The 71,834-nt window shown below is 50.1% G+C and overlaps 1 protein-coding gene and 1 pseudogene across 1 annotated transcript; both read right to left on the bottom strand.

Annotated features, from left to right (window-relative positions):
• Nucleotides 1-26,383: 26,383 nt before the first annotated feature.
• LOC123152034 (UPF0481 protein At3g47200-like) lies at nt 26,384-28,133 on the bottom strand (annotated as a pseudogene).
• A 162-nt stretch (nt 28,134-28,295) lies between these two features.
• Nucleotides 28,296-33,698, bottom strand: LOC123152033 (glycine--tRNA ligase, mitochondrial 1). The gene is made up of 9 exons (XM_044571643.1): nt 33,162-33,698; nt 31,741-32,123; nt 31,539-31,656; nt 30,505-30,699; nt 30,118-30,342; nt 29,886-29,945; nt 29,578-29,658; nt 29,073-29,478; nt 28,296-28,823 (listed from the first exon to the last, which is right to left on the bottom strand). Exons 1-9 carry the CDS (start codon nt 33,681-33,683, stop codon nt 28,588-28,590), a joined length of 2,226 nt encoding a protein of 741 aa, XP_044427578.1. The 5' UTR covers nt 33,684-33,698; the 3' UTR covers nt 28,296-28,587.
• Between the last annotated feature and the right edge of the window lie 38,136 nt (nt 33,699-71,834).

Below are 71,834 nucleotides of genomic sequence, written 5' to 3'. Positions count from 1 at the left end.
ATCTCACGGGTACAGAAGGTTGCGGCGGTGGAAAAGTGGTTTCGTGGCTCTCCTGGATGTTTTTAGGGTATATGAGTGTGTGTGTGTGTGTGTGTGTATGCGAAAGAAGTACGTCGGTGGAGCTATGAGGGGCCCACGAGGGTGGGGGACGCACCTACCCCCCTAGGCGCGCCCTCCTGCCTTGTTGCGTCTCTGACTTCCACTCCAAGTCTCCTGGATTGCATTTGTTCCAAGAAAGATCCTCGCGAAGGTTTCGTTCCGTTTGGATTCCGTTTGATATTCCTTTTCTGCAAAACACTAAAATAGGCAAAAAAACAGAAACTGGCACTAGGCCTCCGGTTAATAGGTTAGTCCCAAAAATAATATAAAAGAGCATATTAAAGCCCATTAAATATCCAAAATAGATAATATAATAGCATGGAACAATCAAAAATTATAGATATGTTGAGACGTATCATGCTCCTTCGTCGACTTCATGATGATATTCTTCAGGGGCGTTAGTCCTCATTTTTCGTCCATTTTGGTCATTCAATGACAAAGGGGGAGAAATCTGAGTTAGTCTTCAAGCGGGTCTATATATGGGCATTTTTTAAGTTGCAACTCTTGTTCTTCTGAAGTTTTTGTTGGATTGAGTTGTAAACTTAAGTCCTATGGTGGTCCGATACTTTTGCTCTGTTGTTCTGCATGTTATTTCCTCAAGTATGTTAATGCATGCATGCTGAATTACATCAGACACCACATTTCATCATGCATTTCAAATTCTTCATATCATATGTTACATGCGTGTATGAATTACAAGATATAGGGGGAGATCTTGATGATTCCACTCTACAATGTGCATTTGTTACTCAATACAAATTCCTCACATATTCACATCTTCAAGGGGAGTTCTTCTATATCTTGCAATCAAATTCCCCAATATCAGTATTTACACTTCATATGTTTATCCCCATTGAAAACTTAACCTATATTGTCATCAATCACAAAAAAGGGGGAGATTGTAAGTGCATCTAGTGCTCCTTAGTGATTTTGGTGTGTTGAAGACTTATAGGTTAAGGGACTAATGAGTTTGTGAGTGTACACAGGTCTATAAGTCTATGAGGAGTTTGATATATACGATGAAAGTCGAACCCTAAAAATGAATGTCTTCAGCTGAAGACTTTGGTTTTCTTGAAGACTTTGAAAGTGAAATTGGTGTGACTGTGAAGACTTGATATTCATGCGAGGAATATAAAGCATGGAGACTTTTGTTTTCGTAGTTCCATTTTCTCTTTCTTGAGTCATAGGAAACACTGTACTGTTAAAGGGGGTCGAGGTAAAACTAAGGAAAAGTTTCCAAGTGATGCTCATCTCAAAATCCTACACCTACCAATCCTTTCGAGTGAAGCCATTGGAAATCTCATACAGTTCAGTCAATTTCTTAAGTGACAGAGACGAAGATCTTATGTTCTCTGAAGAATTTGTTCTGACTGAGGAGTTAGGAATTTGCCTGTGCGGATTGCCTACAAGTGAGGAACATGATAGCCCTGAGGAATTTGATACTCAAATTTCCGACCGTTCCTGTGCTATGCACCAGCTGTCCCAAAATATCTATCCACCTAGCGGTCATATCATTGAAGGGCATTTATGTCTTATCATGTCGGCCTGCTCCCTAGGCTATAAATAGCCGCCCCCTACAACCACTAGATGATTGGCTGCTTCGAGAGAAACTAACACTTGTCATTGAGAGCATCCCATCCTTCGAGGACTTTGAGCGAAAATCATCAAGTGAGGAAAAACCCAAACCCAAACACCTACAAACCCAAAGCGATTGAGCATCACTGAAGAGATTGTTCCTGTGTGGAACCGGCGCTTATTACCTTTGAGGATTGTGCATCCTCCAGACGGTTAGGCGTCATGGTCTAGAGCATCCAAGAGGAAATTGTGGATCATCGAGTGACCGAGTCTATGAAGGTTTGGAAGTCACCTGAAGACTTACCACGAGTGATTGGGCGAGGTCTGTGTGACCTTAGCTCAAGGAGAATATGATGAGGAATGTGTGTCCTCAGGTTTAAATACCTAGATGCTCTAACAAGACGTACGACTGTCACAATAGTTGGAACTGGTCTACCAAATCACTGTCTTCACCAAGCTACTGGTTCTATTTCCTCAACCCTTTCATTTCCTCATTTCTGTGTAGTAGTACTTGATCGTTACTGTTTGAAGACTTTGACTAAAGACTTTCTCAATTTCCTGAATCCTAATTCTTCAGTCACTTTGTCTTTAGCCTGCTTATCATGTGTTTACGCTACTTGTACTCTGCATGTTTTCATTTCATCATGATGACTGTGCTACTACTATGTTATGCCTGCATCTGGGTACTTATTCCGTTGCTAAGTAGTTCATTGCTTAGGAATTTCCTCACCCTGAAATTCCTTAGTAAAGAATTTGTAAAAATTGCCTATTCACCCCCCTTTAGTTGATATAACGCACTTTCAACATGCATTATGCATAAGTAACATTGGACACTAGAATGAGTAGGATATGAACACAATGAACATTAATATCATAGAGGACATGTTGGTTTTGATTCAACTACATGCATGAACATGTGCCAAGTCAAGCCACTTGAACATTCAGAGGAGGTTACCATATCATCATACTACATCACAATCATTTTAACGCAATGTTGATATCCAAGATAAATCATTATCCACTCCCAGCTACTTATGCATGGCATGAGAAACTATAATCTCTAATTGTCATTTCAAACATGTTTAATCATAATGGGATGAATCATGGATACTAGGTTAAACATATTTACACAAATAGAACAAGTCGAGTTCATACCCGTTTCTCTTTGCCACGGCCAGTTCATCGAATATCGTCATTATTGCCTTTCACTTGCACGACCGAACGATGTGAAAAGAATAATAGTGCAAGAGTGTCGTGGACTAAGCTGGAATCTGCAAACATTTTATTCAATAGGAGAAGACAAGGTAAAATGGGCTCTTTATTAGATCAACAGTTATTCATATGAGAGCCACTCAACATTTTCATCGTGGTCTTCTCCTTGATACAACTCGAATAAAAAGAAAAGAAGTTCAGAGAAACACACTGAAATATTTTTGGAGTTTTTGGTTTTCTTGAACAAGCAAATAAAAGGGAAAAACAAAAGCGAGAAAAACTATTTACACGGGAAAGCTCCCAACAAGCAAAAGAAGAACAAGGAAATCTTTTTGGGTTTTCTTTTTAGTATTACAACTAAGCATGCATAGAAAGTAAACTAACTATAAGTAATTTTTTTTGTTTTTCTAAAGTTTTTCAAACACACAAGAAGAAAGCGAGAAAATAAAATTAAGCATGGATGATACAATGAAAAAGTGTGAACACTGACAAATGGAATAAGTGGACATGAATGTAATGTCGGTGAGAAACACGTACTCCCCCAAGCTTAGGCTTTTGGCCTAACTTGGTAATCTATCAGTAGTCTGGATAGTAGTTGCGGTATTGAGGAGCGGGCATCCACTAATCCCACTGCTGAGGCTCTTCCTCCTCCTCTGCAGCCTGATCGTTCCGGTACGCGATGATGTCCGCATGCATAATCCTATATCCGCCCCTGGCAACAGGATCAAACAAAGCAGGAGCAGGCAATGGAATAATATCACGAGTTTCAATGTTGAAAACCAAGTTATAAGGAATAGGGTTGTCAGGGTAATCTCGTGCAATAAAATGGTGGTGTTCCATGGCTGCACGGTCTAGGTAAACCTTGGTCAGAGGGTGATCATGAAGGAGTATCTCAACCTCGAAGTGAAACGCCAAACGAGTAGCGAAAATCCCACCATGTATTTTACCCTTGGACCTATTAATGTGGAGGCGACGTTCCACAATAGCTCCCAAGCTATAAGTGTTGTCGCCCTCTAGTGCATGGCGTAAAACAGCAAGGTCTGGTGAACTGAGTGCACCCACCTTCTCTCTAGCAAGCAAGCATTTTCCAATGAAAAGAGCAAAGTAATGAACAGCAGGAGAATGCAAGCCAGCGGTAGTGATAGCTGACACCCCTCTCTCATCTCCCATCATTAAGGTACGATAAAAGGCCTCAAACTCTACCGGCCTAGGCTCAGCCAAGCTCCCATCAGAAGGGATCATGCATATGTTACAAAATTCAGTAAGTGGTATCTGACGGGGTTCAGCATATAAATCAAACTGCACCTCAGGAGGATTATTCCTAGGAAGGAAAGTAAAACTTTGAACAAAGATGTTTTTGAGGAGATGATACTGTTCGCATTCAGCTACGATGAAGTCGGTGAGGCCGGCATTAGCAGCATATTGTGTGAACTCCTGAAGGATTCCAGCCTCTTCCATGAATGGGGTGTGTGGCCATTCACACGGTCGTACTTCTGCCAACCTCCGGGAGTGGAGATCACTGTCAGACGACTTCCCAATAACTCCCTTGGAGTTCTTCTTGGAACCAAACTTCCTAAAGATATTCATGGTTTTCCTATGAACAAAAATTCTGAAATTTTTAGTCCACAAAATTTTCTCAACAAAACTTCACAAAAATGATACCAACTACTCATAGGGATACATAGATGCCATATCAAGCATTCAAACTACTTAGAACTCTAAGAATTCAACATGCAAGCTCATCTACAGCAGCACCAAGAGTAGCTAATTATTCAAAATATGAACCACTAAAACAAAAACTAATTGGACAAACGGTGGAGTCACATACCAAGCAACAATCCCCCGAAACAGTTTCGAAAACGGAGCTTCGAGCAAAGAGATCAAAATCCGCAGGGTTGAGAGCAAGAACACACGACAGAGAGAGAGAGAGCAATGGAGTATTTTTTTCTGGAGGTAAGTGATGATGTGGTGTGAAGGGATAAGTGAGGAGGCCCACGTAGGGACCACAACCCACCAGGGCGCCCCTGGGGGTCCTGGCGCGCCCAGGTGGGTTATGCCCACCTAGTGCACCTCCCTCTAATATTATTTGCACCGGAAATTCTTAAATATTCAGAGAAAAAATCGTATTAAATTTTCAGAGCATTCTGAGAACTTTTATTTTTGGGTCATTTTTTATTGCACGGGAAATTCAGAAAACAGACAAAACATGGCATTTTATTTTATTTAACTAATAAAAATAGAAAACAAAAAGTAGGGACAGAAGGTAGTGCTTACTAAATTCATCAAATTCATACCGCTAAAAATGATCCATTAATAAGGTTGATCAAGTCTTATTAACAACCACTTTGGATTAGCATGAAATCGAAGAACTTTTGTAAATCCCTAAGTTACCTCAATGGGGATATGAATGTCCCCAACAATAAGCATTTCATATTTCTTTTTGACAGTAGGTAGGGGTACTTGAAAACTTCCAATAGTGATTGTCGGAGATTTTTCAATAACATTAATACCATTCACTTGGAATTGTTTCTTCGGAAAGTGCACCGTATGCTCATTACCATTGATATGAAAAGTGACCTTGCTTTTATTGCAATCAATAACATCCTCTAGATTATTCAAGAAGGGTCTACCAAGGATAATCGACAAGTTTTCGTCCTCAGGCATCTCAAGTATAATAAATTCAGTCAAAAATAGTAACATTAGCAACAACAACAGGCATATCCTCACAGATACCGATAGGTATGGCGGTTGATTTATCAGCCATTTGCAAATATATTTCAGTAGGTGTGAGTTTATTAAAATCAAGTCTTTTCTATAAAGATAAAGGCATAACACTAACACCAACTCCTAAATCACACAAAGCAGTTTTCACATAATTCTTTTTGATGGAGCAAGGTATAGTTGGTATTCCCGGATCACCAAGTTTTTTAGGTACTCCATCCTTAAAAGTATAATTAGCAAGCATAGTGGAGATTTCATATTCCGGTATTTTTCTCTTATTAGTGATGATGTCTTTCATATACTTTGCATAAGGAGGCATTTTCAAGTTATCAGTCAAGCGAGTATGCAAAAAGACTGGCCTCGGCATTTCAGCAAAGCGTTCAAATTCTTCATCATCTTTCTTTTTAGTTGACTTGGGTGGAAAAGGTATAGGTTTTTGAACCCACGGTTCTCTTTATTTACCGTGTTTTCTAGCAACAAAGTCATTTTTATCATACCTTTTATTCTTAGGTTGTGGGTTATCAAGATCAACAGGTGGTTCTATCTCAACATCATTGTCTTGTTCTTTTTCATTATTAGGTTGAGAGTCTTCATGAACATCAGCATTATCTTTTTCATTGTCACTAGGTGAATGTTCATTATGAGACTGAGTTTCAGCATCAGAGATAGAAGTTTCATTATCATTATCAGGAGGTTTTTCTATTTCAAGTTCACTAGGAGCATGCAAAGTCCTATCATTTTCTTCTTATTTTTCTTTCTAGAAGGACTAGGTACACTAGTATTATTTCTTTGAGAATCTTGTTCAATTATTTTTGGGTGTCCCTCAGGATAAAGTGGTTCCTGAGTCATTTTACCTCCTCTAGTTGCAACTCTAACAGCAAAGTCATGTATATTATTATACATTTCACCAAGCAATTCTCTTTGAGATTTAGCAACTTGCTCTAACTGAGTTTGAACCATAGAAGAATGCTTTCCAACACCGCTAACATCATTTGAGATTCTAAATAACAAGTCACTCAAGCGAGCAATCATATCAGAATTGTAATTCAATTGTTTCATAACATTTGCATTGAAGTGATCTTGTTTTCTAAAGTAGTTTTCAAACTCATAAAGGCATTGGCTAGGGTCCATATTGTGAGGATTGTACTTATCACTGAATTTCATAAGAGAATTTACCTCTACCACCTAAGGAGGTGGTGGTGTATTAAGCCCATGTATTTCTTCAATAGGAGGTAAATTTTTAACATTCTCAGCTTTAATACCTTTTTCCTTCATAGATTTCTTTGCCTCTTGCATATCTTCAGGACTGAGATATAATATACCCCTCTTCTTCAGAGTGGGCTTACGCGGTGGTTCAGGAAGAGTCCAATCATCATAATTTTTCAATATATTATTCAATAATTCTTTAGCTTGACCAACAGTTCATTCCCTAAAAACATAACCAGCACAACTATCTAGGAAATCCCTAGAAGCATCGGTTAGTCCATTATAGAGGATATCAGGTATTTCATTTTTCTTAAGAGGATGATCAGGCAAAGCATTAAGTAACTGGCAAAGCCTCCCCCAAGCTTGTGGGAGACTCTCTTCTTTGGTTTGCACAAAGTTAAATATTTCCTGTAAAGCATCTTGTTTCTTATGAGCAGGGAAATAATTTTCAGAGAAGTAATAAATCATATCCTGGGGACTACGCACACAACCAAGAGCAAGAGTATTGTACCAAGCTTTAGCATCACCCTTTAATGAGAACGGAAATAATTTGAGAATAAAGTAATATCGAGTTTTCTCATCATGAGTAAAAAGGGTGGCTCTGTCATTCAACTTAGTAAGATGTGCCACAATAGTTTCAATTTCATAACCATGGAAAGGATCAGATTCAACCAAAGTAATTAACTATAGGTCGATAGAGAATTCATAATACTTATCATCAATAAAGATAGGTGAAGTAGCAAACTTAGTATCATATTGCATTCTATCATTCAGAGATTTTTCTTTATACTTGCATAATAATTTCTCTAGATCATCTCTATCCTTACAAGCGAGAATATCTCTAGTTGTCTCCTCATTCATAACATAACCTTATGGTACCTTATGCAATTCATATCTAAGAAGGCTAGTTCTAGCAGGTGTTTCAGGAGTTTCAGTTTCAAGCTCATCATCAAATTCAACAACATCATGTTGTATTACTCTAGCAATTTGTTCTTCAAGAAAGCCACCAAGTGGCACATCATCATTATCAAGCAAGGTACTAGAATCATCATAATTATCATTCATAGCAGAAGTAGCATCATCAATAACTTGCGACATATCATGATTAATAGCATGTGGTGGTGTTGCAAGTTTACTTATAATAGAAGGTGAATCTAAAGCAGAAATGGATGGCAGTTCCTTACCTCCCCTCGTCTTTGAGGGAAAAATCTTAGTCTTAGCATCCTTCAGATTCTTCATAGTGATAAATTGATAATAATCCCAAGTGACTCAACAAATATAGCTATGCTCCCCAGCAATGGCGCCAGAAAAGGGTCTCGATACCCCACGAGTATAGGGGGTCGCAACAGTTTTCGAGGGTAGAGTATTCAACCCAAATTTATAGATTCGACACAAGGGGAGCCAAAGAATATTTGAAGGTATTAGCAGCTGAGTTGTCAATTCAACCACACCTGGAGATTAATTATCTGCAGGAAAGTGATCAGTAGCAAAGTAATATGATAGTTTGATAATGGTGACAGTAGTAATAGTAACAGTAACAGTGATAGCAGTAGTTTTGTAACAAGTGCAACAGTAACAGCAGCAGTAGTAACTTAGCAAGATCAATATAAGATAAATCCGTAGGCATTGGATCGGTGACTTGTTGGATGATATTCATCATGAGACAGTTATAACCTAGGGCGATACGGCACTAGCTCCAGTTCATCAATATAATGTAGGCATGTATTCCGTAAATAGTCATACATGCTTATGGAAAGAACTTGCATGACATCTTTTTTCCTACCCTCCCATGACAGTGGGGTCCTATTGGAAACTAAGGGGTATTAAGGCCTCCTTTTAATAGAGAACATGAATAGAGCATTAACACACTGTGAATACATGAACTCCTCAAACTACGGTCATCACCGGGAGTGGTCCCGACTATTGTCACTCCAGGGTTGCCGGATCATAACACGTAGTAGGTGACTATAACTTGCAAGATCAGGTCTAGAACATGGATATAATGTTAAACGGTTCAGATCTGAAATCATGGCACCCGGGCCCAAAGTGACAAGCATTAAGCATGGCAAAGTCATAGCAACATCAATCTTAGAATATAGTGGATACTAGGGATCAGGCCCTAACAAAACTAACTCAACTACATGATGAATATCATCCAACTCCTCACCGACCAGCGAGCCTACGAAGGAATTACTCACTCCCTGTGGGAAGCATCATGGAATTGGCGGTGGAGAAGGGTTGGTGATGACGAAGAACGAAGATCCCCCTCTCCGGAGCCCTAAACGGACTCCGGATCTGGCCTCCTGATGAAGAACGTGAGGTGACGGCGGCTCTGTCTCGTGGATCACGATGATTCTTTCTCCCTGGTTTTTTCTGGAAAAATAGGATTTTATAGCGTTGGTTTCAGGGTCTGCAGGGCCTCCAGGTGGGGACAACCCACCTGGGCGCGCCAGGAGGGGCGCGCCATGGTGGGTTGTGCCCACCCAGGTGCCCCCCTCCAATGGATCTTGGCTCTAGAAATTCTTATTTATTGTATAAAAATCATCGCAAAGTTTCATTCCATTCTGAGAACTTTATTTCTGCACAAAAACAACACCATGGTAGTTCTGCTGAAAACAGCGCCAGTCTGGGGTTAGTTTCATTCAAATCATGCAAATTAGAGTCCAAACCAAGAGGAAAAGCGTTAGGAAAAGTAGATATGTTGGAGACGTATCACGGGCCTCCCCGGGTGAGCGACGGCGGCGTCCAAGGCTAAAGACGAGGTTCGGAGGCGGCGCTTCCTCCTGTTTTAACCCTGCAACATTTACTGTGCCTCGTGGAGGCGTGAGAACTTCTGCTCTGAGTTTTAAGAGACAGTATGTTTTGTAATAATTTGCTAGGATTTTGCGATTCCTCCGCGTTTGCTTTAGTGTTCTACGTCGGTAGGGCCCGGCCCCGCACATACCTCAGCCGCTGTTGGGGCGTCCGGATCACCAAGACAAGACCAAGGGGTGAGGGGCTATGCGACCAGTGAGGCCCCTAAGTCGCGATGCTCAGGGGTCCCCCTTGACGTGCGAACATCCCTCAGGAAGGAGACATGAGTGTTGTTTTAAGCATTCTGCGTCGGCAGGGCCCAGCCCCGCGCATACCTCAGTCGTCGTTGGGGCGTCCGGACCACCAGGACGAGACCAGGGGTGAGGGGCTACATGACCAATGAGGCCCCTGAGTCGCGATGCTTAGGGGTCCCCTTGATGTACGAACAGCTCTCCATACCTTTCCTCGTCGGGCTTTTGCTCGGGAGGGGCGCGAGAAGACCAGGCCCGAGGGACCTGGTGAGGTGGTATACACCAGGCGTGACCTGAGCGTAGCCCCGTGCCCAGCCCCCTCGTGCGACCTTCCTGAGGAGAAAGCGGTGCGGTGAGGCTGAGCAGCGAGCCTGGTGGCTCTCCTGAGGTTACTGTAGCCGCTAGGCTTCCCTCGGTTGTGTATTCACTAGCGCAGAGCATGGTGCTTCCGCTCTTGCACGGGCATAGCCGCTCCTTGACCGTGTCATTCGCCAGCGCGGAGCATGGGGCTTCCACTGGTTCGTGGGTGGGAACTCCCTCTAAGGGGAGACTCTGGGGCGTGTACAACCCCGTCAAGGCGGGTTGAGCCTGAATTTGGTTCGGGACATTTGCAAGGGTCCCGCGAGATGGTTAGGTAGCTTGCGCCGAGTGAATATCCTGAGGATATTGCATGAGAAGACCAAACACCAACGATCCCAGGAGGTGACGTGAACGGGGCTGGCCCGCCAGGCAGAGCTCGGCCATTGGGTTTGTCGACGCTATAGGGACGGACTCGAGCACAGACGTTGTGCTCTGTCTTCTCATGCGAAGATCCTGAAGAAAGACAACCGGTGTGCGGCTCCCGTGACGGCGAGGCACCGGGTCGTGTGCCCTAATTTACCCGCTCTTGATTAGCTCATGAGAGAACAAGGCACCAAGGACCATGGGAGGTGATGTGCACGGGAGTTGGCCCGCGAGACAGAGCTCAGCCACTTGGGTTTACCGACGCTACAGGACGGGCCCAAGCATAGATGTCGTGCCAGTCCTTCATCATGAGGCGGTCACGGGCGGGTTTGCAAGGGCGTACGACGTTCATGGCGACGAAGGACCGGACAAGCAGGTGATGACATAAAGCAACTCATGAAAGGGTAAGGCCAATTCTGATATATGCGAAAAACGATACATGCCGCGGGGATGGGCCTACGGCTTGGGGATAATGCAGCCCGAGGGGCACCCCCAACTGAACAAATCAAAAAGTGTCACCTAGCACCATTGCTGAAGAAGTGTTGGATTAGCTGAAGATGCGTGCCGCAGAAGTTGCTCCTCACGAGCCATCCAGCTCCCGAACCTCGTGAGGCTCCAAAGGCCCAAGGGGCTCCGAAGGTTCGTCACCTCCTCCGTCTGGAATGCCTCACGCCTGGCCTCGTCAGCCTCCAGGACGGCCTGCATGTGGCGCTGGTGCACGGCAGCTGATGTCTACTACACAACCTTCTTCTTGTAGACGTTGTTGGGCCTCCAAGTGCAGAGATTTGTAGACAGTAGCAAATTTCCCTTAAGTGGATGACCTAAGGTTTATCAATCCGTGGGAGGCGTAGGATGAAGACTGTCTCTCTCAAACAACCCTGCAACCAAATAACAAAGAGTCTCTTGTGTCCCCAACACACCCAATACAATGGTAAATTGTATAGGTGCGCTAGTTCGGCGAAGAGATGGTGTACAAGTGCAATATGGATGGTAGATATAGGTTTTTGTAATCTGAAAATATAAAAACAGCAAGGTAACTAATGATAAAAGTGAGCACAAACGGTATTGCAATGCTTCAGAACAAGGCCTAGAGTTCATACTTTCACTAGTGCAAGTTCTCTCAACAATAATAACATAATTGGATCATATAACTATCCCTCAACATGCAACAAAGAGTCACTCCAAAGTCACTAATAGCGGAGAACAAACGAAGAGATTATTGTAGGGTACGAAACCACCTCAAAGTTATTCTTTCTGATTGATCTATTCAAGAGTCCAGAGTAAAATAACACGAAGTTATTCTTTTCGTTCGATCTATCCTAGAGTTCGTACTAGAATAACACCTTAAGACACAAATCAAACAAAACCGTAATGTCACCTAGATACTCCAATGTCACCTCAAGTATCCATGGGTATGATTATACGATATGCATCACACAATCTCAGATTCATCTATTCAACCAACACAAAGAACTTCAAAGAGTGCCCCAAAGTTTCTACCGGAGAGTCAAGATGAAAATGTGTGCCAACCCCTATGCATAAGTTCACAAGGTCATGGAACTCGCAAGTTGATCACCAAAACATACATCAAGTAGATCACGTGAATATCCCATTGTCACCACAGATAAGCACATGCAAGACATACATCAAGTGTTCTCAAATCCTTAAAGACTCAATCCGATAAGATAATTTCAAAGGGAAAACTCAATCCATTACAAGAGAGTAGAGGGGGAGAACCATCATAAGATCCAACTATAATAGCAAAGCTCGTGATACATCAAGATCGTGCCGAATCAAGAACATGAGAGAGAGAGACAGAGAGAGAGAGAGAGAGAGAGAGAGAGAGAGAGAGAGAGAGAGATCAAACACATAGCTACTGGTACATACCCTCAGCCCCGAGGGTGAACTACTTCATCCTCGTCATGGAGAGCGCTGGGATGATGAAGATGGCCACCAGAGAGGGATTCCCCCCTCCGGCAGGATGACGGAACGGGTCTAGATTGGATTTCGGTGGCTACGGAGGCTTGCGGCGGCGGAACTCCCGATCTAGGTTTCTTTCTGGAAGTTTGGGGTCATATAAGAAGTGTTGGCATCGGGAACAAGTCAGGGGGGTCCATGAGGCGGCCACGAGATAGGGGGCGTGCCCAGGGGGGTAGGGCACGCCCCCACCCTCGTGGTGGCCTCGGGACTCTTCTGGTCCATCTCCGGTACTCTGTGGGCTTCTTATGGTCCAAAAACAATCTCAGTAAATTTTAAGGTCAATTGGACTCCGTTTGATATTCCTTTTCTGCGATACTCAAAAACAAGGAAAAAACAGAAACTGGCACTAGGCTCTAGGTTAATAGGTTAGTCCCAAAAATCATATAAAATAGCATATAAATGCATATAAAACATCCTAGATAGATAATATAATAGCATGGAACAATCAAAAAATATAGATACGTTGGAGACGTATCAGCAACCACGCTCGGCGGACCGAAAGGCATGCGAACGTAGCTGTGAGGGGGGCCCTCACACCGGCCAACGTGGGACGGCTAGAAGAGCTCCTGAGACGCGGCTCTATTGAGCCCTGGGATGTTGATGCAGGCACGCAGCTCGTTGCCCTCGCCAAGGAAGGGAGCCGCGCTGGGTGGAGCGAGGCGACGCTCACCCCGCATGGCTCTTGCTTCCTGAAGCTCCTCGATTGCCTTGGTGATGAACTCCTGAGCGCCTGGTGCCCCGCTCCCTGCACTATTTTCGCGGAAGTGCGCTTTGAAGCACGCCTCCACATGGTGCCTGCACGCCTCCCTCATGACGCTGGCCAAGTCTGAGGCCCTCCAGAGGAGAGCCCCTGAGCCCAACCTGAGAGGGGCGTTGGGCACTCCTTCCTATGCGAGAGGGGAAGGCACCCCATCGGTGGGCGCAGGGCCTGAGACACGATCGTGGTCGCCCCCTCTTCCTGAGATCCTCGGGGGAGCAGCTGCTTCTTCTTGGGAATGACCTTCGGGGGGTGGACGGCGCCTTCGTCATCCGGGTTCTCGACCGCCGCAGCTTGGTAGGCGCGCTCAAGGGAGCACACCGCATCCTTTTCGTCGCAAGCGACCATGATGATGTCGCCGCTCCCCGGCATCTTGAGGACATTGTAGCCATGGTGGGTCGCGGCCATGAACTTGGCTAGATATGGATATCCAAGGATGGCGTTGTACGGGAGGCGAATGTGGGCGACGTCGATGTCGATGAGCTCCGTGCGGTAGTTGTCGCGCTTGCCGAAGGTGACGGGGAGGCGGATATGCCCTATGGGGATAGTGGAGCCGTCGGTTACCCCCGAGAAGGGCTTGGTAGGCTGGAGCTGGTTGATACGTCTCCGTCGTATCTATAATTTTTGATTGTTCCATGCCAATATTCTACAACTTTCATATACTTTTGGCAACTTTTTATACTATTTTTGGGACTAACATATTGATCCAGTGCCCAGTGCCAGTTCCTGTTTGCTGCATGTTTTTTGTTTCGCGGAATATACATATCAAACGGATTCCAAACGGGATAAAACCTGACGGAGATTTTTTTTGGAATATATATGATTTTTGGGAAGAAAAATCCACGCGAGACGGTGCCCGAGGGAGGCACGAGGCAGGGGGGCGCGCCCCACCCCCCCTGGGCGCGCCCCTGACCCTCGTGGCCACCCTGTAAGGCAGTTGGTTCCCTTCTTTCGCCGCAAGAAAGCTAATATCCGGATAGAGATCGTGTTAAAATTTCAGCCCAATCGGAGTTACGGATCTCCGGGAATGTAAGAAACGGTGAAACGGTAGAATCTAAAAACGCAGAAACAGAGAGAGACAGAGAGACAAATCCAATCTCGGAGGGGCTCTCGCCCCTCCCATACCATGGAGGCCAAGGACCAGAGGGGAAACCCTTCTCCCATCTAGGGAGGAGGTCAAGGGAGGAGAAGACGAAGGGGCCCCCTCTCCCCTTCTCTTCCGGTGGCGCCGGAACGCTGCCGTGGCCATCATCATCACCGCAATCTTCACCAACAACTTCACCGCCATCATCACCAACTCTTCCCCCCTCTATGCAGCGGTGTAACCTCTCTCTTACCCGCTGTAATCTCTACTTAAACATGGTGCTCAACGCGCTATCCTATGATGTTTGAGTAGATCTGTTTTGTCCTATGGGCTATTTGATCAAGATTGGTTTGGGTTGCATGTTTTATTATTGGTGTTGTCATATGGTGCTCTCCGTGTCGCGCAAGCGTGAGGGATCCCCGCTTTAGGGTGTTGCAATACGTTCATGATTTGCTTATAGTGGGTTGCGTGAGTGACTGAAACACAAACCCGAGTAAGGGGGTTGTTGCGTATGGGATAAAGAGGACTTGATGCTTTAATGCTATGGTTGGGTTTTACCTTAATGATCTTTAGTAGTTGCGGATGCTTGCTAGAGTTCCAATCATAAGTGCATATGATCCAAGTAGAGAGAGTATGTTAGCTTATGCCTCTCCCTCATATGAAACTGCAATAATGATTACCGGTCTAGTTATCGATTGCCTAGGGACAAATAACTTTCTCGTAACAAAAAGTTGTTTACTAAAACTAACTTAGTTGTGTATTTACCTAAACAGCCCCTACTTTTTATTTACTTGCTCTTTATTATCTTGCAAACCTATCCAACAACACCTACAAAGTACTTCTAGTTTCATACTTGTTCTAGGTAAAGCGAACATCAAGTGTGCCTAGAGTTGTATCGCTGGTTGATAGAACTTGAGGGAATATTTGTTCTACCTTTAGCTCCTCGTTGGGTTCGACACTCTTACTTATCGAAAACGGTTGCGATCCCCTATACTTCTGGGTTATCAAGACCTTTTTCTGGCGCCGTTGCCGGGGAGCAATAGCGTGGGGTGAATATTCTCGTGTGTGCTTGTTTGCTTTATCACTACGGAATTTTTATTTGATGTTCTTAGTTGTTCTTTATCTTTAGCCATGGATATGGAACACAAAATACCAAAAAAATATTAGGTGTACTTGCTGCTCATGGAGATGAGGAACCTCCTAAAACCTTCGATGCTCGTTATGTGACAGATATTATGTACTACTTTGATAATCCAGAGAAAACCCCATTCAATTTGGTAATGGGAGACACGTTGGATCAATGTGAATACTTTAGGGATTATCGCTTGACTCAAAAAGGGAAACTATTATGGGATCAAATTTATATGTTGTATTGGTATGCTAGGCAACTATGCTTGAGATATGATTATACTTGTTGCTCTAGGATGAAGGCTCCACACCTTCCCTTTTCATGTGAATTTAATGATAATGAAACTTTGGCTTCTTATGCTAGAGGTATATATGACTACTATGATGTGGAACAAATAGAAGAATTTGTTGCTTTTATGGGTGCTTATGAAATTGAATCTATGTTCAAAGAATATGAAAATCTTTATGATGTTGTCTACAGACCTGAAAATTTAGCTATCCTTAAATATTGTTATGAGAATTATGAATACAATTCCGATATTGATGCGTTTATTGAGAAAGTCTCTGCTGTCCCAGAAGAGACTAATATTTTGCAGGAATCTATGGAAGAAGAAATTGATGAAACTGTGAGCTCATTGGATGAAAAAGATGAGGAGGAGAGTGAAGAACAAAAGGAGGAATAGCGGATTGATCACCCATGCCCACCTTCTAATGAGAATAACTCTTCAACTCATACATTGTTTAATTTCCCTTCATGCTTATCGAAGGATGAATGCTATGACAATTGCTATGATCCCGTTGATTCTTTTGAAATATCCCTTTTTGATGATGCTTGCTATGCTTGTGGCCAAGATGCCAATATGAATTATGTTTATGGAGATGAACTTGCTATAGTTCCTTATGTTAAACATGAAATTTTTGCTATTGCACCCATGCGTGATAGTCCTATTATCGTTCTGAATTCTCCCAACTACACTATATCGGAGAAGTTTGCACTTATTAAGGATTATATTGATGGGTTGCCTTTTACTACTACACATGATGATTTTGATAGATATAATATGCATGTTCTTGCTGCTCCTACTTGCAATTATTATGATAGAGGAACTATATCTCCATCTCTCTATGTTTCCAATGCAATAAAATTGCAAGAAACCGTTTATACTATGCATTGGCCTTTACTATGTGTGCATGAATTGTTCTTTTATGACATGCCGATGCATAGGAAGAGAGTTAGACTTCGTTGTTACATGATATATGTTACTTTGTGCTCACTACTAAATTACAAATCATTGTTAATTAAAATTGGATTTGATATACCTTGGGATCCGGGTGGATTCACTACTTGAGCACTATATGCCTAGCTTAATGGCTTTAAAGAAAGTGCTGCCAGGGAGACAACCCGGAAGTTTTAGAGAGTCATTTATTTCTGTTGAGTGCTTTCATATAGTTTTAAAACAACAAAAATAAAGAGGGAACCCAAAACTTTTTCAAAAAGGAAAGTGAAAGTGAGAGAGACAAGCATTGTTGAAGTGGGAGCTAGCCTTGAACTTTGTTCATGCTCATGGAAACTTTGATTATAGAAACTTTTCAACAAAAATAATTATCCCCTTGTACAATTCCATTGTATTATAAAAATAATGTGCCAAGGTTTGCCTTTAGGATGTTTACAATGCTTGTTGGTTTGTACGGTGCAGGACAGAAACTTTGGCTGTAGTGCGCGATTTTACATTTTTTAATGGAACCTCAAATGGTTCTGATTATTTTTGCACTGTCTTTCTATACGAATTTTTTATTTTTCCTAATTTTGGCAGAATTATTCAAGTATCAGAAGTATGGTGAATGTTCAGACTATTACAGACTATTCTGTTTTAGACAGGTTCTGTTTTTGATGCATAGTTTGCTTGTTTTGATGAAACTATCGATTTATATCAGTGGATTAAGCCATGAAAAAGTTATACTACAGTAGACACAATGCCAAAAAAAATATGAATTGGTTTGCAACAGTACTTAGAGTAGTGATTTGCTTTATTATACTAACGGATCTTACCGAGTTTTCTGTTGAAGTTTTGTGTGGATGAAGTGTTCGATGATCGAGAAGGTCTCGATGTGAGAAGAAGGAAGAGAGGCAAGAGCTCAAGCTTGGGGATGCACGGGGCATCCCAAGTAAATATTTAAGGAGACTCAAGCATCTAAGCTTGGGGATGCCCCGGAAGGCATCCCCTCTTTCTTCAACTAGCATCGGTATGTTTTCGGATTCGTTTCGTTCATGCGATATGTGCAATCTTGGAGCGTCTTTTGCATTTATTTTTCATTCTTATTTTATGCACCATGCTGGTATGAGATAGTCCTTGGTTGATTTATAGAATGCTCACTGCACTTCACTTATATCTTTTGAGTATGGCTTTATAGAATGCTTCATGTGCTTCACTTATATCATTTGAAGTTTGGATTGCCTGTTTCTCTTTACATAGAAAACCGCCATTTGTAGAATGCTCTTTTACTTCACTTATATTTGTTAGAGCGTGGGCATATCTTTTGTAAAAAGATTTAAACTCTCTTGCTTCACTTATATCTATTTAGAGAGATGACGGGAACTGGTCATTCACATGGTTAGTCATAAAATTCTACATAAAACTTGTAGATCACTGAATATGATATGTTTGATTCCTTGCAATAGTTTTGCGATAAAAAGATGGTGATATTAGAGTCATGCTAGTGGGTAGTTGTGGATTAGTAGAAATACTTGTGTTGAGGTTGGTGATTCTCGTAGCATGCACGTATGGTGAACCGTTATGTAACGAAGTCGGAGCATGAGGTATTTATTGATTGTCTTCCTTATGAGTGGCAGTCGGGGACGAGCGATGGTCTTTTCCTACCAATATATCCCCCTAGGAGCATGCGCGTAGTATTTTGTTTCGATAGCTAATAGACTTTTGCAATAAGTATGTGATTTCTTTATGACTAATGTTGAGTCCATGGATTATACGCACTCTCACCCTTCCACCATTGCTAGCCTCTCTACTATCGCGCAACTTTCGCCGGTACCATAAACCCACCATATACCTTCCTCAAAACAGCCACCATACCTACCTATTATGACATTTCCATAGCCATTCCGAGATATATTGCCATGCAACTTCCATCATCATCATATACATGACTTGAGCATTCATTGTCATATTGCTTTGCATGATCGTAAGATAGCTAGCTTGATATTTTTATGGCTTGTCCGTTTTTGTGATATCTTTGCTACGCTAGATCATTGCACATCCCAGTACACCGCCGGAGGCATCCATATAGAGTCATACTTTGTTCTAGACATTGAGTTGTAATATTGAGTTGTAAGTAAATAAAAGTGTGATGATGATCATTATTAGAGCATTGCCCCAGTGAGGAAAGGATGATGGAGACTATGATTCCCCCACAAGTCGGGATGAGACTCCGGACGAAAAAAAATAAAAATAAAAAAAGAGAAAGGCCAAAAAAAGAGAAGGCACAAAAAAAGAGAAAATAAAAAGGAAATAAAAAATGAGAGAAAAAGAGAGAAGGGGCAATGTTACTATCCTTTTACCACACTTGTGCTTCAGAGTAGCACCGTGTTCTTCATATAGAGAGTCTCTTGAGTTATCACTTTCATATACTAGTGGGAATTTTCATTATAGAACTTGACTTGTATATTCCGATGATGGGCTTCCTCAAATGCCCGAGGTCTTCATGAACAAGCAAGTTGGATGCACACCCACTTAGTTTCAGTTGGAGCTTTCATACACTTATAGCTCTAGTGCATCCGTTGCATGGGAATCCCTACTCACTCACATTGATATCTATTGATGGGCATCTCCATAGCCCGTTGATACGCCTAGTTGATGTGAGACTATCTTCTCCTTTTTGTCTTCTCCACAACCACCATTCTATCCCACCTATAGTGCTATGTCCATGGCTCACGCTCATGTATTGTGTGAAAGTTGAAAAGGCTTGAGAACGTCAAAAGTATGAAACAATTGCTTGGCTTGTCATCGGGGTTGTGCATGATGTGAATATTTTGTGTGGTGAAGATGGAGCATAGCCAGACTATATGATTTTGTAGGGATAACTTTCTTTGGCCATGTTATTTTGAAAAGACATGATCGCTTTATTAGTAGGCTTGAAGTATTATTGTTTTTATGTCAAATGATAGACTATTGCTTTGAATCACTCGTATCTTAATATTCATGCCATGATTAGATACATGATCAAGATTATGCTAGGTAGCATTCCACATCAAAAATTATCTTTTTTACCATTTACCTACTCGAGGACGAGCAGGAATTAATCTTGGGGATGCTAATATGTCTCTGTCGTATCTATAATTTTTCATTGTTCCATGCCAATATTCTACAACTTTCATATACTTTTGGCAACTTTTTATACTTCTTTGGGACTAACAATTGATCCAGTGCCCAGTGTCAATTCCTGTTTGTTGCATGTTTTTTATTTCGCAGAATATCCATATCAAACGGAGTCCAAACGGGATAAAAATTGAAGGAGATTTTTTTGGAATATATATGATTTTTGGGAAGAAAAATCCACGCGAGACGGTGCCCGAGGGAGGCATGAGGCAGGGGGCGCGCCCTACCCCCCTGGGTGCACCCCTAACCCTCGTGGCCACCCCGTAAGGCGGCTGGTGCCCTTCTTTCACCACAAGAAAGCTAATATCCGGATAGAGACCGTGTTAAAATTTCAGCCCAATCGGAGTTACGGATCTCCGGGAATATAAGAAACGGTGAAAGGGTAGAATCTAAAAAGGCAGAAACAGAGAGAGACAGAGAGACAGATCAAATCTTGGAGGGGCTCTTGCCCCTCCCACGCCATGGAGGCCAAGGACCAGAGGGGAAACCCTTCTCCCATCTAGGGAGGAGGTCAAGGAAGGAGAAGTCGAAGGGGCCCCTCTCCCCTTCTCTTCCGGTGGCGCCAGAACGCTGCCGTGGTCATCATCAACAACTTCACCGCCATCATCACCAACTCTTCCTCCCTCTTTGCAGCGGTGTAACCTCTCTCTTACCCACTGTAATCTCTACTTAAACATGGTGCTCAATGCTATATATTATTTCCCAATGATGTATGGCTATCCTATGATGTTTGAGTAGATCTGTTTTGTCCTATGGGCTATTTGATGATCAAGATTGGTTTGAGTTGCATGTTTTATTATTGGTGTTGTCCTATGGTGCTCTCCGTGTCGCGCAAGCGTGAGGGATCCCCGCTGTAGGGTGATGCAATACGTTCATGATTCGCTTATAGTGGGTTGCGTCAGTGACTGAAACACAAACCCGAGTAAGGGGGTTGTTGCGTATGGGATAAAGAGGACTTGATGCTTTAATGCTATGGTTGGGTTTTACCTTAATGATCTTTAGTAGTTGCGGATGCTTGCTACCTCTTGAGCACTACGTTGGTTTTCCCCGAAGAGGAAGGGATGATGCAGCAAAGTAGCGTAAGTATTTCCCTCAGTTTTTGAGAACCAAGGTATCAATCCAGTAGGAGGCTACGTGCAAGTCCCTCGTACCTGCACAAAACAAATAAATCCTCGCAACCAACGCAAATAGGGGTTGTCAATCCTTATAAGGCAACTTACGAGAGTGAGATCTGATAGATATGATAAGATAATATTTTTGGTATTTTTATGATAAAGATGCAAAGTAAAATAAACGCAAAGTAAATAGCAAAGTAGTAGGAGAACAATATGATGAAGATAGACCCGGGGGCCATAGGTTTCACTAGTGGCTTCTCTCGAGAGCATAAGTATTATACGGTGGGAGAACAAATTACTGTTGAGCAATTGACAGAATTGAGCATAGTTATGAGAATATCTAGGCATGATCATGTATATAGGCATCATGTCCGAGACAAGTAGACCGACTCCTGCCTACATCTACTACTATTACTCCACTCATCGACCGCTATCCAGCATGCATATAGAGTATTAAGTTAAAAAAAGAGTAACGCCTTAAACAAGATGACATGATGTAGAGGGATAGACTCATGCAATATGAAGAAAACCCCATCTTGTTATCCTCGATGGCAACAATACAATATGTGCCTTGTTGCCCTTACTGTCACCGGGAAAGGACACCGCAAGATTGAACCCAAAGCTAAGCACTTCTCCCATTGCAAGAAAGATCAATCTAGTAGGCCAAACCAAACTGATAATTCGAAGAGACTTGTAAAGATAACCAATTATACATAAAAGAATTCAGAGAAGATTCAAATATTATTCATAGATAGACTTGATCATAAACCCACAATTCATCGGTCTCAACAAACACACCACAAAAAGAAGATTACATCGAATAGATCTCCACAAGAGAGGGGGAGAACATTGTATTGAGATCCAAAAAGAGAGAAGAAGCCATCTAGCTACTAACTATGGACCCGTAGGTCTGAGATAAACTACTCACACTTCATCGGAGGGGCTATGGTGTTGATGTAGAAGCCCTCCGTGATCGATGCCCCCTCCGGCGGAGCTCTGGAACAAACCCCAAGATGGGATCTCGTGGATACAGAAAGTTATGGCGGTGGAATTAGGGTTTTGGCTCCTGTTCTGATAGTTTGGGGGTACGTGGATATATATAGGAGGAAGAAGTACGTCGGTGGAGCAACAGGGGGCCCACGAGGGTGGGGGCGTGCCTGGTAGGGTAGGGCGCGCCCCCCTACCTCGTGGCCTCCTGTTACGTGCCTTGGCATAGGGTCCAAGTCTCCCGGGTCTTATCTGTTGAGAAAACCACGTTCCCTAAGGTTTCATTCCGTTTGGACTACGTTTGATATTCCTTTTCTTCGAAACCCTAAAACAGGCAAAAAACAGCAATTCTGGGCTGGGCCTCCGGTTAATAGGTTAGTCCCAAAAATAATATAAAAGTGGATAATAAAGCTCAGTAATGTCTAAAACAGTAGATAATATAGGATGGAGCAATCAAAAATTATAGATACGTTGGAGACGTATCAATGCTTGCTAGAGTTCCAATGTGCATATGATCCAAGTAGAGAGAGTATGTTAGCTTGTGCCTCTCCCTCATATGAAACTGCAATAATGATTACCGGTCTAGTTATCGATTGCCTAGGGACAAATAACTTTCTCGTAACAAAAAGTTGTTTACTAAAACTAACTTAGTTGTGTCTTTACCTAAACAGCCCCTACTTTTTATTTACTTGCTCTTTATTATCTTGCAAACCTATCCAACAACACCTACAAAGTACTTCTAGTTTCATACTTGTTCTAGGTAAAGCGAACGTCAAGCGTGCGTAGAGTTGTAGCGGTGGTTGACAGAACTTGAGGGAATATTTGTTCTACCTTTAGCTCCTCGTTGGGTTCGACACTCTTACTTATCGAAAACTGTTGTGATCCCCTATACTTGTGGGTTATCACTGGTCGTATGGCACCTGGAGCGTGCCGAACATCTCGACGGAGAGGACATTGAGCCCTGCGCCGCCATCGATAAGTGTCTTGGTGGCGAGGATGATGCTGATGGTGGGCGAGCAGAGCATCGGGAGCGTGCCAGCAGTGGCCGCGCACTTGAGTGGTCAGTAGAGTCGAAGGTGATGGTGTACTTGGAACACCTGAGCGGATGCGTTGCCTCCATCTTGGGGAGGGCCGCGTTCACCTTGCGAGTGAACCGCTTGAAGATGTGATGGGAGGCGGGGGCCTCAGCGCCGCCTGGGATGCAAGCGATGGCATGAGGCTCTTGGAAGCCCCCAGCCCCATCGTCTTGGTGGTGGTCGTCATTCCTCCTTGGTGGTGGCGGCAGCGGAGGAAGGCCAGCATTGCCCTAAGGACGGTCCTCACGAGACTGATCCTCCAGGGGCCCTCGCGAGGCTGGCCCTGCCAGCGATCCTCACGAGGCTGATCGCGCCAGTCCTGGCAGGGGTCGCGGTTGTCCCAGCGTCCCCCACCTCGGCCTCCTCCATGGCTGTAGCCGCAGTCGTTGCGCTCGGGGCATTGGCCAAGGCGCCCGTCTCGGATAGCCCTGAGCTCCTAGCAGTCATTGGTGTTGTGGCTATGCATGTTGTGGAAGATGTAGAATGGGCGGCTGCCCTTGGAAGACTTCGGGTGGTCACAACCGCGCTTCATCTTGGGTTCAGCCACGAGCATAGCTGGGCCCTTGCACTTCATGTCCTTGTCTTGGCCTTCTTGTCCTCTGATCGGCCTCCGGGAGCTCCAGGAGGGAGAGGCGACCTTCCTCGGCCCTCGTGCATCTGGTTGCCATGTTGAACATCTCCAGAACCGAGCACATGTCCTCGTGTATGGTGAGCTCCTCCTTCATCTTGACATCCCGGACGCCATTAGTGAACGCCGAAATGATGGCCTCATCCGACACCTTGGGGATATTGAGACGAACGCTGTTGAGCGCTGGATGTATTTGTGCAAGGTCTCCCCTGGCTGGTGCTTGATGCGCCGTAGGTCACCCGCGGTAGGAGCGCGGTCGCGAGTGCCCTGGAAGTTGGTGATGAAGCACTCTCGCATTTCATCCCAGGAGGAGATCAATCCCGCGAGGAGGTTCAGGAGCCACGAGCGCGCCCCATCCTTAAGGGCCACAGGGAACCAGTTTGCCATGACCTTCTCATCGCCGTTGGCCGCCTCGATGCTCAGCTCGTAGAGCTGGAGGAACTCGGCAGAGTTGGGGGTGCCATCGTAGCTTGGAGGCAGGTCTGGCTTGAACTTCCCACACCAAACGACGCGGCGCAGCTCTAGGGTGAACGCGCGGCAACCCGCCGCGCTCATGGGGACACCACAGAGGGGGAGCCTGGTCTTGGCGCTCCCGCACCACCGCCTCGGGCGGCATGCGGTCTTGACGTGGCGGTGCTGGGAGCACACGCGCCTCTCCTTGGGGCCGCTGCACCACTTGGCAACTTTCTTCGTCGTGCGCTGGCGCCCTGAGCGGCGGGTCGCGCCGAGGGGCCTCACGCCTTGGCTCGGGGGCGGCATCTTGCGTGGGAGGCGGAGGAGGCGCATCGTGAGACACGTCGCCCGTGAGAGGCGACGGGGGAGGCAGCGAGCGGGATGGTGCAAGGGCCTCTCCAGCGATGCTGACAAGCTCGGCAATGCCGTCCAGCCAGTCCTCGTAGAGGTCATCGGTCGGGCGGTAGCGCAGAAGCTCGTGCACCCATGAGCAGCATGGCCTACGCGTTCGCCGGCCCGCGACGAGCATGGGAAGACGAAGCAGCCACCGGAGTCGGTGATGGAGTGGCGGTGCGCCCATCGCGCCACACAGAAGGCTGCAGCGATGAAGCCTACTGCTCATGGGCCGCGGGGCCGGTGGCGGCATTTGCCGCAGGTGATGGGGAATGACGGGGGCGCCGTCGCCCGCAGGTGCTGTTTGGGTGACGCGGGCGGTGAGGGCAGCCCAGCGCTCAACACAAACTCGACGAGCATCGGCCATGAGGACGGCGGAACGGTGGCGGATCGACCGGTGGGAGAGAGGCTGCGACGCACCCCTACCTGACGCGTGAAATGTCGGATTCAGGGCTCCGCAGACCCAAGGAAGATTCGAACTCTGAGGTGCGTGCGAAGAACTCAATCTCCCCGGTCTACCAACTCGTCGAGCTCACGGCCTAGCTCGATGAACGGGAAAGAAGAGAGGCACAGCAGTTTACCCAGGTTCGGGCCACCTTGCGGTGTAAAACCCTACTACTACTTTGTGGTGGATTAGCCTCGAGGTGGGCTGAGGATAAACTAGTATAGAGGCAGAACAACCTCAGAAGGCATGTTCTTGTGTTGATGTGAGCTGATGAGAGTTTTGATGGCTCTATTCATCCGTCCCCCTCTATGGTGATGGCTAAGCTATATTATAGTGACCTTGGTCCTCTTCCCCCAAAACGAAGGCGGAAAGGAATCCCACAACGGCTAAGTTTGAAGGGAGACAAATAGTACATCTTATCCTGGCGAAACGTGGTCTTCGTCTGCAAAGATTCTGGTCGTGACATCATGATGGGCTCGGCGATGACCTCCGTCCTGCCGTCCTGACGGTCTTGGTCTTGTAGCACGGGAATGAAAACCTTTGGCTGATTCCTCGGGACTCCGCGCGTGTGCTTGCCTCTTTAGCACCAAAGAGAAAACCTGTTGTACCGCGCCCGCTGGCGTCCGCCTGACCTTGGTCGTCATGGCTTGCGTCACCTTAACCTCACGAGGTGGGCGCCTGCATAGAAATCTCCGCTCCTCGGGATCCAGCCTAGGGAGGCCACTTCTTCTGGAGGTCTTTGCGTCGTCCGCCTCGTGAGGCTTGGCCCCCTCGCGAGGGTCTTGTGTTGTTGATGCTGAAGGTGGGCCGTACCAGACCGCTGATGGAGCCACGCCGTGGGCCGCAGGCAGGCAAGTCTGGATACCCTGGTTCCCAGAACGTTGACAGAGCCAGATGTGGATGCAAGTGGATGAGGCCGGGCCCCGCGCACGTGTGGGTTAAGAAAGGACGCTTCCACTGGCTGACTAGTGGGCTTGCTATCAGTAGTCGTCATAAATTATACGAAGGGTGGTAGTTGGGTGCCCATCAAGTGGGACCGCGGCGGACACCGAGAAGACGCGCGGTGCGAACGTATTTCAACCACAATTTTGGGTCGGAAATAGGTTGGCGCAGGCGCGAAGCGGACGGCTTTTGGGAATGAGTCGGCGCATTGGGCCGGTGTTCTCGACCACAGTGATTCAAACGAACATGGGCGGACGAAACGGGAGTTGCTCTTACTCTGTTTATTCAGTCCACTTTTCTTTCCTATTCCTCTATTTCTCCCCGTTCCTTTGTTTTGCATACATGCATTCCGAACATGCCCTAAAACGTTTGGCTGTATCGTGACACGGAAAGAGAATCAACTGAAATCCAGCGTCCTGCAGGATTCAAAGTAGGAAGCACTCGTATGTCGTATATATATGAACAGCAACGCAAATTGACAGGAGAATCGGCTCAAGCTGAAAGGTTTACATAATAAGATCGTGTGGCAGCTAAGACGTTCGCTGGGAGTTTCCCCCTGGCGAACGTTCACCAGTTACTATTTCGCTGGGAGTACTCCAAGATTGTGACTACTCGGTGCATGCATGAATGCAGGATGATGGATCAATGATTAAGGGTGGTAATACGGCAGCACGGTGTACACGGTCTGCACGACGGTGAGGACGAGCAGGAGCACGGCGGCGGCGGCGGACATGCTCGTCCACGGGTTGCTGAAGTAGTCGTGAGCGAGCACGGCGCGGTGCCTGTTCCAGCTGCGGCCGCAGTACTCCCTCACGTCGCGGAACATGTCGGCGTAGCAGTTGTTGGCGACGCCCGGCGTGCCCGCGGCGGCACCGCCGCAGAGCTCACCAAGGTGCGCGTAGAACGCCGCCGTCTCCTCGTCCCCCTTGACGAACACCCCGGCCCGCTGCAGGATGTCCACGTCGCGCCGCCCGTGCGATGCCACCGACGCCATGAGCACCACGTAGCTCATCAGGCGCTGCAGCTCCCACCGGCCCCGGCTCTGCTCGTACGCGAGGAGGTTGGCGAACATGGCGCGGTTCGTGTAGCTCTCCACGGCCGGGATCTCGAGCACGCCGTCGCGGGCGCGGAACGTCACGTCGACGAGGCTCCGGGGGGACTTCTTGGCCCGGAACGTGACGCCGGCGTCCTCCAGCTCCGACGCCGAGGGGAGCAGCCACGGCAAGCGCTCGTCCATGGGCTTGGCCAGCCACTCGTTGAACGCCTCCTCCTCCTCGGTGACCTTGTTGTTGCCGCCAGCGGGAGGGACGGCGGCGTCCTCGTCTTGTGGTGGGAGGAACCAGTGGTAGTAGAGGTGCAGCAGGTGGAGGATCTCGCCGTCGGGGGGCTTCGCCGTGGCGGCGTCCTGCGGTGTCTCGACGGTGAGGTACTTGGCGAGGAGGCTGGTGACGAGGTGGTCGCGGCCTCGGCCGCCGGTGGCGATGGCGTAGAAGCGCTCGAGGACGAAGAAGGGGAGCTGGTTCTCGAGCAGGAAGAGGTCGCTGTAGACATTCTGCATGGCCCAGGCGGCGTCGATGAGCGCGTCGGCGGCGCCGTCCTCGCCAGAACTCGATGATGAAGCAGCCGTCGAGGAGGAGCATCTCGGCGAAGCCACGCGGCCTGAGGTCCTCGGTGGGCTCAGCGTAGCGGCGGCGCGCCGCGGGTTCGAGGGCCCGCGCGGCGCGGGCGTAGGACGCGAGCGGCTCGTGGCCCCGCGCGAGGAGGTCGCGGAGGTAGCGCCACTTGTGCTCCTCCATGGCGCGGAGGCGGGCGGCGCCCCGGTGGAAGGGGCCGACGGAGACCATCTGCGGCTCGTAGAGGTGACGGTTGCGGTCGCGCATGGGCCCCGCCACCCGGAAGATGGTGAAGGGCTCGCTCTCGTGCGGCTTCCCCGGAAGCGCGTCCAGACGCTGCTGCATGCGCGATGCCATCTCTTCGTCCTCGTCCGCCTCGTCGCCGGCGCCAGCCGAGGCTGTGCTGCTCTCCTCCAACCGGCTCTGCATGGACGTGGACATCTCCTCCGCCTCTGCGTCCTCGGCGTGTTTGTTTCCGTTCCCGGGCACGACGGCGATGCGCCCGTCAGCCTCGTGGTCGTGCTCCGCCGTGGCGAGCAGTGGCTGGGCCGCAGGGTCCATCTTCACCTAAACCGCTCAGGAGACAATGGCGATGTCCGTGTACCAGGCCGTGTTAAACAGGCGTCAAAGGTGGTGGAGGAGAATGCGTGGGAGACCCGGAGCCACCTTACAAGACTTCCAACACATGGGCGGCGAGAAAAATCTTCGACTGTCCACAAGAGATGCCACAAGTAGGTGAAAGATTGAAAATTCAATAGCTTCATTACAACTTGACGTACTCCTTAAGACTCAAAATGTATGGTAGATGATGTCAATTCCATTGTGTGTGTATGGTAAAACATTCTCAAAATGTATAGGTAAGATAATGACAATGGGTGAAATAAGTACGGGTGTCTGCAGCATGTATGCATGCAGAACTCGCATCAACAGCAGTACGGTATCAACCGGGCAACTGGAAGATGAATTGACGTTTTGGTGATCTGGACGAGGACGGTGCAAACTGTAGCCAGACAACTTACTCCTGGTCACCTTGGGGACCGATATGGCTGGGATACTTGAATGAAATATCGGTCCAGGTGCTTTGGCCTTCTGTCAGCTCCTTCACCACCGATGCCACCTCGTCGATGCCCACCCTCACCTGCTGTTTGCTGTCCCTCTCTCGGATCGTCACCTCTGTTGCAGAATCGACAGTTACTGCAAAAGGAACACCGATCTCGTCCGTTCTTGCGTACCTCCTCCCGATAGAAATGCCTTCAGAAGCAAATAACAATATGAGCATGTGCAGTTAGTAAGCCTTGGTGCTATGTCCAATGGTGATTTGTACATGTCCCAGTGTATATAGCTATTCAGCCACATCAGCTTCCATCATGAAATTCCACGATATACTTCGCGGTATGACAAACAATGCTGTTTAAGTTTCTTTATTTTTTTATTTATAAGAAGCTAATAAAGGTAATGGTCGAGAAACTATTTTCCTGCTCAATATGGTATATCACGTACCAGTCGTGTCAATAATGTGTGAGATGCCTGCAGCTGTTAATTCTTTATCAAGCACTTTGGCGGCATCATCAAACTCTTGATTCTTTACCAGCGGGAACACAGTGCACTTGATAGGAGCCACGATAGGAGGGAAACGGAAGACATTCAGCTGCTCCTCTTCTGATTTGCTAGGTCTTGTGTAGAAGGAATGCTCAAACAGACAATAGATTATCCTCCCTATGCCAAATGAGGGCTCAACAACTGAAGGGGTGAAGACTCGCTGGTGCTCCAGCTTCTTCTCCATACTGATCGATACCATTTTCTTTGTAATCACCACTTCCTTTCCAAGTGTGCAAACTTGGAAGTTCGTCTCCCCATTAGATTCCAGTGCAGCCTTCATGTCCATTGCTTCCTTCTCACTCATAGCCTGTTTGTCCAAGAATAAAGTCAATGACAAAAGTTTCTACTTTGGTAGACATGATAAAACTTGCCTAAGAAATTGTAGACAGAGCACAAGATGTGTTACCTCCAATGCTTCAACCACCATCTTCTGATTGCCCTTGAAAGCAAGCCCTAGGTCTTTCTTTGAGGGCACGATAACAAGTTTCTAGCAGCAAGGAAATTCAGATATATTAATGGTAGACCTAATTGATTGTGCATTAAAGGACAAAGACTGTAATAATGTCATGAAAGAATGCTTCTTGATGATGGAACTTGTAATATACTCCTTCAGGAGCAAAAATAAAACATAACTAGTAGCACACATTATTCAATAGTGGTACATTATTAGTGACTCCAAAAATACTGAAGAATCAAATCTGATAGATAACTCACCTCAACTTCTCTAGGCTTTGAAAACTTTTCATGAGCAACAAGTGGAACGCCACTTTTCTCCTAGGACACACCAATCAGGAAAGCATTATCAACATTAGTTGCACACTCAAGAACACAGTCGAGACTAAATATATTAATGAATGAAAGGAGCGACTTCCATTTCAATTGCAACATGTCCAAAGGACTAAAATCAGTAACTGCAAAAGTATTCATGGGATGAGATATAGCTTACAGAATGAGCTTTTAAATCATATGCAGATCTATCTGCAATGCCTACACACTCTGTCCATCCATAAGAACACTCAATCTCTGCATCCCAGCAGTCAGCAGCATAATGAGCCATCTCATTAGGTAGATGCTGTCTGAAGCGCAATCGGCTCTTATCAATTCCCAAACGTGTCAGGAAAAGATAGACCCTTCCAATAAAGTAACCAAGTGTCTCATTATTAACAGTTCCCTGTAAGGAAGAAACATATTATAAGTTCTAGAAATAGAAGCGAACCACCTCTAATCCAAAGTGGAAGAAGATGAAAAGTGACTAACTCAACTGCCTCTAATCCAAACGGAAGAAGAAAAACAAGTAACTCAACAAAAGATAAGATAGACATCAAGTTCAAACCTTCGAAACTGCTTCTGCAAGCTTCGTTAACTTGGCCGGCTCCCCTGAGAGCTGCAGCTCTCTCGGAAACATCAAGAACTCCAAATCAGCAACATCAACAAACTTGGGATGTGACTTATCCTCAGGATCTACGAAGTGCTCAATCTCGGCCAATGTGAATTCACGCACTCGTAGAAGACCTTGACGTGGAGAGATCTGATTGTCAAATAAGTAGAAAGTAGTGAGTGGATGCAAAGAATATATATCTTACTACTGCAAGCGAATTTTCCACTCTTCAAATGTTTATAACATTATAGTGCATGACAAATGTATGTTTAGCCATGTATGTTAGCAGGTCTAAATTTCTCCCAAGCATTCAAGTCTGAACGCAATGAAGGTTTTATATAAATGGAATAATGAAATAACAGCACATATTTTAAATCACATTGTTCATGCAGGTATTCAAAACAATCATATGAAGTGTGATGTAAATGGAGAACGTTGCATCTTATTTTAAACAGGTATATCACCTATCATTCATTCAAAATCATGTTGCGGAAGTGGGTAGTTTAACAACAGCATAATACACTCTGTGTATAAAAAGTCTAGATTTACCGTTCATCTTCTTTTCACAGCATGAAGATCAACAACCATTCATTCAAAAATCATGTTGCAAAACATTTTTAACAAAAACAGAAGTAGAGTAGTTTAAACAACAGCACCACACATTCTCTATATAAAAAAGTCTAGGTTTAGCAGTATTGTTGCCACATGAAGAACGCCCATCATTCATTAAAAATCATGTTGCATAAATATTTTTAATAAAAAAAATAGTAGTCTAAGTCAACAGAATCATAAATTCCATGAAAAAAAGAAGTCGAGATTGAACATTTGATTAAATTCATGAAGCAAACACTATGTGCTGAATCATCATATGAAGAATAATCTGTTAGTGAAGTATAATACCATTGCAAACATGCAAAGAATTAACAAGTGAAATGGCAGTTACTGACAATCCAATGAAAGCTAAAAGCATGGTGTGACACAACACAGACCTCGTTACGGAATGCTTGACCAATTTGAGCTGCTGCAAAGGGAAGCTTTTGGCCATTGTAGTAGTACAAGTCCTTGAAGTTGACAAAAATACCCTGTGCAGTCTCTGGCCTCATATACCTGTTTGTTCACACAAAAAATGAGCATGTTTGGTCAATTCAACACAAAAAACATGATTAATGTGGTGACTGGTAATCTTCTTACCCCACGCTAAGACCTGTTGGGCCAATTGATGTCTGGAACATAAGATTGAATGGGTAGGGAGCAGAGAGTGGGTTCTTTGTATCAGGGGCAACAATGCCATATTCCTTGATCTTTGCACCGAGTTCCTCTCGTGAGAGGTCATCTAACACAGCAAGGACGCGCTTAAACTCGGCAGCCGTCTCAGGGGACAAGGTGAGATCCTTCTCAAGCTTGTCCTTGCAGAAATCTTTCAACAGGTGATCAGCACGATAGCATGTGCCTGTCTTCTCATCCTTAACCATGAGGTCGGTGAACTTATCGACGTGCCCTGATGCCTTCAAGACAACCTCAGGTGTCACACAGGGGCAGTCAACCTCCAACATATTCTCCTCCAAAACAAAATGCTGGAAAAGGAATGGAGAAATTAGCATCTTCCCAGAACAAATTGCACGAGATGATGTCATAAAATACAGCGCCATAAAATATATTACTATCTAAACCCAACCAACATCAAGCACAGAAAATAATTCAGAAAGAAACAGAACCGTACCAATACAAGCTAGCAAATCGAACCCTTATCTCCACCAATATCAGGCATAGAAATGAACTGACAAAATCCATATTTGCCAACTAGTACTAATGAACTGACATCAGGAATCTTCGTCATAAATAAATTGCCATATGTAATTCGAGTACTGCAGTGGCAGAAAATGCAAGTGATATGTAAAAACTAAAAAAAGCTTGTTTAATTGCCTTTAGAGGTGTGCACTTGTAAGTTTCCATATCTAGATTCCATATGCAAGTTCCACATAAAACACAGTGCAAGTAGTAAATCATCCCTACCCCAGTACCCCTACATCAAATTGCAGCAGCTAGGCAACATCAAGTAGTAAATCATCGCTACCCCAGTACCCCAGTACCCCAATATGGATTGGAGCATCTAAATCCAACCAACATCAAGCACAGAAACTAATTCAGAAAAAAAAACAGAACCATGCCAATACAAACAAGCAAATCGAACACTGATCCACCAATATCAGGCATAGAAATGACCCGACAAAATCCATATTTGCCAACTAGTACTAATGAACTGACACCAGGAATCTTCGTCATAAGTAAATTGCCATATTGTAATCCGAGTACTACAGCAGCAGAAAATGCAAGTGATATGTAAAAACTAAAAACAGCTTGTTTAATTGACTTTAGAGGTGTGCACTTGAAATATTCCATATCTAGATTCTTTACTAAAACATGGGTAACTGTCTTCTTTGCTTAATATCAAGATTCCATATGCAATTTCCACATAAACCACAGTGCAAGTGGTAAATCATCGCTACCCCAGTACCCCTACATCAAATCGCAGCAGCTAGGCAACATCGACTACGATACAAGCATGAAAAATAAACCACGACATTTCGAGATGGGCTGGCGGCCTCACTCACCTGCCTCCAGAAGGCCAGGACGTTGGACTTGACCGCACACCCGGGCGGGCCGTAGTCGTACAGGCCGGCGACGCCGCGGTAGATCTTGAAAGATGGTATGTAGAAGAGCTTCCGCTCGAGGGTGTTCCCCACTGCCTGCCGCATCTCCTCCCGCGCCGCGCCTCCGCCGGACCCGACGGCGGCCTGCAGCCTGCGCGCGGCCGCGCCAGCCTCGATCTTTAGAGCCTTCAGCGCCTCGACCGCCGCGTCGACGCCCACCTTGGCGCCGGAGGCCTTGAGTGACCGCACGGCCTCAGCCTGCGCGTCCACTGCCGCCTGCCTCTCCGCCAGCGCCCGGCGGAGCGCTTCTTCCGAGGGTGCTGCCCCTGCCATGGAGGAGGAGGAGAAGAAGGAAAGGGTCGCGGTGAGGGAGCGGCGGCGCGCGGCGGCGGCGAGGGGCTGTGGGGCTAGGGTTCTGCTGGGTTTAGGGGCTCGGGAGAGGGAGGAGACGATAAGCTGGGGGCGGAATCGCATAAACACCATCGACAGGGTCCGAGGTCGCGGCGGTTGTGCGTTTCCACCCTCGTGTTACCAACTTATTGCCATTCGGTGGAAGTGTGTCTGCGTGATCCGGGCCTGGCTTGTTAGGTGCCTCGTGTGTGATAGAGTATTGGAGGGATGTTTACGCAAGAGTGGCAGTGTGTTGGGATTATAGGTGGCCAAACGGGCCGGGATAGCTGGGCCGGCACGGCACGGCACGTGCTAAACGGGCCAGGCCCGGCACGCGGCACGCCAAGGGCCGTGCCTGGGCCTGAAGGCCGAGCACGCGGGCCGACACGGCACGGCCTGGTTATCTTTTTTTATTTTTTTTTATGTATCCTAATGTGGCCCAACAGGTAAAAATAGGCTAAAAACGCCCAGTGCGCAAAATAGGAGGCATATTAGCGGGCCTAGCGGGCCGATGGGCCGGCCCGATTAGCATACGGGCCGTGCCTGAGCTGCAGGCTGCAGCACGCGGGCCGGCACGGCACGGCCCGTATAATAATCGTGCCTTCGCGGGCCGAGCCGTGCCAGGCACGATTAGGATGGGCCGTGCCGTGCCGGGCCGGGCCGGCCCGTTTGGCCAGCTATAGTTGGAATGTGATCTGGACCGTTGGGGCATTACTATCGGACGATGAAGATTTGCAGCACAGGGATAAAGCACGGATTGACTCAGTGGGTTCACCGTCACAATACACTTCTTCCTGAGAATTTACGCTTTCAGTTTAAATTTAAAACATATACGCGAGGTGGTACTAATAAATTTTGATACGCCGCACGCTAGCCTCGCTAGCCAGGACCTCCAATGTCGCACGCTAACTCGTGTAGACCAACAGCGATCACTCGTGTTTGCGCCGAGTTTTTCCTTCTCCTCGTACGAAGTTAGGGTTTTTCCTCTCGGCGGCGCTCCCAGCCGTCATTGAGAAAATTTTCTTCTTCCCTCCCCACGATCTGGGCAGGGGATCGACTCGGCTGATTTAGGCGACTGGCATCACCGCCCCGGCCGGGTCTGTTGTCCCTTCTCGTCCAGGCGGGTGGCTAGGGTTTTCGGCTTCAACATTACCCGGTGTCTTCAGATCGGGTAAGGATTTCAGTCATGGCTGCGGAAGGTACAGGAGGGTCGGCGTCTGCCGGCGGCTCCACTTCCGCGACAGAGATCGAGCAACTCATGGCGGAGTTGGGTCTCCAGGAGGACGACATGGATGATGTAGTGGTGGATGAAGATGTTGTCCCCCAACATGTTGCTAGATGGATGGCGGTGGCACGTGTGCACATCGATAAACCCTATAGTCAGGGATGGTTCTTCAGGAACATGAGATCGGTCTGGGATCTCGCACAGACGGTGAACTTCAAGCCCCTTGAATCAAATATGTACACTATGCAATTCCACTGCCTTGCCGATTGGGAGAGAGTCACGCTGGAGGGACCATGAAATTTTAGAGGTCATGCGGTCATCATATCCCCCTATGACGGGGAGACTCAGCCATCTAAGGTGAAGCTTGACATAATAGATATATGGATCCAGATCCATGATGTACCAAGCCTGTTTGCACATCTGGTTCCGTCCTTGGCTGCAAAAGTAGGGGAAGTCTTATTCTCAGAAGCGGCTTCGTTTGACTTCGCTGGAAATTTTTATCGTGTTTGGGTCTGAGTCAATGTTCACAAGCCCCTAAAAATGCAGTGTCTCTGGTCAGGAATTAGAAGAGACAAATCTACCGGGTGAAATATGAGTGTTTGCCAGATTGGTGTGCAATTTGTGGGCATCTAGGACATGTTTTCAAGGAACATGGTGATGGAGTCCACCCTCCATCGTCTCTGGTTTTCAAGGACCTACGGGCTAGCTGGACTATGCGGCCTGGGCGTGGTCCAGGAGGCAACCGGGGTCGCCGAGGAGGTAGATCAGGAGGAGAACATACTGCTGGGAAGGAGGATCTTGGGGCAGGAAACTAGGAGGACGAGCTGGAGGTCACAGATGATATGGCAACGAATGAGGCGAGTAGAAAGCGCGTTGACAGAACACCTCCTGGACAGAATCGGGGAGGTGCTGGCTTGCAATCCAACACGCGCCCAAATGCTACTGAATTGGCTCTTGTGGTTATGGGAAATAACATGGTCAGCCCAATGCTGCATAGGGATCCGAAGAGGACAAGGCTAGAAGATGAAGCAAAGGACATCCCAAGTACTGTTGTTAAGAATTTGGCGGGCTCCTTCAAGGAGCGCCGCCCATCCCAATGAGTACTTTGTGTTGGAACTGTCGCGGTGTGGGCAACCCTGCGACAGTCCAAGAACTTCGCGAATTCGCGAGGAAATTTGCCCCTACCCTTTTGTGTATTGTTGAAACGCAAATAGAAGGTTCTAGGGTAGAAGCTTTAGCTGGTACTTTGGGATATGATAGTTCTTATGTGGTGGATAGCCGAGGTAGAAGTGGTGGACTAGGGATTTTCTGGAATAATGAAATAAATGTGGAGATTTTGGGTTACTCTTGTTACCATCTTGATGTGTCTGTATAGGAACAGGGTCACGACAAGTGGAGATTGACAGTTGTATACGGAGAGGCTCAAACCAACTTGAGGCATCAAACTTGGAGTGTTCTGAAGAATATTAGCACTTTGAGCAATCTCCCGTGGGTGTGCATGGGGGATTTCAATGGAGTGTTACGTCCAGACGAACACGAGGGCACCGGAAGACGTAGCAATGCCCAGATGCAAGCATTTCAAGAAGCCACAGATGTTTGCATGTTGCTAGACATCGGCTTCAAGGGCCGTTTTGGACGTTTGAAAAAAGAGTGGCGGGAGGCACTTACACCAGATGTAGGCTAGACCGTGCCCTGGTTAACACTGATTGGATGGCGCGCTACCCAATGGCGACAGTAGAGCATCTCTCGGCTGCAACCTCGGATCATGGGCTCATACCACTGGATTTCGGCCGAGCACATGAGACAGTGCAAAACCGATCCTTCCGTTACGAGGCAATGTGGGAAAAGCATGAGGAGTTCAGGGGGACAATTGAAATAGAATGGGCAGCGATGGGACCATGCGCTATGGTACATCAGCTGCAAGATAAACTGTCGAGAGTGTCCAGGGGTTTAACCAGATGGAATAAACAATCATTTGGTAGCGTGCGATGGGAGATAAAGGAACTGAAGAAGAAGGTGGATGAGCTGAAAGGCGACCTACTGCGTGCAGCACCAAGCCATGTGGAACTAAAGATCAATGAAAGACTGGTGGAACTATACCACTGCGAAGAGATAATGTGGAGACAACGGGCGAGAATTGAGTGGCTCTCATCAGGTGACAAAAACACGAAATTCTTCCACCTCCGAGCAAGCATGAGGAGGAAGAAAAATATGATCCAGGCGCTGCAGAACACTTTGGGTGTAATGGTAGAGGACAAAGCTTAGTTAAAAGCCATGGCAAACAATTTCTACCAAGAACTTTATGCATCAGAGGGAGTGCAGGGTATAGCAGACGTGCTTCAACATGTACCGTGCAAAGTTACAACGGCCATGAATAGGGACCTATGTGCCCCATATACACAGGAGGAGGTAAAAACGGCCCTTTTTTCAGATGTACCCTACGAAGGCTCCGGGGCCTGATGGTTTTCCAGCCCTGTTTTATTAGAAACATTGGGACGTGTGTTGGGAGGATGTCACTAACATAGTGCTTAGAATTGTCCGAGGGGGAAGAAAGCCCCAAAAGAATCAATGGCACGATCCTTGTCCTAATACCAAAGGTAACCAATCAGACTCACATGTCCCAGTTTAGACCGATCAGCCTGTGAAATGTTTTATATAAGATCGCTTCGAAGGTGATTGCGAACAAATTAAAACAGGTGTTGCCAGATATAATATCAAAGGAACAGTCCGCTTTTGTGCCGGGAAGATTGATAACGGACAATATTATTTGTGCTTATGAATGCCTACACTTGTGACGCCCCAAGGCCGGAGCTTCAGATGCCTTCCAGGGTTTCCGGGTTTTCGTCGTGTGAGTTGTTGGTTTGTTGCATTCATCTTTGCATCATGTGCATTGCATCATGTCATAAATCTTTTGCATCTCAACTAAATAATTTGTGTGGATCTTCGATCCATTTAAATCGAGGGAAGGGTGACTTCTCTTTATAACATATCCTCCCGGTAGTAGGGAGCTATATTAAAATATTTCTTTAATTTGAAATTCACCATAACACACTTGTAAAAATCCCAATGTTGTAGTTATCATAACTCTTGGCCTCTATCTTTGCTATATATCTTTTCTCTATTTTCCGGAGCTCCACCAAGTATCCGAACATTTTTGGACCTCCTATCACCCACTTCCCATTCAAATCATTTGAATTTAAATCAAATGAGTTTGAATTTAAATCTTTCTATCATGGCCTTTTCTATTTTCTCGGAACGAGCATATTTTTGTGAGTCCGGAAAAATATTCAGCATGCCCAAATCCTTCCTCTAATCCTTTCTTTCCTTTCCTTTCTTTCTTTGCGGTTTTCTGATTTCTAGAAGGTTTTTTTAAAGACTTAAGGGAGAAGAGAGACCCAGGCCTCTCTAGGGCCCATCCACTTCCGGCCCAAACCTCCCTAGGCGCAGCCTTTCCTCTCCCTGGGCCGGCTTCCCTAAGGCCCAGTAAAGCTCCCCCCGTAACCCTAGCTCGATCCCCATCTCCCCTCTCCCTCGTTCTCTCCAGTGCGCCGCTACCTCATACGCACGCATCGAGCCAGGAGGCGTGCTCAATCCCATCTCTCCCTCCTGCGCCGCCTTGTGTCTCCCTTTGCCCGATCCCCTCTCCCTCCTCTCGCTCTTCCTTGCGCCGAACCCCATGGTCCTGCTGCAGCTGCTCTTCCCGGCTCCTCCCGTGGCGCCCGCGTCCCTGTTCACCTCCACTGCCTCCGTGACAGGGTCCCTCGCAGGCTCCTCCTCATTGACTTGCCTCGCCGCCGCGCGTCCCTGCCCCGCCGCTTTCTCCTTGTCGGCGCCCAGGCCCCGCTGAGCTCACTGTTGCACATCGTCGCGTCACTGCTGCATCCTCGCCGCCGCTCGGGATCCTCCTTCCACCTCGCCTCTCTGAAACCCCCGCGGATGCCATCTTCCAGCCTTGCCGGATGCCGTCCAGGGAACCCATGGCGCCGTCAAGGCCAGCGTCGCCAGCACCGTCCTCCTCTGCCTGCACCTGCTCGTCATCCTTGGGATCTGCGAGAAGCAGCTCCGAAGTGCTCCAGCAGCCCGAGGTTGTAGCAGCATCGGTCTAGGCGTGTCGGGCTCCCGAGCGCCTCCTCCTGCTGGCCTGGCGTGCAGCAGCAGCGTACTACTTCGCCCTTCGTGCGTCTCCGCTTTCTGTTGATGCTAAGACCGTGGCTCTAAGACCGTATCCGGATTCGCCAAGTACCACGACGCCACCGAAGAGTTCGGGTTCGACAAGTTCGATGACGCTATTGTACAACCACGTTACCGAGACCGGCAAGACCGAAGGAACAAGACAGCCAAGTACACCACCGACAAGACCTTGGATGTCCGAACGAGTACCGAACGAAACGCCAAGTACCACCACCGCCGAGTACGACCACTTCCACGATGATACGAGAACAACTACCGTTGACCCTCGAAACCTCCGTGGACGTCAAGTCCCTCATCGTGATCCCGAACATCTACGAAAAATTGTGCAAATAAGAACGTGAACGACTACCATCGCCGTGAACCACTACCATCGCCGATGAACGATAGGACGACTACTTCGACTACCGTCTCGTGAACCACTACTTCCCTCGACGTCTGAGAACGTCTACTTCCACTACTTCATCTACGCCGACTCGAACCGCTCCGATAATGCACGCTTCAAAGGTATAACCGCCGAGATGACCGCCCGTGAACTAATGCATGTGTGATGTATGAGATGCTCGTGCTTGCTCCGTGCTCGAATTGTCGATGCACGTTGTCCCTCTTTTGCCTTGTTACCGTCGTCTCGTGGGACACCCGAAATCCGGGAGCACCCCACCATCTTTTGCACGCATCCGCACACTTCACTTTGCATCGGTATCTCAATCGAGTTACCGGAACCGGAACGCTGTCGTGGCACCATTTTCGTTATCGTTGTCGTGGCACCCCTTCCTTTCCACCACGGTGACAAATGCTTCATAATGCTCTTATCAACATTTTCGTAAAAATTGCATAAACTTGATTCATGCCATCTGCATCATGATAACAACAATTAGAATGTTTAAAATTGTTGTTTGCTTTAAATTGCCAATTGCATATGGGGTTTTACCGGAATTGTTGTTTGGCGTTCCGGCCTCATTTAAACTTGCCTAAATAGATGATCTCCTTATGCTCTCCTCTTGCCATGTTTAGCAACATTTAATATTGTTGAGTACCTAAACGAGATCGAACTAAATAAGGCATGTGGTGTTCCATTAATATGCAACTCGTTGCATATTGAGCTCCACTTAATTTGTAGGATTGCTTGTGCACTTTGCCATGCCATGCATATTAAACCGGACATGCATCATACTTGGTTGTGCATCGTGCCATGCTTATGTGGTGGTTGTTTATTATGTTGTTTGCTCCTTTCCGGTGTTGCTTCTTCGGGCTAGTTCCGATAACGTCGCGTTTGTGAGGAACCGTTCGACTACGTCCGTTTGTCTTCTTCAGGGACTCGTTCTTCTTCCTTGCGGGATCTCAGGCAAGATGACCATACCCTCGAAATCACTTCTATCTTTGCTTGCTAGTTGCTCGCTCTTTTGCTATGCCTATGCTGCGATACCGACCACTTGCTTATCATGCCTCCCATATTGTTAAACCAAGCCTCTAACCCACCTTGTCCTAGCAAACCGTTGTTTGGCTATGTTACCGCTTTGCTCAGCCCCTCTTATAGCGTTGTTAGTTGCAGGTGAAGATTGAATCTTGTTCCATGTTGGAACATGGATATTTTGTTGGGATATCACGATATATCTTATTTAATTAATGCATCTATATACTTGGTAAATGGTGGAAGGCTCGGCCTTATGCCTGGTGTTTTGTTCCACTCTTGCCGCCCTAGTTTCCGTCATATTGGTGTTATGTTCCCGGATTTTGCGTTCCTTACGCGGTTGGGTTATAATGGGAACCCCTTGACAGTTCGCTTTGAATAAAACTCCTCCAGCAAGGCCCAACATTGGTTTTACCATTTGCCACCTAGCCTTTTTTCCCTTGGGTTACGCCAGCCCAAGGGTCATCTTTATTTTAAACCCCCCGGGCCAGTGCTTGTCTAAGTGTTGGTCCAAACTAGAGCCCCTTGCAGCGCCACCTCGGGGAAACTCGAGGGCTGGTTTTAGTTGTATGGATTGCTTATCCAGTGTTGCCCTGAGAACGAGATATGTGCAGCTCCTATCGGGATGTCGGCGCATCGGGTGGTCTTGCTGGACTTGTTTTACCATTGTCGAGGATGTCTTGTAACCGGGATTCCGAGTCTGATCGGGTCTTCCCGCTAGAAGGAATATCCTTCGTTGACCAGTGAGAGCTTGTGATGGGCTAAGTTGGGACACCCCTGCAGGGTTTTGAACTTTCGAGAGCCGTGCCCGCGGTTATGGGTAGATGGGAATTTGTTAACGTCCGGTTGTAGAAAACCTGAAGTTGACCTTAATTAAAATACATCAACCGCGCGTGTTACCGTGATGGTCTCTTCTCGGCGGGGTCCGGGAAGTGAACACGGTGTTGGAGTTATGTTTGACGTAGGTTGTGCTAGGATCACTTCTTGATCATAGCTTCTCGAACGTGCTTTGCCTTCTCTTCTCGCTCTCATTTGCGTATGTTAGCCACCATATATGCTAGTCGCTTGCTGCAGCTCCACCTCATACCACTACCTTACCTTTAAGCTTAAATAGTCTTGATCACGAGGGTGTGAGATTGCTGAGTCCCTGTGGCTCACAGATACTTCCAAAACCAGCTTGCAGGTGCCGAGGTTACCGTGCAGATGACGCAACCAAGCTCAGGAGGAGCTCGATGAAGATCTTGTCCTTTGTGTTGTTTCGTTCTAGTTGATCAGTAGTGGAGCCCAGTTGGGGTCGATCGGGGATCTGTGTAGCTTTTGGGGTAGTCTTCTTTTATTTTGGTTCCGTAGTCGGACCTTGATTGTATCTGGATGATGTAATGCTTTATTCATGTATTGTGTGAAGTGGCGATTGTAAGCCAACTATGTACCTCTGTCCCTTATGTATTACATGGGTTATGTGAAGATTACCTCACTTGCGACATTGCTTTCAATGCGGTTATGCCTCTAAGTCGTGCTTCGACACGTGGGAGATATAGCCGCATCGAGGGCGTTACAAGTTGGTAATCAGAGCCTTCCCCGACCTTAGGAGCCCCACTGCTTGATCGAATTAGCTGCCGTTGTTGAGTCTAGAAAAATGTTTTGAGTCATTAGGAATTATATATCGGAGAGTTTAGGAATTCTTTTTACTCCCCAGTCCCTTCGTCGCTCTGGTAAGGCATCCTGACGTAGAGTTTTGACTCTTCTCTTCTTAAATTTGCACTAAAAAAAATTTAGGATCACGCGGGTATTTTGGAATCGTTCCGATGGTTTTGTGACGAGAACATTGTTCTTGGTGCCTCCTGACATTTAGGGGTTGTGGCAGTGTCCCGGGGAGTTGAGATCCGAGGTGTTGTCGTCACAATTTTATCATTGCAGTTCTGGAATACCTGAGTTTAGTTTCGCCGACATCGAAAATCTCTTTTATGCAGTTGTTGGTGAGATAACCTCGACGCCACCCAGTACTGGGGCGGGAGTTCGGGAGTATCGCCATAACTCGTATAACGGATGCTTTTCGAAGGTTGAGGTAGATGATTTCCGAAGGTTTCTTGGTTATGTGTTGAAGGATGGATACAACTGGATGTAGGATTTGTTAGTTTTGGGTGAGATATTATGCTTCCCCTGTATCCCCAACACCTGATTGCATAACCAGAAATTTTTGGGAGTTTATAAGTGGGAATTCAAGTAGCTCTTAGGATATCTTTCCGACAGATGTATGATATGAAATTGGGGTTCGACGTCTAGTGGTCCGCCTATCCACGGTTGGTTTTACAGTGGTCTCATTGTGTCTTAAAGAGTCCTTGGCTATGCCGACTCGGGGACGCTTCGTATGTCATGTGCACTGCCTTGTACATGATGGTGCTGTACGATCGAGCCCGTGTAGGCCCGACCACGAAAACTTCGGACGAAATCTCTATCATATGTTTGTTCTAGCTTATTCTGCAAGCCAATCCTTGTTTTGTTTTGAGATGTGGTATTCGAGTTGCTTCGAAGTCAAATGTTGATTCCACACCTTTCTCATAGTGGTGTTCTCATACTCCGATGTGAATACAAATCCTTCATGTTCATCAAGATTGTTTTTGTCAATCCTTTTTAACCGGTGTGCTTCTCTTCAAGTGGGTCCGATCATTTCAACATCCGCAAGATCAAGTATCAGTTTCTTCTGAACGGTGTTTGTTTCATCCGTCTCCAACTTGCCTTTGTTTTTCCCGCCCACCCACCCTTTTCCTTCAAGGATTCAGATTTCTTAATCAAGTATCCATCTTATTGATGTGAAATCTTTCCATTCTTTTCCATCAATGTTCTTATCCGGTGATTCTCACGAAGATGCTAAGGGAGCTTCAAGTTCATCTTTCTTCATTCTTGTCTTCTCCGATGGTTTCAAATCAAGCTTTTGGTGTTGATCATATCCGTTTTCCTCATTTCAAATGCCTTCTCTTGCCGGTGCACCTCATAACCATTCATTTCTCGCTATTCATTTATTCCGTAGTGTTCAAGATATCTCGAAGATTCGTGCTTACACTCTGCTTTCGTTCAAGCTCTTTCGAGGATGTTCCCTCATTCAAGTCATTCAAATCAACCGGTGCTTTCTCTCTTTTGAATTGTTCAACGGTGTTTCTTTTGAGTGGGCCCTAACCCACAGGTCTTTTCCCAGGATCTTACCTGACTCTTCTTATTTTCCCGGAGCTAGCCTAAATTCTTCCAAAGTTTGACGTAAGAATGAATTATCATCAGTCTTATGTTTTCTCCAAGATCTGTCGAATTCTATTCATCATTGGCTCAACCTCTTTGTTTTGATTCTTCCGAAGTGTCTAAACAATTCGTGGTGGTGTTCCTCATCGTCATTCTCTGCTTTTGAAGACCGAAGAAGATTTTTCTCTCAATCCTGCTCCATTCTCTTCAAGATTCGTGATTCTAGCTTGTTGCCATCCTCTTATAATTATTTTCGATTGTGGGAATTCTTTTCACCCATCCGGAGAATTTCATGAGTTTTTTTTTCATTTCTTTTCCCCGAAGGCCATCTTTTCAAATATCACTCATTCCCAGCTTTCAGCTCTCATACTCTAAATCATACTGGTGCTTAAATCAAGGATTCTCTAATCAGCTCGTAATCTCTTCGTTCTCATGGATCTAAATTCTCTCAAGCATCTTCGTTTATTTGCTAATCCTTCCCGGTGTTTCTTCATGTTTTATTCGTTCTTTTTCAATTCTTACGGTGGTTTGTTCAAGAGTGCTTCTCTTTCGTTATCATACAAATTCATTCGTTGTTTCAATCCTACCGGTGTTTCGTTGAAGACCTTCCCAAGTCTGATGTTATACTCTCTTAATCTTTTCTACGAGAATAAGTAATATGCCAAATCCGTTGATTGTCATCAATTTAATTTGGTGAAGGATAAGCATAATGTAATTCTTATTCTTGTTTCATCCAAGTGATTTAATTCCTTATTCCGGAGGCTCATCAAGCTCTCGGTTTTCAATTGTTTTCATCTCCTCTTTTTTCCCGGAGTTCCAAGCTCTAATTATCACAGAGATCCATCTAAATCATTACAAGGTTTCACCTTGTGTTTCCAACTTCTCTTCATTTTCGTTTACCGGAGTTCTTCATGAAGGTTCTTCATGATGGTTCATCAAGGATTTAATTCCTTCTCGAAGTGTTCGTCAAGATTCTTTTCAGGGGAACTCAAGTTTTCTTCTTCTTGCTATCCGGAGTGCAATTCTTTCGTCCGTATCATTGGAGGTGGTATTATGTCATTCTTGATAATTGAGTTCATGTTTCATGTTCCACATGTTGTTAAGAATGAGGTATTTTAAATCCATCAACCTCTTCTTTGGAGTTATCTTTGGATATATTTCACCTAAAGCCTTCCCTGAGGAGTGTTGCTATCCATGGTGCTTATAAGTGACCCAAGTTCTTCAGCTATCCTCCCGGTGAAATAAGTTTCTTGTCTCCTTGCTCATACCAATCCAATTCTTTTTCCCGTGAGTGGCAGGTTGTCACCTCATAATTTGAGATGTATTCCATAAGACCATATCAAGCTTATTCTTTTTGTTGTTGTTTTTTCAACAACTCCGTTCGACCCTTCTCCTAAAGATGCCTTTTCAAGCTCTTTGTAGCAGAACTTGGCATTTTCTTCTACATTCTTTTGTCTCAATTATCTTTATTCTATTCTTTCTCCCGGAGGTCTAGTGATGTTGTTTTTTTTCACTCCTCATCTCGGTTTGTCAAGATCATGTTCAATTTCTTCCATTTACAGTCGAAGTGCTGTCCAAATTATATCAGTCTTATTCCTTCTCTATCTTGTTTAACCGGAGTGTCGTGTCCTCTGCTCAAGTTCTTTTCACCGTATCAAGTCTTGCATAACTTCTCAACCGGAGTGCTGCTCGAAGTTGTTCTTCCTTGTCCCTCTTTTCTAACGGAGTGTTTTCAACTTCGTTCATCTCCTTGTATTCTTTCTTTCAATTTGTTCAACTTTTCAAGGTTTCTTGGTTTCACTCGTTTGTCAAAGAAGCAACTTATTTTTACCTCTTCTCTTTCTCTTCCGTTTTCCCTCCGGTGCCATTCTAGATCTCGGGACGAGATCCTCTCATAGGGGTGGAGTGTTGTGACGCCCCAAGGCCGGAGCTTCAGATGCCTTCCAGGGTTTCCGGGTTTTCGTCGTGTGAGTTGTTGGTTTGTTGCATTCATCTTTGCATCATGTGCATTGCATCATGTCATAAATCTTTTGCATCTCAACTAAATAATTTGTGTGGATCTTCGATCCATTTAAATCGAGGGAAGGGTGACTTCTCTTTATAACATATCCTCCCAGTAGTAGGGAGCTATATTAAAATATTTCTTTAATTTGAAATTCACCATAACACACTTGTAAAAATCCCAATGTTGTAGTTATCACAACTCTTGGCCTCTATCTTTGCTATATATCTTTTCTCTATTTTCCGGAGCTCCACCAAGTATCCGAACATTTTTGGACCTCCTATCACCCACTTCCCATTCAAATCATTTGAATTTAAATCAAATGAGTTTGAATTTAAATCTTTCTATCATGGCCTTTTCTAATTTCTCGGAACGAGCATATTTTTGCGAGTCCGGAAAAATATTCCGCATGCCCAAATCCTTCCTCTAATCCTTTCTTTCCTTTCCTTTCTTTCTTTGCGGTTTTCTGATTTCTAGAAGGTTTTTTTAAAGACTTAAGGGAGAAGAGAGACCCAGGCCTCTCTAGGGCCCATCCACTTCCGGCCCAAACCTCCCTAGGCACAGCCTTTCCTCTCCCTGGGCCGGCCTCCCTAAGGCCCAGTAAAGCTCCCCCCGTAACCCTAGCTCGATCCCCATCTCCCCTCTCCCTCGTTCCCTCCAGTGCGCCGCTACCTCATACGCACGCATCGAGCCAGGAGGCGTGCTCGATCCCATCTCTCCCTCCTGTGCCGCCTTGTCTCTCCCTTCGCCCGATCCCCTCTCCCTCCTCTCGCTCTTCCTTGCGCCGAACCCCATGGTCCTGCTGCAGCTGCTTTTCCCGGCTCCTCCCGTGGCGCCCGCGTCCCTGTTCACCTCCACTGCCTCCGTGACAGGGTCCCTCGCAGGCTCCTCCTTATCGACTTGCCTTGCCGCCACGCGTCCCTGCCCCGCCGCTTTCTCCTTGTCGGCGCCCAGGCCCCGCCGAGCTCACTGTTGCACATCGTCGCGTCACTGCTGCATCCTCGCCGCCGGCCATCCTTGCTGCCGCTCGGGATCCTCCTTCCACCTCGCCTCTCTGAAACCCCGCGGATGCCATCTTCCAGCCTCGCCGGATGCCGTCCAGGGAACCCATGGCGCCGTCAAGGCCAGCGTCGCCAGCACCGTCCTCCTTTGCCTGCACCTGCTCGTCATCCTTGGGATCTGCGAGAAGCAGCTCCGAAGTGCTCCAGCAGCCCGAGGTTGTAGCAGCATCGGTCTAGGCGTGTCGGGCTCCCGAGTGCCTCCTCCTGCTGGCCTGGCGTGCAGTAGCAGTGTACTACTTCGCCCTTCGTGCGTCTCCGCTTTCTGTTGATGCTAAGACCGTGGCTCTAAGACTGTATCCGGATTCGCCAAGTACCACGACGCCCCCCGAAGAGTTCGGGTTCGACAAGTTCGATGACGCTATTGTACAACCACGTTACCGAGACCGGCAAGAACGACGGAACGAGACAGCCAAGTACACCACCGACAAGACCTTGGATGTCCGAACGAGTACCGAACGAAACGTCAAGTACCACCACCACCGAGTACAACCACTTCCATGATGATACGAGAACAACTACCGTCGACCCTCGAAGCCTCCATGGACGTCAAGTCCCTCGTCGTGATCCCGAACATCTACGAAAATTTTTGCAACTAAGAACGTGAACGACTACCATCGCCGTGAACCAGTACCATCGCCGATGAACGATAGGACGACTAGTTCAACTACCGTCTCGTGAACCACTACTTCCCTCGACGTCCGAGAACGTCTACTTCCACTACTTCCTCTACGCCGACTCGAACCGCTCTGATAACGCACGCTTCAAAGGTATAACCGCCGAGATGACCGCCCGTGAACTAATGCATGTGTGATGTATGAGATGCTCGTGCTTGCTCCGTGCTTGAATTGTCGATGCATGTTGCCCCTCTTTTGCCTTGTTACCGTCGTCTCGTGGGACACCCGGAATCCGGGAGTGCCCCACCATCTTTTGCACGCATCCGCACACTTCTCTTTGCATCGGTATCTCAATCGAGTTATCGGAACCGGAACGTTGTCGTGGCACCGTTTTCGTTATCGTTGCCGTGGCACCCCTTCCTTTCCACCACGGTGACAAATGCTTCATAATGCTCTTATCAACATTTTCATAAAAATTGCATAAACTTGATTCATGCCATCTGCATCATGATAACAACAATTAGAATGTTTAAAATTGTTGTTTGCTTTAAATTGCTAATTGCATATGGGGTTTTACCGGAATTGTTGTTTGGCGTTCCGGCCTCATTTAAACTTGCCTAAATAGATGATTTCCTTATGCTCTCCTCTTGCCATGTTTAGCAACATTTAATATTGTTGAGTACCTAAACGAGATCGAACTAAATAAGGCATGTGGTGTTCCATCAATATGCAACTCGTAGCATATTGAGCTCCACTTAATTTGAAGGATTGCTTGTGCACTTTGCCATGCCATGCATATTAAACCGGACATGCATCATACTTGGTTGTGCATCGTGCCATGCTTATGTGGTGGTTGTTTATTATGTTGTTTGCTCCTTTCCGGTGTTGCTTCTTCGGGCTAGTTCTGATAACGTCGCATTTGTGAGGAACCGTTCGACTACGTCCAGTTGTCTTCTTCAGGGACTCGTTCTTCTTCCTTGCGGGATCTCAGGCAAGATGACCATACCCTCAAAATCACTTCTATCTTTGCTTGCTAGTTGCTCGCTCTTTTGCTATGCCTATGCTGTGATACCGACCACTTGCTTATCATGCCCCCCATATTGTTAAACCAAGCCTCTAACCCACCTTGTCCTAGCAAACCGTTGTTTGGTTATGTTACCGCTTTGCTCAGCCCCTCTTATAGCGTTGTTAGTTGCAGGTGAAGATTGAAGCTTGTTCCATGTTGGAACATGGATATTTTGTTGGGATATCACGATATATCTTATTTAATTAATGCATCTATATACTTGGTAAAGGGTGGAAGGCTCGGCCTTATGCCTGGTGTTTTGTTCCACTCTTGCCGCCCTAGTTTCCGTCATATCGGTGTTATGTTCCCGGATTTTGCGTTCCTTACGCGGTTGGGTTATAATGGCAACCCCTTGACAGTTCGCTTTGAATAAAACTCCTCCAGCAAGGCCCAACATTGGTTTTACCATTTGCCACCTAGCCTTTTTCCCTTGGGTTAGGCCAGCCCAAGGGTCATCTTTATTTTAAACCCCCCGGGCCAGTGCTTGTCTAAGTGTTGGTCCAAACTAGAGCCCCTTGCAGCGCCACCTCGGGGAAACTCGAGGGCTGGTTTTAGTTGTACGGATTGCTTATCCGGTGTTGCCCTGAGAACGAGATATGTGCAGCTCCTATCGGGATGTCGGCGCATCGGGTGGTCTTGCTGGACTTGTTTTACCATTGTCGAGGATGTCTTGTAACCGGGATTCCGAGTTTGATCGGGTCTTCCCGCTAGAAGAAATATCCTTCGTTGATCGTGAGAGCTTGTGATGGGCTAAGTTGGGACACCCCTGCAGGTTTTGAACTTTTGAGAGCCGTGCCCGCGGTTATGGGTAGATGGGAATTTGTTAACGTTCGGTTGTAGAAAACCTGAAGTTGACCTTAATTAAAATACATCAACCGCGCGTGTTACCGTGATGGTCTCTTCTCGCCGGGGTCCGGGAAGTGAACACGGTGTTGGAGTTGAGTTTGACGTAGGTTGTGCTAGGATCACTTCTTGATCATAGCTTCTCGAACGTGCTTTGCCTTCTCTTCTCGCTCTCATTTGCGTATGTTAGCCACCATATATGCTAGTCGCTTGCTGCAGCTCCACCTCATACCACTACCTTAACTTTAAGCTTAAATAGTCTTGATCGCGAGGGTGTGAGATTGTTGAGTCCCTGTGGCTCACAGATACTTCCAAAACCAGCTTGCACGTGCCGAGGTTACCGTGTAGATGACGCAACCAAGCTCAGGAGGAGCTCGATGAAGATCTTGTGCTTTGTGTTGTTTCGTTCTAGTTGATCAGTAGTGGAGCCCAGTTGGGGTCGATCGGGGATCTGTGTAGCTTTTGGGGTAGTCTTCTTTTATTTTGGTTTCGTAGTCGGACCTTGATTGTATCTGGATGATGTAATGCTTTATTCATGTATTGTGTGAAGTGGCGATTGTAAGCCAACTATGTACCTCTGTCCCTTATGTATTACATGGGTTGTGTGAAGATTACCTCACTTGCGACATTGCTTTCAATGCGATTATGCCTCTAAGTCGTGCTTCGACACGTGGGAGATATAGCCGCATCGAGGGCGTTACAACACTTTATGAAATGCAACAGATCGAGGAACAATAGTTACTGTGCTCTAAAGCTTGACATGATGAAAGCATATGACAGACTTGAATGGCCTTACCTGAAGGCTATTATGGAGAAATTGGGGTTTGCTGAGTCATGGGTGCACACAATCATGGCCATGGTCTCGTCTGTCTCTTTCTCAGTGCTATTTAATGGAGAAAAGCTAGATTTTTTTATCCATCCAGAGGTATTCGTCAGGGAGATCCCCTCTCCCCTTACCTTTTATTGATTGCAGCAGAGGGCCTTTCGTGCCTCCTGAAATCCAGTTCTGAGTCATCATTGGTAGGTATTAAGGTGGCACCCACGGCCCCGACCATTAACCATCTTTTGTTTGTAGATGACAGCCTGTTGCTTTTCATGGCCAGTACAGAGTGAGTGTCAAATCTGCTGGAGACATATTGCAATGCATCAGGGCAGCGAGTAAATACAGCAAAGTCCACCATCTTTTTTAATAGAGGATGTGCTGAGAATATGAGAACAGATGTTAAAAACCTGCTCCAGGTGCAGAATGAATCCCTCAGTGATAAGTATTTGGGAATGCCAACCGATGTGGGACACTCAAAAAATGGAACATTTAAATACTTGCGAGATAGAGTATGGGAGAAGGTGAAAGGTTGGATGGAAAAACTTTTGTCTACAACAGGAAAAGAGGTCCTTATCAAGAGTGTGGCTTAGGCAATACTTGTTTACTCTATGTCTTGCTTCAGACTCCCAAGAGGTCTCTGTGAAAGTGTCCCATCGATCATCAGGCAGTTTTGGTGGGGGAGTAAAAGGGGGAGGCGCAAGCCTGCATGGGTAGCATGGGATGTTATTACTAAACCAAAGTATATGGGAGGCCTAGGCTTTCGAGACATGGAACTTTTCAATGTTTCACTCCTTGCCACGCAAGCATGGAGGCTCCTGCAAGAACATGGCTCCTTGAGCGCAAGGATACTGATGGCCATATATTTCCCATCATGCACACTGCTACAAGCCGAGTTGGGATCTCATCCTTCCCAAATCTGGAGGGCTATCCTAGACAGTAGATATGTCATGGCCCAAGGTATTATTCAGAGAGTTGGGCATGGTGAATTTACCCATATCTGGGAGCACAATTGTCTACCTAGAGAGAGTTTCAGGAGACCGATTCACAGCTTGGTCCAAGACCCACCCCGTAAGGTTTCCGAACTGATTAATGCAGCGACCGCCTCGTGGAACGAAGATTATATCCGGTCTGTTTTCATCCCTCTGGATGCGGAGGCAATCCTGAAAATACCACTCTGTACGAGGCGAATCGATGATTTTTGGGCTTGGAGCGAGGAACCGCGTGGAAACTTCACTGTTAGCTCGGCATATCGTATGCTGGTCCGTACAAAAATCAACAAAGAAAGCTGGCTAGAGGGGCATCAAGAAGCATCTGACACAACACTACATAGTGATGAATGGAAATCGATATGGAAAGTGCAGGTGCCGTCGAAAGTCAGGATGTTTATTTGGCGTCTAGCAAGGGACTCAATACCAGCGGGAGAGTTGCTGAAACACCGAAACATGTCGACTACGGCAGCATGCCACTTGTGTGGAGCTCATGACACATGGAAGCACGCGCTTTTGGAGTGTGCGGCAAGCAGGAGCACATGGGCCTTGTCCTCGGAGGCTATACTGGATCAGCTGAGTGTCAACAGGGATGAATGCTCGAAGAAGTGGATGTTTGCAATGAAAAAAGCCCTACCTACTGATGAGTTCGTAAGATTCGTAGTGTCGCTATGGGCGATATGGGATGCACGTAGGAAAGCAATCTACGAGGATATCCACAAGAGCCCTTATGCTATTCATAGCTTTATCAACATGTTCCTCACAGAGATTGAAATGATGGCAAAACTCACCAGCGGCAATGATCCTACAGGAAGGTTTCCAACACCTCATACGACGAGATGGATAGCACAGCCGGATGGCTTTGCAAAGCTTAATGCGATGCAGCAGTGGGACGCGGAGGCCGTTACGACGCTGTTGGAGCAGTGTGCAGGGACCAATCAGGTGTATTCTTGGGTGCTTCTGCTGTTGTGTTAAGAATAGGAGACCCAGCTACTTTGGAGGCTTTAGCGATTATAGAAGGATTAGCCCTATGCATGGACTTGAATCTGAATCGAGTCCAGGGGCATCTGACTGCAAAGGAGTTGTCACAGTAAACGACCATGGGTAGCCTAGCCGGCTCCCCCCGGCCCTTCTGAAAAAATTACGCGTCGATCCGACCCTCAAGAATCCAAGACGTGGGGCCATCTTCCCCTTGCCGGCTGTCTCCCAGACCGACTATCAGAAGGCGGCCCGGCTTTAGCCCATGAAGAAAGCCGCGGGAGGGCCGGCTGCAAGAAGCCGGCCGCAAGAAGCCGACTCCCACAAAGCGGTCAAGATCGTACCCTCGAAGTCTGCATCCACATAACGGCGATGTGACGGGGCGTGGCAACAGTAAAGCCCACCACCCCCGAATCCCGGAGCACGCCTGCACAGTGCGCCATACGGGGTGGCCATGACCCGTCCGGCGCGGCACTGTTGCCATGTCGACCCTGATGACACCCACGACGGGCTGTCAGCGCGGCCCACGGCCTGTGGGCCCCTTCAGGCAAAGAGACACCCGAAGGCGGCCAGGCCTCCCCCAGTCGGCCCAAGACAGGGCCGGCTCCCCACAGCCGGCTTGCTTCCTCCCTCGAAGGAGATGCCCCATTAAGGAGACAAGACGAGGTGAGGCTACAGCGATCGCCCGCCGGTCGGTGACACTGTAGCCACGCTTACCTCGGCGAAGCCCTCGTCACCAGGTTTGAGGCAACAGTAACCAGCAACCGACAAGGCCCTAGATAGTGGGGCCTGCCTGTCGACCAAGGAGCTGGCAGCCGACGGGACCCAGCAGCCGGCGCAGAAGCCGGCGAGCGTAGACATAGACGGCTGGGGCCCACGCCTAGCCGGATTACCATTGTACCCCCGGGGGGTGGGCCTATATAAACCCCCCGGGGCACCCATGCAAAGGGTTGATCTGAGCTAGTTTTAGACACCCCATAGAGAGGAGAGGAGAGCTAGCCGTGCCCTTCTTCTTCTTCTCGCCAAACAGCTCAAGGAGCATCTTGTAGCCACTCATTCATCTAGTGACCATGCGGAGATCCTACAGAGCAGCAGTAGGGGTGTTATCTCCACGGAGAGCCCTGAAGCTGGGTAAGATTCGCTGGCGTGCATGTCTTCGCCTCATCCCGCTTCCAGGCACCGGCGACGTCTTACTGGCTCCCACAATGATAAGCCACCCATTGGCATATGTCGCACCTACCACCTGACATTTGGCGCCCACCGTGGGGCCAGGTGCACCGTCGTCCGGAGACCTGTTCTGGACGAGAACCCTCTTCCTCCCCAGTGAGCGTAGCCAGCCCGGCATGCCCGATGGCGCTTGCCACGACGCGCTGCAAGGCGTCGCCAACATCTGCGCAGCGAGCGGCCTCGCCGATCTCCTTGACGAGACCCTCATCTCCGACGAGCTCGCCTCTGACGCGGGCACCGACCACCTCGTCAACCTCCTCAGCCAGCTCCACGTCTTCGGTGAGCCTGCTGTGGACTTGGAGTCTGTTGGCTCCACCGATCTGATGCCTGTCGACTCCGACACGGCCTCGCTCGATGCTTTCCCCACCGACGTCGCGATCTACAACGACCCGCTTCCCCGGGCCGATGGCTGCAACGGTGCCACCACCGAGGTGATGGTCATCGGCCACGGCGGCGCTTCTAGCGAGAACGCCCTCGACGCCCCGCATGCGGTGGTCCACGACTTGTCCATCCCCCTCCCGGTCGATGCCGACGCCGAAGCACTAGAGGCTCGCCGCCTCGCCCTCCTCGCAGAGGGCCGGAAGTTGGCTTCCATGAGACGCCTCACTGAGGCCCACCGGCGCGAAGCCGACCGTGCCGCCTTTGGCACGCCACCCCCAGGCGGGCCAAGCCGAGCCGGCGTTGTCAGACAGCGCGACACTGCCCTCGCCGACGCGCTAGGAGTCGACCACCCAGTCTACGCCACTCCACTCGAGAACCTGCACGCCGCCCAGGCAGCCGTAGACGAGCTAGACGGATTGGGGGCCAAAGAACTCCCCCACATGACCAGACACATCCAACAACTAATCGATGCAGCCGCACAGCGACACGAAGCCGACGCCCGCGCGGAAAGCCCTCCCCCGCGCCGAGAGCACGGCGCGACGTCCCGGACGCCGACTGCGGGTAAAACCCGCACGCGACACGAGAAAGAGCCGGCTGCCAGCCGAAGCCGAACCCGGATCTCCATCGAGCGAAACGCAGAAGGCCGTCCCCAGGCCGTGGAGCGGCGGGGCAACCCGCCTCCGCCCCCGCCTCGTGGGGAGAGATATCCCACCCCACTGCCTGTCATGCATCCGACTCTCAGCGGCCGACTAGGTCGCCGCGAAGGAGTCGGCGAGAACGACGCCCGCCATCGGATCGACCGCCTAGCGCGATCCCTGGAGCTAGAAGAAGAAGATGATGTCGGCCCGCCTTGCTTCGGCCCCCGCATCCACGACGAGCCTTTTCCCAAAGGGTTCTCGCTCCCAAGAGACACACCCAAGTACAACGGCTCCGTGAAGCCGGAAGATTGGTTGATCGACTACTCCACAACGGTTTGCATAGCAAACGGCAACAGGCGCGTTGCTGTGAAGTACATGCCCCTCATGATGCAAGGCACGACGGACCTGGCTCAACAGCCTCAGGCCATACAGCATCAACAGCTGGCTAGACTTCACAGAAGCCTTCATCCGCAACTTCACCAACACCTACAAGCGGGCTCCCAAGCCCAGACAGCTCTCCTTGTGCGTACAAGGCCCCGCCGAATCCACTCGCGACTACCTCACGTGTTGGGCCGAGCTCCGTAACTCTTGCGAAGGGGTGCACGAGGTGCAAGCCATAGAATACTTCACTGCCGGGTGCCGAGAAGGCACCCTCCTCAAGCACAAGCTCCTCTGTGACGAGCCGGCTACCCTCGATGAGCTTCTGGTCATAGCGGACAAGTACGCCACCGCCGACTCCTCAATGAAGACTAAACTCTGGGTAGACGCGTCCGAGAAGGTACTCAACCCGGTGCCCAAGACGCCGGCTGGGGACTCCGGCCGACGCCCGTACCAGAACGACCACAAGCGCAAGGGCCCCGTGCCGCTCTCCACCAGTCGACAGGTGGGCACAGTCGAGGACGAGCAGCCCGAAGGGCGGCCCGCACCCAAGAAGAAGAGGGGCGGCAGGCCGGCTTGGCAGCCGGCCTTCTCCTACGAGCAAACTCTCGACGCCCCATGCAAGTTCCACAGCGGCGCGAAGCCGTCGAACCACACAACCCGGAAGTGCCACTGGCTCACCCGAATCTCCAAAGGCGAAGGGCTCACGCCGCCTCCGCCTGCTGGTCTACCGCCTCCAGCTCCGCAGCTGCCGACCGCTCGACCAGCAGTCGGAGCTGTGCACGATGAGTTCCCCGACGAGCATGCCGCCTATGACGTCTTTACAAGCCAGCCCGAAGACCGGCGCAGCAGACGCCAAGAGCACCAGGAAGTCAACGTGGTCGCTACCAACCCCGCCGAGCACATGCACTGGTCAGAAAAGCCTATCAGCTGGAGCCGGGCCGACCACCCAGAGGTGATGCCATCTCCTGGCTCTTATGTGTTGGTTTTGGATGCCACCCTTGCAACCGACAGACGCGCCACCCGTTTCTGCCGCGTGCTGATAGACGGCGGGAGCAGCATCAACATCCTGTACCGCGACACCCTGGAGAAGCTGAACGTCAAGACGAAGCAACTCATGCCTACTCGGACCGTGTTCCATGGCATTGTACCTGGCCTGTCCTGCGCCCCCATTGGCAAGATCAAGATTGATGTTCTCTTTGGGGACAAGGATCATTTCCGCTGGGAAGCGATCTGGTTTGAAGTGGTGGACCTGGAGAGCCCCTACCATGCATTGCTTGGCCGTCCTGCCTTGGCCAGGTTCATGGCTGTTCCCCACTATGCTTACCTCAAGATGAAGATGCCGAGCGCCAAGGGCATCCTCACCATAGCCGGCGATTACAAGAAATCTTCTGAGTGCGTAGCAGCCAGCAGCCGGCTGGCCGAGTCCCTTGTGATTGCCGAAGAAAAGAAGATGTTGGACCGAGTCGTGGCCATGGCCGGCAAACAGCCGGCCCTGTCCCCCGATCCCAAGGAGTGTGATGCCCAAGGATCTTTCCAGCCGGCCAAGGAGACGAAGAAGATACCTCTTGAACCCCAGCACCCAAAAAGGTTTGCCATCATCGGGGCAAACCTAAACAGCAAATAGGAAGGCGAGCTCGCTGATTTCCTCCATGAGAATCGGGACATCTTTGCATGGTCCCCTAAGGACATGCTGGGTGTTCCGAAGGAATTCGCCGAGCACAAGCTACACGTCCAAGAAGGCGCAAAACCAGTCAAACAACCCCTCCGCCGACTGTCAGAGGAGAAAAGAAGGATTGTAGGAGAAGAGATAGCCCGGCTTCTGACAGCCGGCTTCATTATGGAGGTTTTCTTTCCAGAGTGGCTCGCCAACCCGGTCCTCATGCTAAAGAAGAACAACAAGTGGCGCATGTGCATAGACTACACGAGCCTCAACAAGGCCTGCCCCAAAGATCCCTTTGCCCTGCCAAGGATTGATCAAGTGATAGACTCCACGGCCGGATGCAAGCTGTTGAGTTTCTTGGATGCTTACTCAGGATACCACCAGATAAAGCTAGATCTGGCTGACCGCCTGAAGACCGCCTTCATCACGCCATTCGGAGCTTTCTGCTACCTGACTATGACATTCGGCTTAAGAAATGCCGGTGCCACTTTTCAGCGTTGCATGCAGAAGTGCCTCCTCAAGTAGCTCGGCAGAAATGCCCACGTCTACGTAGACGACATTGTGGTGAAGACGGAGAAGCGCGACACCTTGCTGGAAGACCTCAAGGAAACATTTGAGAACCTACGCCGGTTCCAGATCAAGCTCAACCCCGAGAAATGCAACCCAGCAAAGATCAAGGCCATTGAGAGAATGGCGATTCCCACCAAACTTTGAGACGTCCAGAAATTCACCGGGTGCTTGGCCTCCCTAAACTGCTTCATCAGTCGGCTCAGAGAGAAAGCTCTCCCCCTCTACCGCCTCATGAAGAAGACCACTCACTTCGAGTGGAACGACCAAGCCGACCAAGCTTTTCACGAGTTGAAGAAGATGCTGCCCACGCCGCCTGTCCTGGCGGCGCCGACTGAGAAAGAGCCCATGCTCCTCTACATTGCTGCAACCAGCCGGGTGGTCAGCACCGTCATCGTAGTCCAGCGCCCAGAAGAGGGCCGAGCCCAGCCGGTCCAGAGGCCGGTGTACTATTTGAGTGAGGTGTTGTCTACCTTGAAGCATAACTACCCGCACTACCAGAAGATGTGCTATGGCGTGTACTTCGCCGCCAAGAAGCTGAAGCCCTACTTCCAAGAGCACCCCATCACGGGCGTATGCACCGCCCCGCTTGCCGAGATCATAGGCAGCCGGGATGCATCCGACCGGGTGGTGAAATGGGCCATCGAGCTGCCCCCCTACACGATCTTCTACCAGCCTCGCACCGCCATCAAGTCCCAAGCATTGGCCGACTTCCTCATCAACTGGGCCGAGACCCAGTACCTGCCGCCGGCTCCTGACTCCACTCATTGGCGCATGCACTTCAATGGGTCCAAGATGCGCACCGGCTTGGGAGCCAGCGTCATCCTCACCTCTCCCAAAGGCGACCGGCTCAGATACACGCTGCAGATTCACTTTGCCGCCTCCAACAACATGGCCGAGTACGAGGCGCTCATACACGGGCTCCGGCTTGCCAAAGAGCTCGGCATACGCCGGATCCTATGTTACGGCGACTCGAACTTGGTAGTCCAGCAATCATCCGGCGACTGGGACGCCAAGGACGCAAATATGGCAAGCTACCGCTTCCTCGTTCAGCAGATCAGCGGGTACTTTGAAGGATGCGAGTTCCTCCACGTACCGCGAGCCGACAACGAGCCAGCTGATACCCTAGCTCGAATAGGCTCCACTCGGCAGGCAATACCAACCGGTGTCTCTCTGCAACGCCTCCTCAAGCCGTCTCAAGCCGTCTCCAGAGTCTGATTCCATCTTCGTGCCGCCTGACCCCGACGCAGCCGGGTCCAGCTCGGAGAACCAAGCAGGTGACCCGGGGACTTCGATAGTCGGCCCGGGGACGTTAGTAGGCGGCTCGGGGACTTCCGTAGTTACGCCCGACCCGGGGACTACCACACCCGGCTCGGGGACTACGGTAGTCGGCCCGGAGACTGCACCAACACAACAGGCGGCGGCCGGCTCCAGCATTTCACCACCCAGCCCGCCCGCCCTGGTCGCAGTAGCCGTGTTGGCAATAGATGAAGTCGCAGCTCCATCATGGGCCCAGTCCATCCTCAACTTCCTAATAAACCAAGATCTGCCAGCTGACAAAACAGAGGCAAGACAAGTCCAACGCCGAGCCGGAGCATACACAATCGTCAATAGAGAGCTCGTCAGGTGCAATGTCACTTGAGTCTTCCAGCGATGCGTCGAGCAAGAGAAGGGCATTGCAATCCTCAAAGACATCCACCAAGGAGAATGCGGCCACCATGCGGCCTCAAGATCACTCGTTGCCAAAGCTTTTCGCCATGGGTTCTTTTGGCCGACTGCTTTGGATGATGCCAAGGAGTTAGTTAAACATTGCAAAGGGTGCCAAGTCTTCAGCTCCAAGCAACACATGCCGGCTTTAGCACTCAAGACCATTCCCCTCACTTGGCCCTTCGCCGTTTGGGGACTGGACATGGTGGGCCCATTCAAGACGGCGCGCGGCGGCATGACACATCTGCTTGTTGTCGTGGACAAATTCACCAAATGGATTGAGGCAAAGCCGATCAAGAAGCTGAATGGGACGACTGCCGTGACATTCATCGCAGATATAACAACTCGATACGACGTGCCACACAGCATCATCACCGACAACGGCATGAATTTCGCCAAGGGAGCATTGGCACGTTTCTGCGCGACGCAGGGCATCCGGTTGGACTTAGCGTCCGTTGCCCACCCGCAGTCAAACGGCCAAGTCGAGTGAGACAACGGCCTCATCCTTTCCGGCATCAAGCCCCGTCTGGTCGTACCACTGGAACGTTCGGCCTGCTGTTGGCTCGATGAGCTACCGTCCGTCCTCTAGAGTCTGCACACTACCCCAAACAAGTCAACCGGCTTCACTCCTTTCTTCCTCGTGTATGGTGCCGAGGCGGTCATCCCAACTGACATCGAGTTCGACTCGCCTCGGGTAACCATGTACACGGAGGCGGAGGCCAAGGAAGCACGAGAAGACGGCGTCGACCTGCTGGAAGAAGGCCAGCTGTTAGCCCTCAGCCGGTCCACCATCTACCAGCAGGGCTTGCGCCGCTACCACAGCAGGAAGGTCAGACCAAGATCTTTCCAAGAAGGCGACCTCGTGCTCCGGCTGATCCAGCGAACAGCCGGCCAGCACAAGCTCTCGGCCCCTTGGGAAGGCCCCTTTGTCATCAGCAAAGCGCTGGGAAATGACTCCTACTACCTGATCGACGCACAGAAGCCGAAGGTACGAAAGAGAGACGACTCCGGCAAGGAGTCGGAACGACCATGGAACGCCAACCTCCTCCGAAGATTTTACAGTTGAAATGCAGTATGTATCATGCTAACTTTTGTACTAAGTACGAGACAATAGGCCCCCCGAGGAGAGCTCGGGGACTGCCATCTTTTATCTATGAATGAAGAGTATCATGCTTATAATCATGTCATTACATTCACCTTTTTTTTCTCTCGTCCGGCACCGGGTTTGACTAATCGGCCCGGGGACTGGCCGCCTTGAGTTATATTAGGAGTCCTACCCGTGGTCAGACAAGTAGTGTGCCGGCATCCAAGCCTTCTCTTGCCAAAAGTCGTAGTTCGAAGAACCGGCTGTCCGGCTGGCAAGAGTTAAAGGCAGGAAAGGACGCCCACACGAAAAACGGCTAGGGACTAACGGACTAATATAACAAAAGCCAGTTTCTCTCCCACCACCGACCGACTACCAGAGTAGCCGGCCGGCCGGCTTCCATTCACCTCGCTTCAATCTAAGAAAGCTCGAGTACTTGCCTTCCCCCTCCAAAAAATAAATATAGCCAAGTCCTTCCCTAGCCACAGGCTGCAGAGTACCTGCCGGTTGGGAAGGCAGCAGCCAGGGGAAGGCGGCAAAGGAAACAGCCTAAGGATAAAAAGCATACACGAATGGAAGCCAAACACACACACGATCATATTTATACAAAAGACCTTCGAAAGGCCAGCATTCAACATAGTTTGAATACACCCCCAGTGGGTGGAACTGCGCAAGTTTAAAAAAAATTGTTCAAAGAGTAACAAGCAGGAAAAGCAAGGACGGCAGATTAAGCCAAGGGAGCGACTGGTGAGTCGGGCAGGTCGGTAGAGACGGCAGTGCTGGCTGGAGGAGTGGCCGGCTGGCGAACCTCGGCATGATCACCACCTCCCGCAGAGGGCGCGCTAGCACGCGCCCCGTTGCTGGAGGCACGGTCAAGCTGAGGCTGGCTGGCCGCTTCACCGGCCGGCTCGATGTCTTCGCCTTCCTCTCCTTCATCGTCTTCACCTTCATCACTGGAGGCGATCTCCTCCGCCGAGTCCTCACCCTCTGCCGGGTTCAGCCTGAACCATTCCTCCGGCCGGGCAACGCCATCGTCATTTATCTCAGGAGCAAAGGCGCTGATGTCAGTGCACTCGGCGATCATCGAGGCACGCTGAGAGATAGCCGGCCGCACCTCCTCCATCTCCTCGTCGTCTTCCAGCTGCCAGGTGCGCAGCTGGTCCAGGTTCAGGTTCAGCCCGGGATACCAGGCTCGGACGAACTCCAGCGCCCGCCCAGCTCCAAGCCGGGCTGCCGATGCTTTCCAGGCCTCGAAGCGGCCAACCGCAACCTCTAGCCAGTAGGTAGTCCGACTCGGGGTGCGGGGAATCGCTTCGCCTGGCCAGAGGGCGGCCAACACCTGCGCCCCGGCGCGCTGGAGGCGGCGGAGCATGCGGTGAGCCGGCTGCAGCCGGGCTTGGACCGCCAAGAGTTGCTCCTCAAGTGTCCGGCTCGCGTCCGACGCGATTTCAGCCCCCGCCTGCCGGCGCGCCTCGTGGTGGGCCTCGATGGTCTGGATGGCAAAGACGGAGTAGCCGGGGAAGTAGTCTGCACAAAGAACAAAAAGCAGCACAAGTCAGAACACAAATCAGGGGGCAAGAGGCAAGCAAGGAGTGAGGAAGGTGGCTTACCATCGATCAGATCCTCAACCCGGCCGTAGCCCTCGCTCAGCGCTTGTTTTGCCTCAGCCCAGCCCACCGCTTCGGTCTCGAACTCAGCTTTGAGGGCGTCCTCGCTGTCCTGCACCTTCTTCAGGGCCGCCTTGTGGCTCTCCTCCTGGTCGGCCAACTTCTTGGCCAGGCGGTCACGCTCCAGGACTAAGGCGTTGCACTCGGCTTCCTTGGCGCGAAGGGCGGTCTGGGCCCCGCTGAGCTGCTCCCTCAAGTCGGCATTGGCTCCTGCAAGCATGAAGACAAAGGAAAAATCAATAAGGAAGAAGTCGTCAGGGAAGATCCGACCCGACTGCTCAGCAGTCGGCCCGAATCTCGGGGACTACACCCAGTGGGTGCACTGACGCACCCCCACAGGAGATGAACGAAACAAATCACGCACTCCGGCTGTTGGTCAGGTCCTCGGTTTTCTGGCCCAGCTCCTGAGCCTGGGAGTTGAAGGCAGCAGCGCGGAGGTTATGGTATTCCTCGAAGATCAGACAGGATGCAAGAATAAGATAGCTGTCAAGACCTAGTAAGTTCCAAGCCGCCTGCTCAGCAGCCGACTCGGAACTCGGGGACTACACCCAGTGGGTGCGCTGACGCGCCCCACGGAAGAAATAAAAAAAGCAAAACAACCAAGGCCAGAAGGCTCACCCGAATGACGGCCCGCGTCGTGAGGAACTCTTGGGTATATCGCTGCAGCGAAGCGGCCTGGGCTTGAAGCCGGTTCCGGACCTCCTGGGCCGCCGTATTCAGCTCGGCCGTTCCCCCGCTGGGCGTCCACTCGGACGTGCTGGCGCTGACCGCCTCCAGGGCCTCCACCGTCCGACTGGCGCCCGCAGCTCTGTGCGGCTCCGGCGCGGAGGTAGCTCCCCCTGCGCGCCGGCAAAATGCCGGCTGCACCTCAAGGCCAGCCCCTGCCTCCGGCTCGCCCCCAGCCGGCTGCTCTGGCACCGCGGCTGGTTGGCCGCTTTGGCCCGCTCCAGTCGGCGCCGTCTGCGGCGCCTCCTCCACAAAGACCACGTGGTCCTCCCTCCTCTTCATCACTGGTGGGTCTCGGTCGACCTCCTCCGACGGGGGCATGGGGATGTCGGGGGGCCACGGCGCAGAGGGGAACGACGAGCTGCGGAGGCTGATCGCATGAGGCCTGCGCCTCCTTCTTCGCGGCCGCCGCCTCCGCCCGGGCCTTGGTCGCCACGTCGGCCTGCTCCTTCGCCGCCTGGGCGGTCCTTCGCTCCGCCGCCTCCCGCTCCTCCCGCGCCTCCCGTGCGTTCCGCTCCGTGGCCTCCATGAGGTCGGCGCGGGGATCCACGCGACGGGAGCCTGAGGACCCTCCAGTCGGCCCGACTACGGAGCCGCCAGGACCTCGCTCGAGGGAAAGCGGTGCCCTGCTCGGCGCGCAAAGAAAAGTTTAGAAGAGCCTCAATCGAAGAGGACAACAAAAAATACAAGACATTTTAACGCTTACGCCGAGATCGCCTGCGGCTGTTTCACCGCTTTGCGGAAGCGGGCCGCCTTTACGGCCGCCTCATCCCGCTTGGTCGCCACCGTGGAACCCTTGGATTTCTTCGGCCGGCTGCCGAAGTAGGTCGACGCGGCCCGGCGTTTTTGCGCGCCGCCACGGGCAGCCGGCGCGGCAGACGGGCCCGCGCCTTGATGACCAAGCGCCGGCTGGCGGTGCGGAACGGCTTCGACCTCGTCATCGTCCGCCCAGTCCTCAAGGCCGGCCCCGAGCCCCGCGCCGCCTGCCTCGTCGCCTTCCCCCATGATGACATCTTCCATGGCGGCCGCTCCCAGGTCCGGATCATCGATGTCGTCCACCGTGCAGTCGGGGAGGAGCTGGCGCTCTATCCCTGCGGCCCAGCCGTCGGCGGAAGAAGAGGGTTCTGCTGAGGGCAAACCAATTGATCAGAAGTCGGCCATCATGAGGCCAACTACAAAAAATAAGAAAAGAAGAAAAACTTACGGCAGGCGGAGGGTTGGCGCGAGAATACGACCCCTTGCCGTATCGCCAATCCTCGGCGAGCTTGCAGTTGGAGATGTAGTTCACCATGTAAGACACCTCGGCATGAGGCATCTCCCTGGTGCTTAGCTGGCACGGGTCGAAGCGGCCGCTCATCTGACAAATCATGTGAGGCCGGCCTTGGAGCGGAAGTACTCGGCGCTCCATGAAGGCGGCCACCAGGTCGGCTCCGGTCAGGCCCTCCGACTGGATCATCACCAGGAGCCGGGCGACGGCTGCGTTCCCGGCCTGAGACAATGACCTGGCCCGGTAGCTCCACGAGGGTTGCCTCCCAGCCGGCGGGCCGGCTACGTAAGCCGGCAGGTTGACGAAGTCGCCTTGCTGGGCGACGTTCTTCACGTAAAAATAGGACTTCTGCCAGAGCTTCACCGACTGGATCAGCGGGATGGGCGGGAACAGATTGTTCTCGCCCGTCCGCCTCATGGCAATGAAGGCTCCGCAGGGGGCAGGCACGCCCGCGACAACGGTGTCGAGCTTGCTCTGGAAGAATTCTCCCCAGAGCTCGAGAGTGGGGAGAACCCCAAGAAAGCCCTCGCACAGGGTAACGAAAGCCGACAGCAGCATCACCGCGTTGGGTGTAAGGTGATGCGGCTGGAGGTGGTAAAACTCAAGAAAAGCGCGAAGGAATCCGCTCGCTAGGAGGCCGAAGCCGCGCAGGCAGTGCGAGCAGAAGATTACACGCTCGCCCTCCTCCGGTGCCGGCGAAATCTCCCTCGCCGGCGCACGACGAACCCGCACGTAGTTCTCGCCCGGCAGACGCCGTGTCCGGCGGAGGAACTCAATGTGGTCCTCGTGGACGTTGGAGCCATCCCACGAGCTCGACAACGCCATGGGAGCGACGCGACGAGGAACAAGGCGATGCGACGGCGGAAACGCGCACAACCCCGCTATGGCGGGACCGAAGGAACCAAGAGGTCCGATGGCGGAGCGGCGCGGCAATGGGTCGCTGCGGCGGCGGAAGGAAGGAGAAGGAAGGCGAGAAAGGGTGGAGTGAGGGAGAGTGTGCGAGCCTCTGCCGCTCCCTCTCCTCCCCCTACTTATAGACCCGCGCGGCGGAGCCGAGGAGGCGTGCTGTGGGGGAACGTGGGATCAACTGCGCCCACTCCCCCACGTCCCGCGATTATTGCACCCTGATGACGAAATGGAACCGCCGCGGGAAGGCGAGTGGTCCGTTGTGGGCCGCAGAAGATCCGTGCTTGGGTCGAGGCCTAGAAGTGGCGGGCCCGGGCCTGCGGCGGCGTCCCATCGCGCGCGTGCGTTGGCAGGTTTTCCTTGCCACGTGGCCCGCGGGGTGGCGCGCGGTTAGCTCGCAGGCCGACCCACGTTCCCGCCTACAAGATACGGAGCTTTCCGAAGACGGCGCGCATAAGCAAAGCCGGCTCCTCAGGATAGGAAGCTGACCAAGCTTCTCGTCCCTTTGTCAGCCTCGAAGCTCGATTAGCTTCGGGGACTACTGTCGGAGTAAACGACCACGAGTAGCCTAGCCGGCTTCCCCCGACCCTTCTGAAAAAATTACGCGCCGATCCGGCCCTCAAGAATCCAAGACGTGGGGCCGCCTTCCCCTTGCCGGCTGTCTCCCAGACCGACTATCGGAAGGCGGCCCGGCTTTAGCCCTCATGAAGAAAGCCGTCAAGATCGTACCCTCGAAGTCTGCATCCACATAACAACGATGTGACGGGGCGTGGCAACAGTAAAGCCCGCCACCCCCGAATCCCGGAGCACGCCTGGCACAGTGCGCCGTACGGGGTGGCCATGACCCGTCCGACGCGCACTATTGCCATGTCGACCCTGATGACACCCACGACGGGCTGTCAGCGCGGCCCACGGGCTGTGGGCCCCTTCAGGCAGAGAGACACCCGAAGGCAGCCAGGCCTCCCCCAGTCGGCCCAAGACCGGCTCCCCACAGCCGGCTTGCTTCCTCCCTCGAAGGAGACGCCCCATTAAGGAGACAAGACGAGGTGAGGCTACAACGATCGCCCGCCGGTCGGCGGCACTGTAGCCACGCTTACCTCGGCGAAGCCCTCGTCACCAGGTTTGAGGCAACAGTAACCAGCCACCGACAAGGCCCTGGACAGTGGGGCCTGCCTGTCGACCAAGGAGCCGGCAGCCGACGGGACCCACCAGCCGGCGGGCCCCAGCAGCCGGCGCAGAAGCCGGCGAGCGTAGACACAGACGGCTGGGGCCCACGCCCAACCGGATTACCATTGTACCCCCGGGGGGTGGGCCTATATAAACCCCCCGGGGCACCCATGCAAAGGGTTGATCTGAGCTAGTTTTAGACACCCCATAGAGAGGAGAGGAGAGCTAGCCGTGCCCTTCTTCTTCTTCTCGCCAAACAGCTCAAGGAGCATCTTGTAGCCACTCGTTCATCTAGTGACCATGCGGAGACCCTGCAGAGCAGCAGTAGGGGTGTTATCTCCACGGAGAGCCCTGAAGCTGGGTAAGATTCGCCGGCGTGCATGTCTTCGCCTCATCCCGCTTCCAGGCACCGGCGACGTCTTACTGGCTCCCACAATGATAAGCCACCCATTGGCATATGTCGCACCTACCACCCGACAGAAGTTGTGCAAGAAGTTGACTCGGGGAGTGGATCATCGTATGGCGCAATCATTCAAGAAATCAAGCAGCAAACTACAACTTTTATTTCATGTAATTTAGTCTATGAATCTAGGAGGTCTAATGTAGATGCTCACAACTTAGCGAGACACGCACTTTCTTTGCCGGTTGGCCACCATGTTTGGTTAGGCCAGCCGGAGGGGATTCCCTTCATCCATGTAAATGGTGTGACGGTTTAATAAAAAGTCTCACGAGGTTGCCTCAAAAAAAGAAACTCGTGTTTGCGCCGTCTGGGCCTAGCTCGTGCGCCGCCCACGGCCCATCGCTCGCGTCGCCTGGGCCAAGCTTGTGAGCTGCCCACCTATCCTGGCCCATTTAAGACACAAGGAAGCAAAAATAGTGCCGGAGCAACGATTCGAAGGGACAACCTCATGCTAAATAACTAGCGTTGCTACCGCTGGGCTACATCCTGTTATTTGCACGATAGTAGGTTGACTCGCATATTGAACTGTCCCACCTTGCCTTTTTACACCCAATTCTCTCAATTTATATATGTCTTCTGGTTTGCTGGGCATCAAGGAGTTGTGTCGAAAATTAATAAGCCGAGGATGAAGACTCGGTCCTATTTATCTCTAGAAGAATATGAAAGAAAAAATGAGGTCTCCAGCAGCTAAGGCATGCTTACAAAAAACGCCACAGACATTAGACGAAGACGGGACATGAGTTGTAAGCGTGCACAATTCGGATGTGTGTGCGTCTCTCTACCGTGATCGGGCACAATTCAAATATTGTTGGGTCGTGTTGACGGATATTTCAATGGACTAATAATAATAAAACATATATCGCTGCCTCCTCTACCCCTCGTTTCATCCTTTCTTCCTAAAGAAAAAAAATCCAATCCTAATTCATCTACAACTCAGAGAAGATTTCTTTACAATTCGAAGAAGAACAAGGAAATCCATCAGTTAATTTCTCTTCGATCCAAACATGCCGTCAACTTTCAATCCATGGGGCGGCGGAGCACGAGTGCGACAGCGGCAGCCCGTGCGCTGGCGGTGCTCTGCCTCAACCACACGGGGGGGCACCACCGCTGGCACCATCACACCTACACCTACGATGATTCAGCGCACATTCATGTTCCTTGCGGCCAATGACAGCCGCATGTATGTACCTCGATGTCCGGGTCCTCTAGGAGCCTACACCGTGCAGCGTTGAGGTCGTCCGGTTCCTGGAGTGTGTCCGTCGTGCGTGCATTGACACACCCAGAAGGCGTCTCCGTGATGAAGCAATGTCCCGCGTCGTGCAGCAGTTCGCGCGGACGCTGGGGTGAGGTCGAGCTCCTCTGCCGCTGCAAATGCATTGGTGCTCCCAGGCGATGGTTCATGCCTGAAGCGAGTATTGCGTCCGCGGATGAGAACGAAGCAAAGGCGCAGCTAGACTGCTGGGGGAAAGAGCGCCACGGAGTAGGCCAAGATGGTCCTCCTGGAGACACACATGGTTTCGGCGCCACGCCATGGTTGTGATCCCCGTGGACGTGGTGTTGTGCCTGACTATCTGGTTCGTTCGGTGTGTGGATGGCGGCGTGCCATTGGTTCAGCTTCAGCTGCGTGCAGCGGTTAAGCACATTCATATGAGATCGTGATTACTAGCTATAACGTGCAGGTGTTCTCTTGTTAGCATACTGTCCATGAAGGGATTCTACATCGTCTTATTGTACCAATTAGCCGACGACTAGCTTTTTTTGCAGGGAGCCACCGACTAGCTAGATCGGTCTATTATCTCCAGTCTATTATTATTGACAGGTCCATCTATTCTTAAACCATGTGCACCTTATTTTGTTTTTGTAATTGCTTCAGTTTTATCTCCAAGGCCGAGAGTTTTTTCTGCAGTATATATTTTCATGGCAGCCGATTTCAAAGAGTTTGTTCATGTCATCATGCCTGGCGTTGTGTCGTGGAATGAGAGGGGGTCTTGAGCAATTGGGTTAGGAAAGTGTGGTTTTTTTTCACCCGATGCAATGCACGGGCATATGTACTAGTAGAATACCAAATCAAATATCATTAGATTAGCCATGAAATGTATTTTCATATATGGTATATATTTGGTACTCCCTCTATCTATATATATAGGGCCTAATGCAGTTTTCAAGGATAATTTGACCACATGTTAGAGGAAATAATATATGACATGCAAGTTACACAAGGAATACCGTCAAATTCATACATGAGTTTTATGGGACAAACTTGTTCAAATTTTGTGAAGCTTAACTTTCACGAATATCAATGTGCACTATATTATGGAAAAAGGGTGTATGATGTCATAATAAAATCTATAGAAAATGCCATAAAAATTCTATAGGAGTTGGAGACATAGGATATACAATAGAAGTTGTTTGGTTGCACCATGTAGAAATACAAAAAATCTTGCTAGTAGAATATTATCTGCATGCCATAGTTGTTACAACCCAAAGAAAAATTCATGAAGTGGCATTGCATGCAAAGTAAAACCATAGAAAAAAATCATATATTTTCTAATCATGCATACAAAACAAGCTCTATAAGCAAGAAAATGTTGAGTATTGGAATCCTCGAGAAATCCTACGGAATCACTTTGAACCAGGCTTAATGTTAATGAAGGGATGTAAATCACTGCTGAGCCGAACCAGAGGATGGCTCTCGCGACGGAGCGCTCTGGCGACGTGCCCCCGCCCTCGGCGCACGCCACGGCCGGCGCCTCTCCTCCGCCCTGCTCCTCGCCGGAGCCCCGACTACTCTCCCCCGCCCCCGCCTGCACCGTCCTCGCCTGTGTCCCCTCCGCCATGCCCTGCGGCCCCATCGAAGTTCCGATGGGCAGACGTCGCGGATGACGAGGAAACCCCCCCCCCCCCCCCCCCCCCCCCCCCCCGCGTCGCTGGCCGTCCTGGCGTTCCGCCTCCCTCCTGTAACCCCGTCCTCGCTGCGCCGACCAGCGCGACTGTTGGCTTAGCCTTTGCCTCCGGCTCACGGTGGCTGTGGCAGACGCGGACGACGAGCTCCGCTTGGCCGCCTAGGGTCCAAGGCGGTGCCTTGCGGAGGATGGGTGGTCGCCAGTGTTGGAATAAGCCACGGCGTGTGTGGTCGGACTCGTCGGGCACGTAGGATGCGCGCCGGATGGGCGGGACGCACTGATGTCGTCGGGTTCGTCGGGCGCGTCGGTGACGCGCGGGACGGACGGAACGATGCGGGACGCAGCAGCGTGGCGCGTGTGTGTGGGCGGTGTGTGGCCGCGTCAGGTTCGTAGGTGCGTGCGTGTGTTGGAGTTAGTTAGCTGGACATGCATAGGAGCTGTGTGCATGCACCATGCAGTACGGAGGCTGTTACGATCAGATGGATCGAGCGCGTGGTGTGCGCGTCGTTGGCCGGGCGGATCGTTCGCTTCGCTACGTACATGTATGCGCAGGAGACGTGGGCACTGTGTAGCTGTAGGACTACAAAGTCGCGGACGCGACTATGTATTTGTTGAGAAGAGTAACGGGGCTGTGAAGCCGGGTGAAACTTCAGTGTACTGTACGCTCCTCCTTCTTCTACCTCTACCTACGAGAGAGAGAGCTGCGCCAACAATTAGTATCAGACCTAGGTTTGAGGGACGGCCGTGGCGCGCGGCGGACATGAAGGTCTTGGCAACGGCGCGCGGTGAGCGCGTGGCATCGGCAACGCGCGGCGAGTCCACGGCGGTGTGACGTGATGCCGGGCGCGTGGCGAGTCCAAGGTGGTGTGGCGTGATGCCGTGTGCGCGACGAGCAGCGGCGGTCGCGGAGACGAGGAGGTCGCGCAGGACCTGCGTGGTGTCGCAGAGGCAGCGGCGGCTCGGCGCGACGACAGTGGAGGCGCTGCGCTGCGGTTGACGGCGCAACGGTGCAGGGCAATAAGCTCGGCGGTGAGCCGGGAGCGACCGGTGCGTGTTATGGGTGCGCACCAGACACGTCAGGCGCGTCGGGACCACGGGAGTGGACCGCGTCGAGGCGCTGAACCTGGTTGCGCAGATCGCGTACGTGGCGGCAGGAGCGCGGGGACGTGGGGAGTACGGCTACGACGACGACGGCGTGGCGAAGGCAGCGGAGGACTGACCGCGTCGGGGCGCTGGACTCGGGCCGTGGCAACTGCGTGCGTGCGCGTCGTGTACACGAGTCTGAAAGCGCAGGACGTGGGGTGCTGCTCGGCGGAGGCCGCAGCGGCATGGTGCGACGGCCATGGCGCGATGTGGACGACGAGCCTGGCATGTGCAAGGGCCATGGCTTGGGGTGTGAATGTTAGCAGCAAGCCATGCCTGTGTAGGTAGACACCGTGCATGTGAGTGTAGGCCAGGCCGTGGCTTAGGGTGTGTGTGTTGGAATAAGCCACGGCGTGTGGTCGGACTCGTCGGACGCGTCGGATGCGCGCGGAACGAGCGGGACGCATTGATGTCGTCGGGCTCGTCGGGCACGTCGGTGACGCGTGGGACGGACGAAACGATGCGGGACGCAGAAGCGTGGCGCGTGTGTGTGGGCGGTGTGTGGCCACGTCAGGTTCGTAGGTGCATGTGTGTGTTGGAGTTAGTTAGCTGGACATGCATAGGAGCTGTGTGCATGCACCATGCAGTAGGGAGGCTGTTACGATCAGATGGATCAAGCGCGTGGTGTGCGCGTAATTGGCCGAGTGGATCGTTCGCTCCGCTACGTACATGTATGCGCAGGAGACATGGGCGCTGCGTAGCTGTAGGACTACAAAGCCGCGGATGCGACTATGTATTTGTTGAGAAGAGTAACGGGGCTGTGAAGCCGGGTGAAACTTCAGTGTACTGTGTGCTCCTCCTTCTTCTACCTCTAGCTATGAGAGATAGAGAGCTGCGCCAACAGCCAGCGCCATTCCTGGGGATGGCTGGCCGTTCGGAGCTGGGGCATGCCCGCTCGTCGTGGCATTCCTCTCCGGCGACCCCGCTCTGCCCTTCGCCGGCGTGCTCTCCGGCCTCCCTCGGCGTTCCGGCTGCTCATTTTCTGACTGCCCGTCGCTCGCCCTTTCGCCCTTTCATAGCCGTATTCGGATCCTCCGCGCTCCTGTTCCGGTCATCCCCAGCTCCCCGGCGACCCTGGCTGGCCCTGGCGTCCCCCTCGCCTCGGTGGCGGCGGCGGCTACCGTCCGTAGAGGGGAAACCCTCCGGATTGGTTCCTCGCTCCCCCTCCGCCCTGGGTCGTGCAGCGCTGGGCCGTGATGATCGGGCCCGTATGCCCCTTGTGGCCTGCTCGGTCCGCAGTGAGCTTGGGCCCGCGGTGCCGGTTGGCGTGGGCGGGCCTTTGATTCTTGGGCGTGCCGTGCCCCTAGGCCCACCTCGCCCCATTGATCGATCTGGCCCGCGTATGCCCCCCCCGAGTCTGCTTCCAACCACCACCCCCTCGCCCCGTCTCCAACAGCCTCCTCCCCTGTCCCGCCTCCAACCGCCTCTCCTCGCGTCCTGCCCCCCTCGTCCCCGTGGCTCGCCACCCCTGTGGTTGCCTGCCCAGACCCCCCGTTGCCGGTCCCCTGCCTCGCGCGTTGGCCCCGCCCATGACGCGGGAATGGGACGACGGCGAGGATCGCCGCAAGCGGCGTTTCGACGACTGCCCCGCCCCTCTCCTGACGCCATGCGCCATGAAGATGAGCTCCACCGAGAGCTGTGTGACCGTGATGGCCGCCTGTCTCAGGGCCATGATGACTGACGTGACGAGCGGCGCTCGCCGGGTCGCTCGGAGTGGAGGGGTCGGTCTCGCTCCCCCCTCCTGCGGCTGGTGACTGGCGCGCGGCTCACCGGCGTTCCCCCTCCCCGGCTCGTCGTCGCGAAAGATGCCCCTTCCCCCAGACCGGCCCGCGCCTCCCTCCCCGCGCGCTCAACCCTAGCTGCCCGCAGCCTCGTCCCGGAAGTATGTGCCGCCCACGCCTCCAATTCTTCTAGACCTCCTGCTATCGGCGG

The sequence above is a fragment of the Triticum aestivum genome, chromosome 7A (assembly GCF_018294505.1).
Source record: "Triticum aestivum cultivar Chinese Spring chromosome 7A, IWGSC CS RefSeq v2.1, whole genome shotgun sequence".
Classification (NCBI taxonomy): Eukaryota; Viridiplantae; Streptophyta; class Magnoliopsida; order Poales; family Poaceae; genus Triticum; species Triticum aestivum.
Note: the sequence above shows the minus strand (reverse complement) of the source record. Positions and strands in the feature narration are given on the sequence as shown.

Excerpts from the sequence above, each read along its gene's own strand:
- LOC123152033 (XM_044571643.1), bottom strand. The coding sequence starts at position 33,683 with ATGGTGTTTATGCGATTCCGCCCCCAGCTTATCGTCTCCTCCCTCTCC. Across the intron at positions 31,657-31,740 it reads CCAACAGGTCTTAGCGTGGG|GTATATGAGGCCAGAGACTG; the intron begins GTAAGAAGATTA and ends GTGAACAAACAG. Across the intron at positions 30,343-30,504 it reads TTGCAGAAGCAGTTTCGAAG|GGAACTGTTAATAATGAGAC; the intron begins GTTTGAACTTGA and ends TCTTCCTTACAG.